The sequence below is a fragment of the Ornithodoros turicata genome, chromosome 3 (assembly GCF_037126465.1).
Source record: "Ornithodoros turicata isolate Travis chromosome 3, ASM3712646v1, whole genome shotgun sequence".
Classification (NCBI taxonomy): Eukaryota; Metazoa; Arthropoda; class Arachnida; order Ixodida; family Argasidae; genus Ornithodoros; species Ornithodoros turicata.
In genome coordinates this window covers 75,506,882-75,578,970 of record NC_088203.1, presented here as the reverse complement: position 1 = coordinate 75,578,970, position 72,089 = coordinate 75,506,882, and the positions used below count along the sequence as shown (strand labels likewise).

The 72,089-nt window shown below is 45.9% G+C and overlaps 1 protein-coding gene across 1 annotated transcript; it reads right to left on the bottom strand.

Moving 5' to 3' along the window:
* Positions 1-19,092: 19,092 nt before the first annotated feature.
* Positions 19,093-63,198, bottom strand: LOC135387349 (homeobox protein orthopedia B-like). The gene is made up of 6 exons (XM_064616579.1): positions 63,032-63,198; positions 46,048-46,244; positions 44,524-44,897; positions 25,237-25,509; positions 22,208-22,316; positions 19,093-20,220 (listed from the first exon to the last, which is right to left on the bottom strand). Exons 2-5 carry the CDS (start codon positions 46,229-46,231, stop codon positions 22,224-22,226), a joined length of 924 nt encoding a protein of 307 aa, XP_064472649.1. The 5' UTR covers positions 46,232-46,244; positions 63,032-63,198; the 3' UTR covers positions 19,093-20,220; positions 22,208-22,223.
* Positions 63,199-72,089: the final 8,891 nt, after the last annotated feature.

Here is a 72,089-nt window from a genome sequence, read left to right as displayed (position 1 = left end):
TTTCTTTATTTTGTTCATTGCGCTTCTTTTCGCGACGCGTATTTCCTTCAAACCCAACGGGAGAGGGGGGAGGAGCACAGTGCCCCCTCATGCGTCGAAGATGAGCTTTAACTTGGGGAAACAAAACAAAAACAAATGTATCGGGTGACTCTATCGGAACTGGCCTTATCTTGGGTTGCATTTTCTGTTTCCTTTTAATCTTTTTCCATGATCCGAGAGGCGATAGTGTGCTCTTTCTCCCTCTCACATTGGGGGTGAAAGAAAGACGCGTCTTCTAAGAAGCGCAATGAACAAAATAAAGAAAAAAATGGCGTCCCTTCACGAATTTTTTGCGGGCGATCTATCGAACGGATTTGTGTTCTGAAAACGGCTACGATATCAGGTGATCGAAAGGAACAGATGTTCTCACTGGGACACCTTTGTAGCTTTTATAATTAAAAAGTTAACTAAGACATTGCCTTTGGACTTTGCTAATGCCCTGCTAGGGAGTGTCCTTTAGCATATGCTATATCGCAATTGATTTCATTTTGGAAAAAGGATTATATATATTTTTTAAAAATCTGTTCACACTTAGCGTGGACACCCTGTATATGTCCGATACCACCTACAACTCCGTACCGTGTGAATGAGTGGGAGGAGCTCATTTAAATTAAAAATTGAAATAATTTCTTAAGCAGAGCGCCGTTGGCATTAAAAAGTGTACTACCCCTTTTGGGACCTTCAGTGTACACTTTTTCGAGGAAAATATGTCACTGAAGCCGGTCGTCTGTTGCAGTAATTTGTTTGTGTGTTGTTCACATACTTTTGCCGCGGCTGGTCGCGGTGAAGCGCAAACTGACGAAATTAATTGGTGTAATTCATTGGGGTAAAAACGTAATTCATTGGTGGAGTAGAGAATGGCTAGTCGCAAGAAAAGTATGTAAACCGAAACCAATTAATTACTGCAAAAAATGACCCGCTTCAGTGGCAGATTTTTCTCGAAAAGGTGTCCATTGAAGGTCCCAAAAGAAGCAGTACCCTTTGTAATGCCAACGGCGCCCTGCTTTAAAGATTGCTTTTTCACGAAACTCATTTGAATTTCTATTCAAATGAGCGTCTCTCACTCATTCACAAGGTACGGATCTTGTAGATGGTATCGGACAGATACTTGTAAAAAAGAAAGCTCTTGGATTGGTGCACCCGTTCGCGAATTATTTAATCCGGGGATTTAAGAACATACGAAGGCAGTAAAAATAGGCGTTGTCAAGTTGCCGGTGATGAGTAAATCAAAGAGTGATATTAAACGGTAGGAACAACTTATTTATTTACACATGGTAAACAAACAAGTTACCCTGTTACCCTCTCATGCCAGAACTGCCCCGTCAACTGTATACAGGGTGTTTCACCTAAGGTGATAAAAATTCTAACTAGCTACGTACTCGCCGGAGGATTGTCGTACTTTCGGCAGTTACCTTCTGGAAACGTTTGCTGCCATTGAGGAAGGCTTTGGACAATTTTTAATCGCGGGAAAAAATTTTTTTTTCAATTGAACTTTGAAAATTGCCAGGTTAACCTCACTTTTTTTTTTACAGAAATATGGAGTCCTCCACGGATAACCACACACTCAACCGAAACTATGCACAGTATCGCAATAGAAATAGTCTAAAAAATAGTAAAAATTCGGCTTTAGCCCGGCCTTCTTGATTGTCGCAAAGAAAAGCGCACGGTATTTGCGGGGAGAGGAGGAAGTGTTCCCGCCTCTTGTTTTACCGTTGACTTTGATGCTAGTGACAACCAACCTATCACAAAGAAAACAAAACAACCGTCTTGTCACAAACAAGCCAAGACAAATGAAGGCTGGACACTTTCTGGTCTAGACGCGGATTTCGCGCGCGCTTCTCTGCGAAAATCAAGCAGGCGGGGCTAAAGCGTAATTTTTACTAATAGACGTTTTTCACCAAAAATTTCCCGCTTTGGCCGGAAGGGCGCGCTAGGAGCGCGCGCAAGGGGATTGTGGTAGTTCTGGTGGTCCGGTTGGGTCCGCCTATTTCGTTTTCTTTGTTCGCTGGTCTTTAGGGAACTTCAAAGGATTTCAACCTCAAATGTGAAACGTTTCTGAGGACTAAAATGGTTGGATACACATGTTGTGTGCCCAGTTGTTACAGCAATACTGCCAAAAACAAAGGCCTAAGCTTCCACAAATTCCCTAAAGACAAGCGCCTCAGGAGCCTATGGGTTGCGAAGATAAACAGAGCGGGACATAAAGGAAGGTATGTATCTTGAGAACTCTCTATCAAGGAATGATAATAGAACGTTCTCGCGACATGCTACAGCAACAAATAGATGGGATTGCACGTGTTTTAAGATAGCTGATAGCAACAGATAGCTAGGCCAGTGTAACATGTTTAGAGCGGAATCCTACACTTCTGTTGCAACGAGAAAATGGTATAATCAGTGACGCGCAGGTAGTTTGCGAAAGGAAAGTCTCGATGAGGAAGTCGTCAAACATTTAAGTGCTGTTATTAAACAAACAGCGGCATACGCAAAATAATGATGGTTTTGGACTACGCTAAAGGCTGATATTATTCCTTTTTGTTAGCCTTTTTAAACCCCTTACTATTCCGTAGTAAACTTATGATCAGAAAAGCAACTGATTCCTCTTTCTAGTGCCCTTTTACAGGATGTACTGTATGAAGCTTCGGGTTGTGCCTGTGTAGAAAAGCCAGTTCTCGGCATAACACACACACAGATACACGAGATGGTGATGGGTTGGGCGATTCACCGCCGCTGAGGCGGTACACTGCCATATTTTGCGTTGGGGGAGGATGAAGGGATGGTGATGGGGCTTTCAAAGAGCCGTCGCCAGACCGGTGGAGCACAAGTACTCCGCCAGAAGACGAAGGCCCTGCGTCTGGTGGGCAGCGTTCGACCACGGACCGAGGATCTTCGCTAGGTTGAACGGCCGCTTGTCAATGCGTTGCATAGAGAGTTCCATTAGAGCACGCTCGTAGTGGTATTGCACACAAGCCAGGATGACGTGGCTGAGGTCGCCATGCACTCCACAAGTGGGGCAGAGGGAAGACGAGGTGGAGCCGAGACGGTGTTGAAAGGCAGGTGTAAAGGCAACGTTGAGCCTTGTTAAATAATTCCTGATGAGGACGACGACGCCCACCTCGTGCTTCCCTCATTCTTCTCTAGCCCTTCCATTAAACATTATCACCTCTGTTCCCTCGTTGTACTGTCTTCTACAAAGTGGTGCCGAAACCCGGGATATACCGAACATTTTTTTGAACGTCCCTGAACGACTGTACCGACCTGACCGTGAAGACTGCAGCGGGCATTGCAGGAGTCTGAACGAACGAAATGGAGGTGACCCAACTGATTCATCAACGCAGACTTGTACTAGCAAAGGTGACTGCACTGATGAAAGATATAGAACGACGGAGAACTACAGACAAACGTCATGACTTTCTGGACTTCAAAGAAAGAACAGATCGTCTACAAAACTTACAAGTACGTATTCAACAACTTGACAGTCAAATAGAACCGATGCTTAACGAAGAAAAATTCGAAGACGAATATACAAAGCAGATCGAAACGCAAATGAGCATCTTGACGTCGCTTTTCTACGCCAACGAGTACTTAAAGAGAAACAACGCTGAATTCATCACGACATCTGCTAGCACCTCAATGCCGAACATCAACGATTCAACAAATGGAATACAGAGTATCGAACTACCACCTCTGACTGTAACACGTGTCACACAGCAACAGAACGCTCAATATCCGGAGGCAGCACACGACAGTACCGCATTCCCGAACGACGCACCTCTGACTGAACATTCTGCCGTCGCTGCGCTGCTCACGACAAGGACAGATATTGTGTCATGTGAAGTTTTGCAACCAACCGACTGCTTTCTCAACCAACAAGCAATCAATTCAACACGATTCACGGAACAGTTGCTGGATGATACGGCTCTCCTATCCGATGTTCTTACCTCAACAGGAACCGAACAAAGCACGTGTCTAATGACTGACGACCTGAGCCAGACTCATGTACAACGAACATATACAACTAATCATGGAGTCGTCGAACCGCTATTGAAAGAAGACGATATGCAAATACAAGGACCGCATCAGACTGACCGCTCTTCTAAACAGCCCATAAAAGGAACAGGAAAGCTTGGAACAGAATCGAACAAGAACGTGAACTCCATCCATACCCCGCCGCAGAGCCAGGCACCGAACCCTGCTGACTTGAAAAGAGAGTGGCTTCTTACGCGTGAGATAGTGATCATCAGCGTAATGACTTCTTCAGATACCTGTATATCACCGACCGCAGATACAGGCTCGATGCAAGCATACCAATACTGCGTGAGGGACACCTGCTCTTGGCTGTGCTGTGCTGCTACAAGTAGTGCCAATTGGCCAGGGTCACTGAGCAGAAACACCACCGGAATACGGCAGATCGTTCGACCTGAAAGTCAATGCTTTGAGGACATTGAGCAGGAGAACACTGTAACCGACAGGAACTCTGCAGTCCTCTTCCGAAGAATACGACCTTTTAAGCCAATGCGACGTCATCTGGTGGGGGGGGGGGGGGGGGGCAGTCTGTTAAATCCTTCCTGATGAGGACGACGACGCCCACCTCGTGCTTCCCTCATTCTTCCTACCACGCCTAGCACCTTTCTTCTGGCAGCGACGTTACGCCATCATCTGCGATCGAACGCTAACCCATACCCGGAGACTGTGGGCCTCCTAGAGAGCTCTATTTACGTGGATGATGTGGTATTGGGGGCCAGGAATGTTGAAGAGTCAGCGCAGAGATACGCTGAAACACAAGCGATTTTTCGTAACGCCTCCATGAAACTACAGAAATGGGGTTCAAACAGCAAGGTAATGCGCGACAGATTTCGAAAGGAAAGGGACGCAATCTTGCTGCCCACAACTACGAAAGTTCTTGGAGTGCCATGGGACCAGGCCAACGATACCCTACCGTTACCCATACATGGCACAGGAGAAGGTGGCATGCAAACTCCGAATGTTACAAAGCGACAGGCCTTGCGTAAAATTGCGCAGATATATGATCCACTGGGGTTCATTCTACCGTATACTGTCACCGGAAAACTGATACTGCAATCCATCTGGAAAAGAGAGCTGGGTTGGGACACGCCACTACCAAGTGACCTCAATGAAAGGTGGCGCGACTGGTACAGCCAACTCACCCTCCTCACAGATGTACAAATTCCACGGTATTATGGCATGACAGACTCGGAGCAGGCCGTGGCAGAGTTGCATTTCTTCTCGGATGCAAGTCCTGCTGCCTACGGGACCGTGGTCTATTTACGACTCAAGGAGAACGAATGTGCAGGTAGGGCCGCTGTCGGCGGAAGAAGTCGAGAAAGCACAAAATTATTGGATCAGGATAGTACAGAGTTCGGCATTCACAGACGAGATCAGCTGTTTAAAAGGGGGGAGGCCCATTCCCGAGTCATCCAAGCACCGAGATCTCAGGTCATTCGTGGACGACAGCGACATTTTGAGAGTCGGCGGACGTCTGCGCTCAAGTCAGCAGTCATTTGCAAGGCGTCACCCTATTCTCATCCCAGCACACTCCTACTACGGCGACCTCTTGATATTGGCATCGCACCGTCAGGTACTGCATTCTGGGGTACGAGATACACTCGTCCAGGTCAGGGAAAGATTTTGGATGATGAAGGCACGGCAACAAATCAAGCGAGTCATAAGGAATTGTACAACATGTAAGAAGAACGATTCTAGGCACTTAACACAAGTGGATGCTCAACTACCGGCTGAACGCATAACAATGTGTCACCCTTTTGAAGTCGTCGGCGTCGACTTCGCCGGGCCTCTAACGCTGAAACACAGAACTAAATCGTACCAAAAGGGATACATTGTCCTGTTCACGTGTGCGGTCACCAGAGCCGTACATATCGAACTCTGTGAGGACATGTCAGCGAACAAGTTTCTACAGGCGTTTCGCAGATTCACAGCTCGTAGAGGAAATTGCCATCAGTTTATAGCGATAACGCAAAGGCCTTCAAGAGAGCAGCTAAAGAGCTTGGCGCGCTATGGAGTGTAATGAGAGCTCCCATCATTCAAGACTATACGGCCATCAGAGCAATCAGGTGGCGTTTTATAGCAGAGCGGGCTCCGTGGTAGGGTGGATTCTATGAGCGGTTGATACGCTCGGTAAAATCCGCAATTCGAAAGACTCTATCCAGGACAATTGTAGATTTCGCCGAGATGGAAACACTACTCACCGAAGTGGAGGCCATGATTAATTCCAGACCGATCACGTACGTCTATAACGAACACACAGAGCCCACGCCATTGACACCGGCAGACATGATTACTGGAAAACGACTACTAGCGCAGGCTGCAACGACATCAACCACTCCCGAAGATGCATTGCAGGATGCCCTCCAGTTAACGGAGTTTATGAGGAACACATGGAGGATGCGCCAACAACGCCTTGCATTGGTATGGGAAAGATGGCAGAGAGAATATCTCAGCGAGCTTCGTTCTGCACATCACTCAAAGGGCTTAAAAGGGACTGATGTGAGTGTCGGTGACGTTGTTCTCATCGAAGAACCGAACCGAACCATGGACCGAACAATGGAGAATGGGGGTCGTGGAGAAGGTTTTCCCGAGCTCCGATGGAAGGATCAGGGTATGTCTGTTGGGGACATCCTCTCGGACCACACTCAGAAGACCAGTGCAACATCTCTATAAGATTGAGTCTTCACAGCTACAACGGCCAAACGATTCTGCTTCTTCGCGGGCGGCAAGCTGTTGAATGTTATGCCAACATTCTACTGTCAACAAAGAAGATGATGACTCATTGTCTGTGACACTCGCGTGACAGACATCGCGCTTATTCTAGTTCCTTCTAACGGAATAAACACATCGTCATCCCTCTCTGTCCTGTCTCATCTTCAACAAGCCTCATGCGGTGGAAGAGAGCAGTTAAGGGGCGCGGTAGTCGCGGAGGAAGGACGAGAGAAAGCGTGGGGTCTACATCAGAGAGAAGGGAGTGAGCTATGTCGTGTTCCCACTGAGCCTGCATCTTGGGACCGGTGAGTGATGAGAGGAGGTGTCTTCGGTCGCCCGACGACATCATTATCGGGGAAAAAGCTGCGTGCTCATGGGCGTTCAATGCGGCTCTGTCTGCTTCTTCGTTGCCGCTGATACCGACATGTCCGGGGATCCACTGCAATACTACAGTGTGCCCTGCAATCGTCGCCTTCTTATAAGCTTGCAGGATGTCAAAGACAACAGGACCGAGGAGTCCACGTATCCCCAAGTTGGCCACACACTGGAGCGCGGGTCTTGAGTCTGTAAAGACGACCCAGGACTGAGCTGGACTGGCTGATATTTTTTTGCATCGCAAATAGATTAACGTAAAGCTCGGCACACGTAGACGATGTTCTGTGAGAAAGACGGTGACCACAGGAGACTGACTGAGATGGTATGACAAATGCCGAGGACGATCCACCCCGAGTAGATAACCCGGCAGTGAAAACTGACGTTGACGCCGTGTAGTTGTCGTTCATCATGCCCAGGGTAAGCTGCTTGGCGACACACGGGGCTGTATCCCTTTTCCTTCCATGCAGGCCAGGAACAGTTAGGCGGGTGACTGGGCTTGCCAGAGACCATGGAGGGGCACTGGGAGCCACTGTCTTCACTACGAGACGCGGGACGCTAGGCTTCAGCTGAGTCATCACCGAGCGGACCTTGCAGTGCTTGCGCCTCAAGATCTTCGGTACGAGCGGGTGCCGCCGATGATGAGATAAAAGGCGGAGGAAAAGTCGGCAGGTCTCACCGTAGCGAAGAACCTCCAGCGGGGTGTCCCTCACTTCAGCAATAACTGATCGGGTCTCTGCTGCTCGGGGGACGCCGAGGCACACACGAAGGCTGCGCGTCAGGAGGCACTGCAGCTTATGATCTGAAGATGTCGGCAGGCCATTAAGCGCCGGCAAACTGTACGCGAGGGACCCTCGAGCCAAAGCCCTGTGGAAGGCCAACAGAGAGCTCGTGTCACTGCCCCATCTCATGCCTGTCAAGCGACGGATCACTGCAATCCAACGGTGAATCTTGATCTCCAAGCTTGCAATATGCCTCCGACAAGAGAGCCTAGCATCAACAGTGAGACCGAGGAACCTATGGTGAGACCCGTGCTTCAACGGTATGCCAGCAACGGAAAGCTGGAAGGGCCTCATGTTCCGCCTTGTAAAAGGAAGTACTACTGTCTTTTCCGTCGATATGTCTAAGCCCGCCAGTGACAGGTACTGCTCGATAGCATCGAGAGCGAGTTCGAGGCGTCGCTGGAGGGCAGGACGGGATTTACCGCTGGTCCAGATACAAATGTCATCAGCATAGATGGAGATAGCCACTTTCCTACCGACGCAACCTCGAAGGCCAGCCATAACAATGTTAAATAAGATGGGGCTCAGAACACTCCCCTGGGGCACCCCATGGGTCAACTCGACAAAGTCTGTATCCCCCTGGCTTGTGCGGACGAACAGTTCCCGTCCATGAAGGAAATCAGTAAGCCATGAGAGAGCTCTGAAAGGCAGGGCGGCATCAACAAGGCCATGGAGGACAGAAGCGTGGCTGACAGTATCGTACGCCCGCCTAACATCGAGAAAGGCAGCCAGCACAGTCTTCTTGTGCACCTTTGCGTCTTCCACAGAAGTGATTAAATCGTACCGAGTCTATTGCTGCTCTGTGCCGTCGAAAGCCTGACATTTCTTCCGGGAAGACGCGGCGATGTTCGAGCCGCCACTCCAGTCTAGCGAGTACCATGCGCTCCATCAACTTCCCAAGGCAGCTAGTCAGGCTCACTGGTCGAAAGGAGGAGAGCTGCGATGGTGGCTTGCCTGGCTTCAATAGCGGAATAACACGTGCGCACTTCCAACTGTCGGGTACTTTCCCTGACCTCCATGATCTATTAAATACCTCTAGCAGATACTTCACACATTTCTGATCAAGGTTGCGGAGAGCCCTATAGGTGACGTTATCCGGCCCAGGAGAGGACCGAACCCGAGACAGCAGCAGCGCGCTTCTGAACTCGGCCAGTGAGAAATCCATATCCATGTCCGGGTCAGTGACTATGGGCGCAGCTTGAATCCGTTCGACTAAGGTAGTCACATGGGAAGAAAACCACGTTGTACTTGCAGCCTTCGAAGGAGCGGCAATGGTGTTGCAGAAGGCCTGAGCCACCTCTGCTTCGGACTTTGAGGAGGACAGCGCAAGTGCACTTAAAGGATGCTGGTTCGTGGGAGGTTCGCTTAAACTTCTTGCCACTCGCCAGATCTGCGGATCGTTGTCAAAAGATGACAACGATCCGCAGAACTGCCTCCAGCGCTTACGATCAATCGCAGCCAGCTCCTTAGTAACTGCCTTGCACGCGCGGCGGGCTTCTTGGATGTCTTTGAGCAACCCAGTCCGACGAGCAGTGCGCTCGGCGCGTCGACGGTATGCCCGCAGCTGCTCAACCCTAGGGTTTGAGCCGAGATGTCCAGGAAGGACTTTAACATACTTGCTTGATGAACGAAGGGCCTCCTCGATGCATCCTGCCATCTCGTCTGCTGAGAGGTCAGGTCGGGTGCTTGTGGAACACAAGGCGCGAAAGGCTGACCAATCCGTTATCGTTACAGCTTTACGCCGTTCTTTCTGAAGAAATTTTTTTAAAACCAATGAAAATGGGAAGATGGTCACTTCCCCGACCGTCCAGGCCAACCGCCCACGACAGGTACCTGGATACATCATTTGAGCACAGAGAGAGGTCTAAAGAGTCTGACCGAAAACACCGGCCGAGGAACGTAGATGACCCATCATTGAGAAGATGCAGTCGCAGATCCTCTATAACGTCCGCCCAGATTTCGCCGCGGGTGTCAACCTTTCTGCTACCCCACAAGGGATGGTGTGCGTTGACATCACCAACAACAACAAACGGGGCTGGGAGACAGGCAAATATATCCCTAATACTGCGAGCTGTCACAGTAGCCGATGGGGGAATGTACAGGCTCACAACAGTCAATACGGTACGGCCCATGCGTACTTTACACTCAATGTAGTCAAATGGGTCACGTCGAGAGTGAATTAGTGTCGAGGTCAGGTCATTTCTTACGCAGATGATGGTTCGAGATGGAGACGTGTTGTCCAATGTGTAAGTGATATATCCACTAAGTCGAAAGTCTTGCGGGACATACGCTTCGCAAATAGCAAGTACTGGTGTCTGATGCCGAAGGACGAATGCTTCCAAGTCGGGTAGCTTATTCCGAAGGCCACGCGTGTCCCACTGCAATATGGCAGCAGATTTACACGCTTGCTGCATTGTGTGGCAAAAAGAGGTTGTCCGCTGCCAGAAGAGCCCGGACTTCAGCCAACTGGGAAGCACCAGGGAAAGCGGCGACGACAGCCTTCAAAGCGACAAAAACCAGCGGCAACAGTGCGCTGAGCATGTCATCCCGGTTCCTAACCATACCGGCCATACGGTTCCTAACCGGCTTGAACGCCTCAGCTCGCTCGACACTGTAGGCCGCCGCAGAGACCTTTGCGGTTGATGGCTGGCACAAGAACTCAACAAGTTGGAAGAAGCCGGAATCATCAAACGAGTGTCTCGTAGTGATTGGGCGACACCGCTGGTTGTGGTACCAAAAAAAAAAACTGGCGGATCGGTCCGATTGTGTGGGGATTACAAGGTTACGGTGAATCCTGCCTTGAGAACTGACTATAACCCGCTACCACACCCGGAGGATCTGTTCGCCACACTCGCGGGTTGCAAGGTTTTTTCCGTACTCGACTTGAGAAGTGCTTATCAACAAGTGGAAGTTAGCCCAGAGTGCCGACCCTTTTTGACGATCAACACACCTATGGGGCTATTTGAATATCAGAGTCTACCATTCGGCATTGCAAGCGCTCCGGCGATTTTTCAGTCATTAATGAACCAAGTACTAAAGGGACTCCCAAGAGTCGGTTGTTACATCGACGACGTTATTGTAGGAGGCGTAGATCTAGAAGAGGCACAACGTAACCTCCAGCAAGTTTTGCAACGTTTCCAGCAATACAATATCACAGTCAAGGAAGACAAATGCAAATTCTTCACCAGCTCAGTGCCCTATCTGGGACACAAGATAATGGCTGACGGAATATCCCCCACTTCCAGCAAGATAAAGGCTATCAGAGATGCGCCGGAGCCAAAGACTGTAACTGAACTAAAATCCTATCTTGGAATGCTGAATTTTTACGGCAAGTTTTTGAAGGACCTAGCGATCGTAGCAGAGCCGCTCTACCGCCTCCTCAAGAAGGGACATCGATGGTCGTGGACGAAGATCTGCAAATCTGCTTTTGAAAAAACAAAGCAGCTCCTGTTAAACAGTGATGTATTGACTTATTACGACGTGGAAAAACCCCTGGGACTGATGTGTGACGCCTCCACGTATGGACTGGGCGCCGTAATTTTTCACATCACACCTAACGGACAAGAAAGGCCCATTGCGTTCGCGTCACATAGACTCACACAAGCTGAAATGGGGTACGCGCAATATGAAAAGGAGACCCTTGCGATTATTTTCGGGCTGAAGCGATTTCATCGATATGTGTATGGTCGCGCTTTCACGTTGTATACGGATCATCAGCCGCTGCTGGGCATCATCGGACATCGCAAGGCTGTTCCTGCTTTTGCGGCAGCACAAATTCGTCGATGGGCTGTAATGCTGGCGGCGTACGACTACGAATTGAAATACCGGCGACGCCAGGATCTTCAAGTGGCTGATGCGCTCTCACGTCTACCGCTGCCCTGCGTTTCTGACCAAGTGGACGATGAATGTGAGTGCCTTGCTGTGTTTGACTCCACACCCCTAACTCTAATGAGATTGCTAAGGCAACTAGATGGGACGCAGTCTTGACAAAAGTTACTGACTGCACGCTGCGGGGGTGGCCCTCAAAAATTGAGAATGAAATGCTAACTCCATACTGGACGCGCAGGGGTGAACTCTCCATCGAACAAGGTTGTCTAGTGTGGGGCGGAAGGGTGGTAGTGCCTGAGAGATTAAGGCTTCGGGTGTTAGGTTTGCTGCATGAGGAGCATCCAGGGATCTCTCGAATGAAGATGTTAGCACGCAGCTTTGTTTGGTGGCCTGGAGTTGATTCCAGTATTGAAGCGCTTGTACGAGAGTGTAAAATTTGTCAGACTACGTTACCTTCTGCGCAGAAAGTGCTTTTGCATCAATGGCCATTCCCAGCCAAATGTTGGGAGCGTGTGCATGTAGATTTCATGATGAAAGGTTCCGATTATTTTCTGGTGCTCGTGGATTCATTCTCGAAATGGATTGAAGTGTTCGTGATGCCGTCAACCTCCGCGGCGAAAACTATAGAGAAGCTGCGTACTGTTTTTGCAGCCTATGGCTTTCCGGAACAATTAATTAGTGATAATGGCCCTCAATTTATTTCTGAAGAATTTACCAACTTCGTGAAATCATGCGGAATTAAGCATGTACAGGGTCGGACACACATAAGCGTATCGCGGGAGCGCATGACCTGCAAGTATGCCAGCGCCGCGCAACGGATGCTCCTGGGTTTGAGACATCGCGCCTAGCGAACATTCGCCACCTCTCGGTTGGGTCCGTCATTGCTCTCGTGGCGCCGGCGGGCGGGGCGACCCACCTGCTGTTGCTATTCAATCTCTGCTGACGATGTTTTGATCAGTGCGTGGCGCGACGTAATCTATGTCTTATCGGAATCGAGAAGAAAAGTGAAACAGGCGCATGTCCTGGCATACTTGCATTTATTGTAATGTATAGTTATCTGTTCGTTTGCAAAGGATGCATCCTATGTCATCAGACATCACATCCGTCTGTTTCACTTTCCTTCTTGATCCCGATAAGACGGTGATGTCGTAAAAGATTACACCGCGCCACGCACTCATCAAAACATCGTCAGCAGAGATTGAATAGCAACAGCAGGTGGGTCTCCCCGCCCGCCGGCGCCACGAGAGCAATGACGGACCCAACCGAGAGGTGGCGAATGTTCGCTAGGCGCGAGGTCTCAAACCCAGGAGCATCCGTTGCGCGGCGCTGGCATACTTGTAGGTCATGCGCTCCCGCGATACGCTTATGTGTGTCCGACCCTGTACGCACCCCTCCTTATCACGCGGCTTCGAACGGAGCAGCCGAACGGTTGGTACAAACAACGAAGAAGGCCATAGATAAGCAAATTCTTCAAGGGAAAGTAGATGGGCGGAACCCCTCGGTGCATGAAAGGCTAGCTAGCTTCTTACTAGCGTATAGAAACACGCCGCATTCTCTAACTGGGCGAACGCCAGCAGAGTTGTTTTTGAGACGTTGGCCACGTACGAGATTATCTCAGTTAAAACCCAATTTTGTGGAGGACATGAAAGGGAAACAACGAGCCATAAAGGAACGAGCACACACCAGAAGAGGGTCGGAACGTACATTTTCTGTAGGTGACCTTGTATATGTCAAAACTGTCAGAGGTGAATCGGTTGCATGGGTGGATGGTATCATTGAACAATGTGTAAGCCCTGTCACTTTTCTGGTTAGGACAGGCAATGCTATGAGATTTACGCATGCTGATCATATTCGCGCTCGTTACGTTAATGTACATCCACCAAGTGGCATCCTCGAGCGATCTCCTACGCTAGAAGACATACAGCAGCCTCCTACGCCATCAGAACTTGCCTCGGAGCCTGGAGCTCGGCCCGAGTTGCAGGAAATCCCCACCGCTACTACCCAAGAGACAACGTCACTTCAGCAGTCCCCACTTCCAAGACGACATACCGAGGCTGAAGGTGAAACTGCGACTGAAGCACCCGTGACTGGACCGCCCCTGTTGCGGCGCAGCGAGCCTGAAGGGCGTGCTCCTCAGAGATATCAATCGATAGACTTTCGTAAGGCCAGCTGCTAAGACTGCGGCCGTCCCTGTGCGCCTTACCTGTTATCACGGTCCGTAGCATGGCGCTGCGGACTGTTTACCAGCGGATGTTATTTAAGCGCACAAATGACTGTCAGCTCGTCTTTATGTGCTCGAACCTGAATAAAGTTTGTGTCAACCCTGATACAACAATTATCTTACGGGGAACGTCGCAGACAACCACAGTGCGTCGAAGAAAGAGTTACTCCTTCTTCGACCTGGCAGATGGCACAGCACCACCCTTTCGGAGCGCAACAAATGTTGATTTTTACTTTGGTCGCTGGATTCGCCGCGTCCCATGGCATTGTCAGCGCCCACAAACACCATCGGAGATCAACAATTCGGATTTGTCCTTTTCCGCACACAGAAGGCACTGCCCCACCAAACCAGGTCGATAGTGGAATTTGGTGGCTCCACTGAAGCCGCCTACAGAAAATACGGGTAGAACCTGTAATTTACCCTCTACCGCATCCGGGGTCATATGTGGGACATACCAGTTGAACGCGCATAAAAGTTACAATCGCATTTTTCGAAACTGCCATGCGGGCCCAGACATGGCAAATATTTGTCCCTCTCGAGCGTGCTCCTCGCGCCACCTCGCTTTAGGATGGGCAAGTAAGCGCCAAACGCCACGATTTCAAACGTGCGAAGCACGTGGCTTCTTTTGTCGAGTTTTCACGTCAAAAAAGGTGAGTTACGTTTCCGTTGGCGCCTCAATAAAATTTGACAGTGTAGCAGAACCTTCTAAGGCACGCTGGAAGTATTTCTTGCGCATATTTGTTGTATAGTTTGTTGGGAAGCGATGGTTTCGTGTATGTGCCCGATATGGCACAACATACTGTTTGCACACTATTTCGAAAAAGAAAAAATGGGATCCTTTTGTTTGTATTTCAGGCCGATGGATGCCCGAAAGTTTTATGGTAAAGCGCCCCCCAGTAATGGGGTCGAAAGTGAGGACGACGAGATGTCTGACGACGATGACGAACTTTATGTGCCACCACAGAATGCAGATGGATTCAGACACGATATGTCGTCATCTGAAAGTGGTTCGGATGATAAGGCGCCGCCTCCATCAACTTCCACAACCTCCAAAAGAGCGTCGAAGCCATCAGCCCCAAGTTGGAGAACCAATAATTCAGTCTATAATCCCGATGCTGTCAAATTCTCTGGGGATGATACACTGCCCGAAAAAGTTACACAGCTAGATACGCCTCTCCAGTGCTTTAGATATTTCATTACTCCTGAAATTGTACAGTACATAACGGAACAAACAAACTTGTTTTCGGTACAGTCTGATCCAAATAAGTCTGAGCTTTTCTGAAGTAGAACTGGAGCAGTTTTTGGGGACTGTTCCCTACATGTCGAGTGTGAAGCTACCAGCAACAAGAATGTATTGGAGTACTCTTCTTGGGCAGCACACTATAATGGAGGTACTCACGTGTAACAGATGGGAGCAGCTGAAGCGTTTTATCCACTTCAACGACAATACCACGTTTGTCACTGCTGGAAACCCAGGCCACGACAAACTTCATAAAGTGAGACCACTATTGGATATGCTGAATGAACGGCTGCGTTTGATCCCGCGGGAGGAATTTCTTGCCGTGGATGAACAGATCATTCCGACGAAATCAAGGTCCTCGAACAAACAGTACAACCCCCAAAAAAAAAACCACAAGTGGGGGTACAAAGATTTTGTGCTGAGTGGCATATCCGGCTTCAGCTATGACTTTGAAGTACACGTAACACCGTACCGTCAGGGTGTCCGGACTTGGGTGCAAGCAGCAACGTGGTTTTGCGTCTCTGCAAAACTGTTCCTGAGCTCAAGAACCACAAAATATTTTTTGACAATTGGTTCACGAGCTTGCCACTCATGGTTCACCTTGTAAAGAAAGGCCTGCTTCCTCTGGGTACTGTAAGAGCAAATAGGCTTCCTGGATGTACTCTGCCAAAAGAAGCCGAAATGAGAAAGCGCGGGCGCGGTGCCATGACCGCAAAAATTACCACTGTTGATGGTGTGGATGTCTGCGTTGTGGCATGGTACGATAACAAAATCGTAACAACAGCATCTACATACGTTGGCAGTGGACCAGTGGCAGAAGCAAAGAGGCATGACAGGAAAGAGAAGAAGCATGCCACTATCCCTTGCCCCCAATCAGTGAAGGTTTATAACGGCTACATGGGGGAAGTCGATCTTCTCGATTCCATGTTGCGCCTGTACAGAATACATATCAGGTCCAAGAAATGGTATCTGAAAATATTTTTTCCATGTGATTGACCTTGCACTAGTAAACTCATGGTTGGTATGGAGGCGCATGAAGGGAGACACAATGCCACTTGTTGACTTCAAAATGTCCGTGGCGGAGGGACTGTGCAGAAGTGGGAAGCCGCCCCAGTAATACAATTGAGAATGAGCTCGCAGAAAAAAAGCAACGTGGTCCTACCGCCCGGGTACCCACGCAAGATGTTCGTCTGGACAAGGTGGACCACATTGCTACCTAGCGAGAGTCAAGGGCACGGTGTAAGCTGCCTAACTGTACAGGAAAATCGTGCGTTGAATGTCGAAAATGTCGTGTCACTCTGTGCCTCAACAAAGACAGAAACTGTTTTTTGACCTTTCACTGTGTGTAAGTAGACAATGTTTTGTGTAGCAACGACATGAACGTCTCAGCACAGCTCACGTGACTACAATATAACGAGATTTTTTCACTCAATGGAAGCTGAAGTCAATGTCCATGTACGCATCTGTAATAAACATTTTTCATCTCAAGAACAATGTCCGTTGAAGCATAATGTGCCACATAAGGCACAATCTGATTTTTACAAAAAAAAATATTTTGTGGTCGTTTTAGTGTGACCATGCTGCACCAAATATATTTTTTTCAACGAAAACAATAAAAATCATGCAGTAGAGGGTTAATATCAAAATGGCAGAATGGGCCTGTTGGTACATGACTGAATAAAACCGGAGCACAAAACACGGACAAGAACACACATAGACGACACTTGCTCCTAGACGAGTCACATAGACGAGGAGCAAGTGTCGTCCATGTGTGTTCTTGTCCGTGTTTTGTGCTTCGGTTTTATTCAGAGGGTTAATAACCGTCTCTGCGCTGCAGTTGGACCGTCCGAGGATCCAGCTCTGAACGCTCTGTCCTTCTTGTCTTGTTCTCCGAGGTAGTTGTTCCTGCGTTGCCGGAACTATCCATTGCCCACAAAAGCGAGTTTCCATACTAACGAGACGTAAATACGCTGAAGCAAGTTTGGTCTCTACAGAAGTCGTCCATATTTCCAGTCGTCCATGTTAAGGGATCCGTGTTGACACTGCACGACTTTACCTTAGACGTCAAATATAATCTATATCGTAATTTGTGTTTCTCGCTATTATGTTTCGGATGTCGTTCAAAATTCTTTGTTGCATCGGCACTACATGTACCTCAAATGCTTGTGGTACAAGTACCTTGTGACAATATGCTACAATGTTGTTGTTACCGTTACAATCATTTGTATGATTTGTAGTTCCCTTCATGCACTCCCTCTGAGACTCTCACACTATCAATTTTTTTTCCTGTCTACTTTAATTATATCTATTTGCGTTTGTCTTGCGAAATAAATAAATAATTGTGGTCACTCCGATGGGACCCACACGTTGGGTAGTATACTCGACGTCACATAGTTGAGCTGAGCTTACAACATCTTACGACGTGTACATGGTTCGAAGATGTGCGAAAACACACTGCCCCAGTGGGCAAGGTATCATCATCCACGGAGGCAGAATTTCACATCATCCCTTCTCGAATGTTCATTAAGTTTACGTTCACGTGATAAACGTTGCGTGAACGCTCGTCCGCGCCAGTATTGGACTCCGACAATGCTCAACAGTACGACGTGATTTGCTTGGGCTTCTCGCAGGTACTGCCACCTCTTTACATTATTGGCGACAGCTTTTCGCAATGTGCGCAAAATACTCCACACGTGCTTTCGAATCGAATATTGTGTTACCCGTTTCATCTTTCTCATAAAGCCTCCAGCAATCTCTAGACACCAACGCAGCGAAACTACCTGATATCTCGCTCGATCGAAATCGGTGATTGGCCGAGCATCCGTTGATGGGGCGTATAAATTGCGCACGCTTGATGACTCGTGACGCAGCTCCAATCTATACAGCTCACGTGCAGAAAAAATAAAAGAACCTGTTATAAGCGCGCTTGCTTGGGCGCCACATTTTCGTTACACACATCACCACGCGAACAATGAATTAAGTGTGGTATACTATGCATAGCCGTGCGAGGTTCACTTTTCTGCGCGCGCCATCTGTTGGCGGACTGTGCCGCTAGGGACAAGGATTCGTTGCGCGCCCTCCCGTACCAGGGAGTTACAAATCACAACTGCGAAAAAGAGGAGAGGCATCGACGAAGGGAATAAAAAGGCAGAAGACAGCGGAGACGTCGCTCGCAAATGGCCGTATCATGCTCTATTACCTATGGGGAATACCATCCCTGCAGCGGGGGATCGGTGCATTTTTCGGTGCCCATTATAGATGTGTGTTTAATGCCCATGTCGTCTCCCCCCTCGCCTTGTATACCTCCCTCTCCTGAGATTTCGGTGTCGTAGTCATCAGCCCCACTATGGACTCTCAACCTATATACTGCGGGCTACTTTGGATTCAGAGTGGGGTTCGTACTAGCTGCATTTTTTATGGGTACATTGGTTCGCGATACACGTTTTAACACGTTTCTAACGGGTGTGAGGGGTGCTGGTTAACCCGGGTTTAGGACGGGGAGAGTGATAGCGCGTGATTTATGGGAACGAACGCAACAATGGAGCGCTCAGTAAAGTGTGACGGGGGGGTTGTGGGCTATACCGGGTATATCGAGTCGTGTTTTATGCCTTCACTTTTCACTTTTTGTACGCTGTTGATGTTCGCGTCTTGGAATAGGTGACAAATTTGTGGCAGGGGCAAAACTAATGATGCATTACGGCCTTTGTCGTGTGGCGTGTTTGTTTTGTGTGTTTTTTTTATTTTATTTATTGTTCCAGGTCACGTTAACCTTTGGTGAATGTAATGCATGTGATTTGGAATGTGAATGTAATTTGGTCAATTGCAGTGCAACGGTGGAAGGATAAGTCTGTCCACTGACGAGTAGCTTTGTTCTTTATTAATTCAGGAACTTTATCCGAATGTTCTCAGTCGTGACACATTCTGTCTTGTAGGGGATGCACACTCAAGGCTGGCAAGCGAGATATTGGAACAGTTTAAATAAGATTAAACTTACGGATTCAACGGGTGACTTTTGCAAACATATTGTGATGAAGATGTCCAGACTTCAGCACAGTTTCTGGTAAACAAGGGGTGAAAGAAGGTGCAAAATCTCTTATTTTTATAAATTCGCAAGGCTATTCTGGTGCATTCCGGTCGCAAATTAATTTATCATTTACACTGGGCTTTTGCGAATTGGTTGGATGTATACAATTGCCATGCCTAGCGAGTTTGAAATAACACAGTTTTTTCTTGCTTTTGTTTTCAGTAATCCCTGGGTAAATTTAGAATACTTGATGTCTAATCAGTCACTCATTCAGCCCGTTTTAGGAACATAAATTCGTTGGAGAGGCATGAAAAATAAATTAACTACCCCTGCCTACGCATCACAGAATGCATTGGATAAGAGAACAAAGGAAAATATACAGAAAAATATAGTAACTTGATTATAGAAATTCTCAAAGAACTCCATAAAATTGTGAGCATTGCACGTGATCCGACCCATTCCAATATGTAAGCTCAGTAATGAAGAAACAGAATGTCCCGTCCGTTTCTTGAAACAGACAGAACACACACACGCACACACACGCACTACGTCTTTCGATGACGTCGCAGTCTTTACAACAGACGTCACTTATCATCCCATCTAGAGTATCAAGCGGTGTCACGCTGCGGTTCAGGTCACCGAGCTGCGATGGCGATAGAAGCAGACGCAATTTCTCCGTGCTTCTCATGAGCGTCGCAATAGGGGACGTCGAAGTGCGGAAGCTGTCGCTTAGCAACGGAGGCAGGAAGCACACTGCACATGCTCGCTTCAGCGGCACGACCGTTGTCATGGCAACGGAAGCAGGCACGGAATCGTTCTGCTCGATGTAGCGCCGGCGTAAAAGTTAGAACGGAAACACCGAATGGCAGACGATATTTTGAAGCGGTAGTCTGCGGTGGTGTTTCTGCTTCTTTAGGTTGCAGACGGCTCTGCTCGACGGCGTTGGTATGTACAGGATGTCAGCTCAGCACGTCAACACCTGTAAATTAGGAAATAGGTTTAAAGTGATAGAAATTAGGAACTCAACCTGTGTTACACCTACGAACGGCACATAATTAAGTCCGTCAGCCCTACCAAGGTTATTCCGCCGGAGTAACTGTACCGCGACGCCACTAGTCGCAACGCATACAATGATGAGGCTATCTGTTGCAGCCAATTGAATCAAGTGTAGGGCGGGGAAAAACGTGATGTCTTAAGCTGAACACGACTCTACACTCTTAGAAATGAACTTCACCACATACACTCTTAAAAATGAACTTCACCGCATAGCACGCTCCTAGCCAACCATAATCTCGAATGATATCGTTATCTGCCCTGATTTGTTGAAAACGGTAGGCGCACGCCTTTTTTGTGACAATTATGAACAGCATAACTGTCACAAAAAGGCGTACGCCTACCATTTTCAACAAATCAGGGCAGATAACGATATCATTCGAGATTATGGTTGGCTAGGAGCGTGCTATGCGGTGAAGTTCATTTTTAAGAGTGTAGCACGCACCTAGACAATCATCACCCCGAATGACAACGTTCTCGCCCTAGATTTGTTGAAAACGGGAGGAAGAGCCTATTTTGTGCCGTGCATAATGGCACAAAATAGGCTCCTCCTCCCGTTTTCAACAAATCAGGGGCGAGAACGTTGTCATTCGGGATGATGGTTGGCTAGGAGGGTGCTAAGTGGTGAAGTTCATTTCTGAGAGTGTAGAAGGGCTCACATTAATTGTTCGTAAACGTATCATACTGTAACTTGTTTGTTTAAGTTTATACAGTTTTTCTTTCTTCTTTTTTTCTTTACAGAATTTTTATTAAAAAAGCTATGAGAGCAGCACAGATGTCGTTTTTGCAGTTGAGTTCTACGGCCAAGAAGAGAGTATGTAACTACAAGATGTCTAGTTACCTGAAACTCATTAATTAACGCTTTCAAAATTAGGGAATTTCGGGCAAAAGCGAGATAATACAACGGGAGACAATCCTCGTTGAAATCCACTCTATCTTTAAAAAATCAAGAAAATAGCGAGTGCCGTGAAATGTCCATCGGTGAATTTCGGTATGCAAATGAGCCGAAACCGAAAAAGCGCGCCTGAAGTGCGCATCGCCCTCGCCGAAGGAGGCTTATCTGAGTTGGAAAGTGGTTTCTGGCCAGCGGAGTGGCACCTACTCCAATCATCTCCATCGCTCCAAATCACGTGGCCCTCTGACGTGAAATGAACGCTGTACTCCCCGCGTTCCCGGTCGCCGCGGTTTCGGCTCATTTGCATATCAACATTCGGGGATGGATATTTTAACGCGTGTGCGTTTTCATGATTCGTTAAACCTGAACTGGCTTGCTGAACTAGGACAGTCTCTCAATCTGCCTTCTCGCTTTTGCCCGAAATCCCCTAATTAAAAAGTTCATTAATGGATCTTAGGTACTTAATCATCTTGTAGTTGCACACTTTCTTTCAGAGGATGTCCGCCTAGCCGTAGAACTCAATTGCAAAAACGACATCTATGCTGCTCTCGTAGCTTTGTTATAAAAATTATGTAAATGCTAAAAAAAAACTGTATATCAGTTCACAGGAAGCTATGTGAAAGCTAAAGCTATGTAATAGGACCGTTGTAGTTCTTTAGTTTTCGGAGGTTGAAAAAATTACTTGTTGCTCAACTCTAGAAAACTCTGCAAAACAGAGAACAACATCATGTGTGCTCGTTCGAGGGTGACATACACAAATATGATTCCATGTGCTCAGTTTCAAATTTATTCCGAGGTATGTCATTGACATCTTCTCAGTTAGGCTAGACATCAAGATTTGCTGGATTTCGTTTAATTGAGTTCACTTAAAAAATGTTTAGTTCATTTGATCTCACATTCAGATATAATCTCGCAGTTGCTTCTCGAAAGATAAAACTGTCAGCTCTTACACTCAATGTATCCTTTATACGCAAGTTCCACTGAATTCTGCTCTTACGCTAGAAGGCAATATCCTCACCTATAAAAAACGACCCCTAGTTCCATAATATGTTTGTGTCCAACATATTCCATGACTGTAATGAGTTGTAGCAGTTTCCAAAGTCGGGTGGACCACAGGAATTTGCCGCCTGAAATAACAACACATACAGCTGTCAATTCTGGTTCGTCTATCTCTTGTATATAGGTGTTGAGTCCCCGGTAAAATACGATCGCTGCATAGCCGGAGGCACACAACGCACTTCAACCGAACTGCACCAACATACAAACAATTGCGAGCCAACACTGACAGAAAGCAACGTAGAGGAAAAGGAAAATAAAAACGTTGAAGTTCTGAAGTAGAGAACAATTTGGAAAAAAAGATCGCGACCGACGTGGGTTCAGATGGCAACTGGTAGGTTGTACTCAGTACGTCATTCGGCATCCGTACAAGCCAGTATATTAGCTCGAGTGAGCATGAATTAACTAATTACATTTTCATTTAGGCATATTAGAAAATACATATTGGTTCTTTCTCTCTTTACAGGGTGTACGAAGCCACCAACTTAATTGACGGCCAACATAACCGGTGTGCGTAAGTGAATTGGCAGACTACGGTTAGTGGCGAAAAATATCGACTTGCGCATTTTCATATGTTGGTTTGCATGTGCGCACGCTTAAAACCAAGTTTTGAACGAAGTATGTAAAACGGACAAAAAAATATCCTCTCAACGCATTCAGTATGTGAATTTATGTGCGCTATAAGCCCCACTTATACTTAACCTGTACGTCATCACACTCTGATCACTTTTCACGCTCAAGCCAGCACATTCACGACTTAAAACATAGATGCGTTCCTTTTACCGGCACCTCCTGAACTACTGCAAGGAGTGCAACACCCTGGCATTATTTTTGTCATGCACTCGCACTGTACATGCGCGTGCCCGTTCTTTTTGGGAAAGCGATGACCTACTTCTGCACTAGTTCTCGATTTTCATTTTTCTCGCACTAGGTATCCTGGTCGTGCAACGGAAGGGTGCAGAGGAGGAGACGACAAGATGGCGGAGAGCACTTCGTTTGTGGCCTCCCGTTGTCGGATAACGGTGGGCTTATAATTCAAGATGGGGATTATTTACTGTGACATCAAGCAAAATTTATGTGTGCTTCTCTCTAAATACCTGGCATGATTCTTGTTCGTACAGTTAACGCAGAAGCAAACTATAGAGGCGCTCGTCATTTAGCTCTTTCGTCCCCTCCATAATAAAATAATAATGGTACCGTGATGTTACACGTAAGGTTTGTCTGATGTCTAATGTTGCACGTGCCGCAGGGTAGGACAGCGGGTAATGTGGACCACCTGGGGTTCTTTCGACGTGCTCCGGAAATCTCCGACAGACACGGTGCTTGAAGCAATGTTTACCTCCCTCACATTGCTACTGCGCCCGGCCGGGATCGAACCCGCTCGAGCTCAGCAAGCCAGCAGCTACCGAGGACGGCCGTCCCCTCCATCTGTGACGCAAAACTGGTATCGTCTCCAAAAGATAGAATGACGTGATCCGGATGAACAACATAGGTGCACATAGTGGAAAGGCTATCACTAGAGTACTTGATTTATCACCTGCACGTCCAAAGCAGAAAATTCCATGTGCGGAAACAATTATTCGGGCATTATTGTGAGCATTTGCGCTGTTAAACGAGGATGCTGTAAGAGAGGAGAGTCTCCCAATACCCGCTTATAAATTGTTAGTATAAACGGAACGAAAGAAAACAGGCTAAAACACAGCCTTGCCAACACATACAAGAAAATGCTCTGTAGCAGACGTCAAGGTCTGCACTTCCTCGTTCTGTTTAGGAGCCGGTGGTGTCGCGACAGTGCAACTGGTTCAGAACTCGTGTGCAGCACGAGTGCAGTACTTTTCTTTCAAAAAGAACGCATCTATAATATAGGACAACGACAGTACGTACGCGTGAGCAATCACAAATGTCATGATTCCTAGAGACTAAATTGAAATGCTCGTGCATTCTTTTTCGAGTCCACCATGAAGTTTAGTACAGTTCTCGTATACGCTGATAGTAGGTGAGATAAGATAAGCGTGAACAAAATCCTTCGTCCTCCTTAAATGACTGACAGTCTTCTTTGTGACCCTATTCTGTTGTCGTTTTTATGGTGGCAGCTGTTATGTGCAGACCTATTGGTAGTTCCGTGGTCCACGTAGCTCTGCACGAAACGGCTCTGAAACGGGAGAGGGCGGAACAGGAAAGCGAGGAGAGGCTTCGTCGCGTGGACGATTGCGCAGAGTTTGGTGGTGCAACGTAGGAGGTGGTGCAAGATCATTCAAGTCGGCGTAGCAGATAGAATGCATCTCGTGGCGGGCACAGTCAATGATTGCGGAATTATCGCACAGAAAGTTGCAATCGAGAATTACGTCGTAAGAGCTAGGAACTCAGCCGGGTAACAGACGTCTTTAATTGTATTATATTATTCAGTCATCGCACAGTGCCGTCTACAGTAAAGTGCTCATACTGGTTACCCTTTAAAACGAATGGCAGAATGTCATACAATCACTGAAAATGGATGCGAATGCAGCACCGCTGAAAAGTTGTGAAACGATGCTGTTGACGATATAGAAAACCGCCAGGAATACGAGATGTCTGCACTCTAGGAATCATCCGTGGTTCTGTATGATCTCTTTTGATTTACTCGAAACGGCAGCCGTTCTGGGTCCTCACAGCGTTCCCATCTCCTTCCGTTGCAACCGTACTACCTACCTGTCCCCTCTTCAACTAATAAACCGCGAGCGTACCCTCTCTCTCGTGAACACGTTACCCTGAGCCAGTATAGGAATACCGCCCTGCCTCGGCGCGCGCGGATTTCTGTCTCTTTCTTTTTCTTTTTTATCTCCTTTTCCCTGGAACATGAATTTATTCTACGTGCGACGCAATCAAAAGACGTCAAATATAAAGCAGGTAGTCGCCTTTCTAACGACAAGTTTTCCTTTATACTGGTAGTATAACAGCAAATTGAAAACTAATATACATGACGGATGTAGCTATAGAAAATGCGATCGTCACCTGCCCTATGGCTGCTGCAGCTGCCATGGAGGTCGGCGGAGGTAATCCTGGCTGGCGGCCGAGTGAGGGTCCCAAAGGGGGCATCTGGGGCACTGCGTGGGGAGCCCAACGGGGTGGACCTGCGTCCGCTCCAAATGCACTGAGGCTGTCTGCCCCACCGACGGACCCGAAAGGGGGAAGGCTGTGGGAGGGTAACAGGGAACCGGGGCTCCGGAACACGTTCGTCGACTTCTTACGTTTTTTCCACTTAGCTCTTCTGTTCTGGAACCAGACCTGCAAAGACATCAATGAGGCGCACATGTGTGGATGCTCTGAGACATGAACAAAACCGAAGCAGTGTTTCGGACGCGGGCCTTATACTGTACACAACACCTTTAAAGGGACGGTCTCGTACAGCCGGGGCGATTCCGAAACTTAGCCAAAACTAGTTTCACGAGTACTGTACACATACAACCATCAAAGTTTCATTCGGAATGACCAAGTCGTTTTCGAGGAATTTGTCGAAACGTGCCGTAAGAGCAGACGACGAAAGCTGCGCCTCTCTCATGCATACGTCACCTATGACGTCGGCCCGCGGGTGCGTCGTCGTTGTCATGGTAATTGTAACATGCAGAAGCACCTTGGTTTGAGTAATCCCCTTTGCTCTCGAAATGGGGACACTCAGGCATATACCTCCGCGAGCGGAGAATGTAGTCCGAGCATTGACTGTGGGGTCTCCCATAATGTGGCGCACAATCGGATACCTGGAAGCTAAGTCACGTGTTTTCTTTCCGCGAGTATTTAATGCAGTTTTTAAATAAACACGTTCTCCTTCTCCATGTACGTCGTCAGCGACACTTCATTTCGAAGCATGATCAGTGTAAAACGGGGAGTGTAATGGAAGCGCGCGTACTATATTTTTGGTCGGAGCTGTAATGCGACCGCGCGCGCCGATGGCCAGCGACTTCAGATTTGTGATTGTGGATGGGGTTGTTCTTGTTGGTTGCACGTTGTCAACCATGTACATAGTTTTTGTTTTTTCTCTTCTTCGTAAGCTGACTAAATAAAAGCGAACTGCAGGAGCCGTTTTTTTCCGGAATAGATGCAGTAAAACAGTTCTGAATGGAAAAGTCCCCGAAGAAGTGTATACAAAGAGACCTTAGACGGTGAAGTACTTCAAAACCTTCGGATGTCTTGCCTACATATCTATTCCCGATCGGTACAGGACGAAGCTGGACAATCGAAGCAAGCCTGTCATATTCCTCGGCTACTGCATCGACAGGAAAGGTTACCGTTTCTACGACCCTCAAGAGAAGCGTGTAATTGTGAATCGGGACGTCACGTTTGTCGAACAGAAGAGAGGATCATACTTATTACAAGAGTCTCTCGTTCAGCCACCACGACACGATGAAGTTCAATACATCGTTTTGCGGGACACAAGCCCTAACGATAACCAGCAGGGTAACCAGACAGACCGGGAAGAAATTCACGAGCACGAAACTGCTCTCGAACACGGGCCAACCGCTGCAGAGAGCAACACTAGCGACGAGGAGGACGACAACGGGAACGAACAAGAGATTCGTGAGCCACCCATACCTCGAAGGTCAACGCGGATCTCTCGCCCTCCTCAACGCCTCCAGGTGGACCCAGCCAAACCAAGTTACTGTGATATGGCAGAAGTGGAACTGAAGGAGCCACATAGCTATAACGAAGCTACAAGCTCACCCCAAAAGTTGGAATGGACCACGGCTATGGAGGACGAACTTCAATCACATCGTGAAATGGAAACATGGAGTCTCGTACCGAGGAAGCCAAGAATGAAAGTTGTAAAGTCGAAGTGGGTGTATCGGATCAAACGAGGGCCTACCGGCAAAATTGACAAGTTCAAGGCAAGGGTCGTAGCGATCGGCTGTTCTCAGGTCTATGGACTCGACTACTACGAAACTTTTTCGCCAGTTGTCAAACTCACGAGCCTTCGCACACTGCTTGCTTTAGCGAATGAAGAAGGCATGGCCATGAGACAGCTGGATGTCAAAACTGCGTATCTGCATGGAATTCTCGAGGAGGAAGTATATATGGAACAACCACCAGGAAGCCCAAACACCACGTCCCACGTTTGTAAGCTGAAAAAGGCAATATATGGGCTGAAACAAGCCGGACGGACCTGGTACAGAACGCTCGATAAAATCCTGAGAGAGCAAGGTTATAGACGGCTAGAAGCAGACAACTGCGTGTACATCTTGGAGAACAAAGGTACCAAGGTTATTTTGGGAGTCTATGTTGACGATATTCTGCTTCTAGCGACAACCAAACAGGCCCTGGAAAGTGCAATGAAAAACTTGGGTGAAAAGGTGGACCTAAAGGACCTAGGCGAACCAAAGTACATCCTGGGAATTGAGATCACATGGGACAAAGTCAATAAGAAGCTCACGCTTAGCCAGAAGAAGTACATAAGTGACATCTTGAAACGTTACAGCATGGAAAATTGCAAACCGATCAAAACTCCAATGGAAACAGGTCCAAATAACAACGTTGGTCACACAACGGAAGGCAACACTGAATCAACGGTCCCTTATCAAAACTTGATCGGAAACCTGATGTACCTGGTGCAAGGAACACGTCCAGACATCGCATTTGCAACTCACTACCTGAGTGAGTTTAACCACTGTTTCACGTCCACTCATTGGCAAATGGCAAAAAGGGTGCTACGCTACTTGCAAGGGACGAAAGAAGTGGGTATCACGTACACAGCTTGTGCGGAACCTGTCGTGGGGTATTGCGACGCAAGCTGGAACGAGTCAGGCAAAGGGAAGTCACGTAGTGCTTACGTATTCACCATGTCCAAAGGAGCCATCAGCTGGAAATCGACGAAGCAACAACTCGTCGCGCTGTCAACGTGTGAAGCGGAATACATCGCTATCACTGAAGCCATTAAAGAAGGTAAATGGGTGAAGACATTGTTTAAAGAACTTGGGTTCTGCAAATACGGTACGGAGAACTTGGAAATCAAGAGTGACAATCAAGCGGCCATAAGACTAATCGAAAATCCAGTACAGCATCAAAGGTCCAAACATATCGCCCTCAAATATCTATTCGCTAGACACGAAGTCGAAAGCGGTGATTTTTTCATTTCCTACCTACGTACAGAAGATATGATAGCAGACAGCCTGACGAAGCCTGTAGGCAATATCAAGAACGTCATATGTGCAAATGGATGTGGACTTCAACTCCCACCAACCTAGACTCAGTCTACGATACTTCGAAGGTTGTTCAACGTGAAGGGGGGTATGTTGGTTGCACGTTGTCAACCATGTACATAGTTTTTGTTTTTTCTCTTCTTCGTAAGCTGACTAAATAAAAGCGAACTGCAGGAGCCGTTTTTTTTCAGTTCCTGCGAGCCGACGAAGTTGTTGGGTTGTCAGCTTCTTGCGCGCGTCTTAGGTCACCTGCGACAATTCCATGTTCCTGGATCAACAGTTCTGCGACTTTTAACTTGTTTCTGAGGATTAACATAGTTGTTCTGAACCACCATGCTTGCCACTACTGTGAATGCGCGTTTTTCACCTGAGAACTGAAAGAAAATGTACGAGAGTTGCCGCGGTGCCCAGTAACTTCTGAAAGTCGTCTGCTCACACCGATGCACTAGCAGGCGCAAAAGCAGACGATTTCTGTATCCTATCACGGACTTACCCGCAGGGCGACGTGGCCGTTCTTATTGTTGCCAACACAGATCGCGGCGTGCTCTGCAATCTTTATCAATTTAATTCGGTTATTTAATAACTGTGGCGTGTTTTGTCGGGTAAATTAGCAGTATTCCATTTTCAACAAAGGGCAATCGAATGGTACACTTTATGAAAGGGGCAGGGAGTACGAGACCGTCCCTTTAAAGGAGCTATGAACTTTACCATGCAGCCAAGCTACCAAGCCAGCCCGCCGACTGTGTCGTCTCCAAATGGGGATTTTTACTTGTTTGCTGTGACACCTTTTGTATAGATGAATCCGACAGGTCCTTATCTTGAACACATATAGCACGCTCCTAGCAAACCATCATCCCGAATAACAACGTTCTCGTCCAGGATATGTTGATGACGTGAGGTGGAGCCTAGTAACTGATAAAATTAACTGCGAAGCCTATTATGTCGCTCATTATGTACGGCTACAAAATGAGTTCGGCCTCCCGTTTTCAACAAATCGGGGACGAGAACGTTGTCATTCGGAATGATGGTTGACTATCAGCGTGCTATGTGTGCTGAAGTTCATTTTGAAGACTGTAGAGCAGAACGTTATGTGTACCTCCGCGCTTGCGTCATATTGGGTGCTACAATTCTTCAAATGACGTAACAATGCATAGATGTGTCTGGATGACCGTACGTAGTGCGTTTTTGTATAACGCTGCACATGTTATCAAGGAGAAGCACTGAATAATAAATTGTAAATACAATTGAACCTCCGCAATAAGGGTATAAGTCGACTTATCCCCTTTTTACTATTTTTGCTGCAATGACATCTACATACCAATATGTACCTGCCAATGAAAATTTAGGACCTCATTGTGATTTGTTGTCCCACTACAGCATGGTGCAAAACGGGAAATGCATGTGTGTCAATGGGACAGACAATCAGATCAGGCCCCTTTTCTCGGCTTGGGATTTTTCGACTTATCCCCTTATTGCATACAGAGGTTCAATTGCGAAGCGTAGAAGAACAATATTACATCTAGTACATCCGTAACTAAATACCTGCAGATAGGAGCTCGTATCTCCTTTAAGCAGAAATTCGCCGCAGAGCACGCTCCTACCCAATCGTCATATACCGAATCTCATCATTCTTCCCGGTGATTTGTTGAATGAGAAAAAAAGGGGGAGGGAACTACGTTCTTTCGTGATGCTTCCGGAGTTACGTTAATTGTCACAAAAGGGGTGTACGCCCCGCGATCTTTACAAATTGGAGGTGATAACGGTATAATTGCTGCAGATAGTTGTCAGCGTGTTATGTGGTGAAGTGCTGTTTCAAGTTCAAGTGTTCTTTTTTTGTTTTTGTTTTCTCAGCTTGCACAGAATTAATGCCGTACGGATTTCAACCAACAGAGTAATTAATATACGTAAAACGGCACATACAGAGCATATTATGGGTTTCGCCGTATTCATTTGGTCCACTTCCATTTCTCGTTTTGCTTTAAGAGGTTATGTGCTGATCCCCCGAGCTCTTAGATAGCGTCGTCGAGAAAGCCTTCGCTGATTAACCGCTGTTTCCTAGTTATTATATAGAAAAGAAAATAGATCGTTTTATTGTAATTCAAATGCTTTTAATTAGCTTTTACATTAATGTACTTAGTTTACTTCTTTGTAAGTGTACCGAATAATGTTTAATAATTTAATTTAAAAAATAGCAGATGTGACGTTGAAAGGCAGTATTTCTCCGCTTTCTTCTTTTTAGTGCGACACAGAGGGACACACTTTTCAAAGTGTAAGAAACTAATTCGCGGCTACATCCCTTGTTGCTCTTTTCTGAAAATACTACTCGCACAGCTGGTCGTATTTCCGAGTAATAACAAAAAGCGTGGTTACAAAAAGCGCTATAGAGAGAAGGGCGTACCAGAAGGCGAGGTAATAAAGAAGAAAAAAATAAGAGGAAATGAAAAGACGGCGTCGCTGGGCGCAAAAGTGAACCAGCAAGAGTCCCGGTGGTGGCCGGCCCGCGATCCCGAGAGGAATCCCTTCGGAGCGAGCTCCTTCCCAACCGCAGTGTATAAATTATCGCACACGAGCGGGAGACGCTGACAGCACCCGGTCGCCAAGTATGCCCGAGAGAACCGTTAGAAAGCACAGCCAATCTCCGAGGACGCGCGACAGCGAACCTGCATTTGATATTAATGTGGTTTTGCTGTTCCATTAAAAAGTAATCTCCTTCCCTTCTCCTCGCTGCGTCGTCTGCTTTCATCCTTCTCAGTGTCGTCGTCTGGGAACTCCCCGCGCGATGGCGCTGTATTTCCTTTTGTCTTTCTAGTCACTGGGCGTTCGTCCCGAGATGCGTGTGACTTGGCGAGATTCGTTTCCTCGCTGGCTGTCTGCACGCCCGCACTCTCGATGCCAGGAATATAGGACTCTCGTCCCCAGAGACGCTCTTTGCCGCTGTCGTCTACTTCTGTGTGTGTTGTTATGGAAAGCGACTCGGCGACAGCGTATCGAGTTTTACTATGTCGTGAGAGGTTGACTTTCCGTGATAAAGAGGAACGTATGGCGTTTCCCTTTAGTTGTCGCTTAGCATATGGAAACCTAAGTTATTATTGTTTATGCTAAATGTATAAAAGGGTGATATAGAAGTGTGTTCGTAAAGTCAAAGATGTTGTTCGAATATCGAGCTGATCATGCTACTACTCCAGTGTTTCGTAAAGGTGGCGTTAAAGGTGGCGAATAAAAGCTAGTGCGGCAGAGTATCCTTTACAGGGGTCGGTTGGTCGGCCAACTACGCACTGTACACTCTTAAAAATGAACTTCACCACATAGCACGCTCCTAGCCAACCATCACCCCGAACGACAACGCTCTCGCCCTAGATTTGTTGAAAACGGGAGGAGGAGCCTATTTTGTGCCATTATGCACGGCACAAAATAGGCTCCTCCTCCCGTTTTCAACAAATCTAGGGCGAGAGCGTTGTCATTCGGGGTGATGGTTGGCTAGGAGCGTGCTATGTGGTGAAGTTCATTTCTAAGAGTGTACGGTCGAGAATGTCAGTGACGAGTACAGATCTACTAGTGGACAGCATCCCGTTCAGCATTTCAAAATTTATTTTCACTTTAATTTGCGACGAAGAGAAAATTGTACTTATATGGACCATTATCAGCAGGTTTGTGCTGTGTTTCTTCTTTATGTCGGTTGGCCGCATGCGCTTATAACTCAGCATATCGTGATTACGATTGAGACGAAGTAAACCAGAAACTGCATCATACTTTAAAATTTAACATTCAAGATTACCATTGCTTGACTCGAACAAACAGTGGAAACGTGCGTCAGGTCCTCCCCACTTTTTTATCTCCGCGTATCGCCCCTTCTTTGTAAGACGGCCCCTGCCGTTGAAGGACCATTCTTCCCATTGGCAATCAATTTTTCACCTTAATCTAAGGTCAAAGCCCATTGTCGTCTTCGCCGTTCTCCTCACCCTCTCTCTCTGCGCTTTCCTTCGATTGTGACGTCAGAGGGGTTTGAGAAAACAGGGCCCTCTCCTTTCGCTTTCTTTCCCGTCCCTGGCTTCCGGTTAATCCGAACTGCAAAGGCAGTATGGCGAGCGGACGAGAGAGAATCTTTTTCGGCGCTGTCCGATAATCCTGGCCATTCGTCACCGGAATTCGCACCCCGGACCTCAGCCGTCTGGGGTTTCGCGCTCCAGCGCCCACGTAATGGAGCGACACCATGCGGTGAGAGTAAGAGAAAAAAAGTCACGTGGTGCCACCTAGATTGCATATAGCCCCCCCACCCCCACCCCGGTGGCGTTCAATGTAGCGAAGTGAAGCTGCGCGGTTGTTGCGACTGCAATGTGGAACCGTGGAGGTTTGAGAGCTGACGGACTGCAGAGGGCGGTTCACTGTGAGGCGTTGCTAATCTTGAGAGTCATGTTGACTGTTTCGATTAATTAGTGAGCGGATAGTTAGTGGTCCCATTTATGGCTGCAGGCATCAAGCTTTAATATGATGGGAATAGGCAGTAAAGCGTTCCATCGCTTTCCCCTTCTCTCGAGTAGTAGCCGTCTTGGTGTGAGAAGATCCCTGGGCATGATGTAAAGCTTCGTGCGCGCAGCCTATAATAACATCAGTTGTCGCGGGGCCATAACCTATTAACAGGCAAGATTTCACACGTCTGCTCGGCTTACAGTCTTAGAAATGAACTTCGCCGCACAGCACGCTCCTACACTCTAAAAACAGAACTTCACCGCGTTGCACGCTGTGCGCCAACCATTGCCACGAATGATAAAGTTATAGCTTCTGATTCGAGGAGAGAGGAGATCGTACGCCTTTTTGTGTCAATTTTCATATATCCAAATTGACACAAACAGACGTACGCCCACACCCTTTCTCCGAATTAGAAGCGATAACCCTATCACTCTGTGCAATGGTTGGCGCACAGCGTGCTATGCGGTGAAGCTCTGCTTTTAGAGTGTAGCCAACCATCATCTCGAATAATATCGTTATCTGACGTGATTTGTTGAAAACGGGAGGCGTGCGCCTTTTTTGTGACACTTATGCTGTTCATAACTCTCACAAAAATGCGTACGCCTCCCGGTTTCAACAAATCAGGGCAGATAAACGGTATCATTCGAGATGATGGTTGGTTAGGGTTCTATGCGGTGAAGTTCATTTTTAAGAGTGTAGGAAAGCTCGATTTTGGTTAGGGATGCAAAGAGAGCATCGTCAACCGAATCACCTTGCTGTCCAGTCCCGCGTGGGAGCTGACATTGTGCGTGGAGCAGGCGAGGAAGGGCAACGAGCAGATGATCTAACTTAACCACAAATTTAAAAACACCTGTTAGGCCTCACGTATGTCGTGTCTCCGAAAAAGAAAAATGCAATGTTATTCGGTCACGGGGATTACTCCTCGCCCGCCGTTTGTAACTACGCTGAACCGGTCGCTTTTGGGGAAAACCACCATCTTGTCCTGGCCACACGTCATAGGCATTTTTCTTTTTCAGATCACGTGACTTTGTTCATATTCCACTTCAGCGCTTACCGACAGATCGCAATGGGCATGAAACAGAGAGACGAACGTATTTTGCGCGTGTAAATTACACGGTGCATCTTACGCGACACGGTAGTTTACTTTCTCCGAAGTATGAGTGCATCGCATCGGCCGAATGAGTCTTTACGCGTGTGTCGTCGTCACATCTTTGGGAGTTGTCAGCAGTAGGGGGCCGCGCTTGCAAAACTGCGCGTTTCACTGCGAGGATGACCAATTACCGAGCACCAATTACCGAGACAACTAATTATTACTAACGTCGAAATACGTTGCAAAACGATGTGCATAAACGGATATCGCGGTTTCTATGAACGGTTTTGCCGCTGATCGTTGGCCTGGCCATGTTTACGATCACGTGTGTGTTGACGTGTGCAATGACGTGTGACCAGGACCTGTCCGGAATACATTGCGTTCGCCTGTCACGGTCTCGTCCAAGACACATATATTGTACACTCTTAAAACGGAACTTCACAGCACAACGTACTCATGGCTATCTATAATCCCGAATGCTGTCGTTCGCTCCACCTGAATTGTTGAAAACAGAAGATGTACACCTTTTTGTGAGACTTAGGCAATTATGGCGATTGTCATAAAAAGGCGTACGCCTCACGCTTTCCACAAATCAGATGGCAATGGTTGGCATTCAGCGCACACTCTTAAAACAGAACTTCAGAACATAACACGCGGACCATTGCAGAGAATGATACCGTTATCACTCCTGATTTGTGGAAAGCGCGAGGCGTACTCCCTTCTGTGACAATTATCGTAAGGTGTCACGAAAAGGCGTACGTCTCCCGTTGTTAACCAATCAGGGCCAGAACGATGTCATTCGGGACGGTGGTTGCGTTAAGAGCGTGCTATACGGCGATGTTCTGTTTCAAGAGTACGCGTACGGTGTGATGAAGTTCTGTTTCAAGAGTTTTGGATCCCTCTGTGCACTTAAGTATCCCATATTGCTCGTCACATATCCCCACGAGTTTCCTTTCTTCCCAATAACTTCGCACACGATCAATAACTAACGCAATGAAAGAACGGTGCGAACCGGCTCTATCCATACTGAACGTTGCGCACATGGCTCTCTTAGAAAACGCCTCGAATATTACCCGCTACGAAAGAGGGAGAGAGAGAGAGTTAAAAATGCAACACGAATTCTTACTTTTCCACTGAGTACACACGAGCAAAGGAATGAACGAATGAATACGAGGAGAAAACAGGATTGCAACGGAGATCTTCTCTCCTTTTTGCACTTTATTTCCACGTCGCGACTCGCGAGCGAATTTCCTGCCGTGTTTTATTTACGCGCTCAGTGGCAAGCGTCCTCGTAAATAAAGTGAGGATGGGGTTGCGCAGGGAAGGCGTCATATGGGGCGGGAAAACGATGCCGCTTGCTCTGAGGCAGAACTGGAGCGGAGAGAATTCCTACTCGCCGATATCCTCACGTGGGAAGCACGGACCGAGAGGTGTTTTTAAGCACTGCCGAAAATGTGGCTATAACGTGCTGTATCGAGTGTGTATTACGCGTGTGCCGTTGAAATGCGCCCATGAAGAAATGACCCTGACTTTAAATGAGTCGGAGCCACAAAAAGTGATACGATACGATATAACGGATGTGACACAATGCAAATTACGGTCGCCCTCTTGGGTTATCTACGGTTTTGGGTGCTCGACCCCAGCATGAAAGTCAGTTTGCGCTGCGTGCATTGGTCTCGTTCCTGTGTGAAATTGGTGCCGACGATAAGTTTTGACCTTTGTGCCTCTGTTTCCGTTTCTGTTCTAATATTTTATTTTATTTTTTTTACTGTTGTGACTTTGTGTGACTCTTCGTATATGAGTGTTTGCACTCCAAGTGTCTAGTACGTTCGTGTGTTCTGAGTTGTTTACGTGGTATGGAGTAGCCTGCTTCCACGTTGGTGGTGCCAATTTTCTCCATTTCTTTTTTTTCTTTTTCATTCACTCACTCACGGTACTGCAAAACTTTCCGGATATAAAGATACTCTTGCGTGCAGGGTGTCACGACTGATATGTACCAAAATTTAAGAGACAGCGCTCTATGCGAACGAAACCGACTGGATGTTGTAGCAACCGTGTATCGCAGTCGCCAGTGTTGTTTCATCGTGCCTTATTAGTTAATTGTGTACGACTAATCGCTCTCCATAATATTTCTATATTTCCCTAAGTCTAATTCGCTCAATTTTAAAAGAACACCCGTCGTGTCCTTTGGCAAATTGTAGAAGAAGATGAATAAGCTGTAGAACGCCTTCCCGAAGGTCCCGACCGAGGTTTTTTTCCGAAAGCCCTCTAAAACTTTCGAATAGGCACCTCGGGCCTATATCACAAATGTTAGGTATTAGTCTCGTCTAATTAAATAATTTGGTGCAATGGTACATTCATTATTCGCGTAGATCACTTCGTCTTTTTTTCTGTTTAAATGACTTGACTATTTATTATTGGACAACAAATAATGGTCATGATAGACACAATGATACTACAACATCATAGTATCACGAGATTCCCACAGAAGAATATGTCACAGCTCGCCTATAACGCTTCATTTAGTGCGTTCTTGAGGACATTGCCCAACAAGTTCGTCGTTCTAGCGGCAATGCCGCTCTATACAGCTTCAGTTTGATATATCGCAATTCTGCTTGGCACCTAAACTGTGCTCGCTTTCCAACGATGTTATTCTGTGGAGTTGGTCACACTCACACCATACAAAGGGCCACATCTCTCACGAATATGCTCACGTTGTGTGACTTTATAGCACGCTCACGCTATTTCGGGCTTGTTCACGTGAGGGCAGCTGTTAAAATACGTCGACAGATTTTAACTGCACACTGGATATACTTTAGTGCCATCGCGGAATCTGATTAATGTACATCCCAAATTTGACAGCGTCAAGTCATTTGTCATAATAAGAAGTGTCTCATGTGCTTGCGGGAAACATAGTGCAAAAAACTCGTTCCGCTCGGCAAAATCAATGCAATTAATTAACTGGGCGAACTAATTTAGGCGTTCCTCCCCAGCCTTCTTTTAATTGCCACTTCGGACGCTAAGCCCAGACGCCTTCCACTCTGATCGCAGCAATTTGAAAGCGTTATACGCCGAGTCTTTCGCAAACAGGCCTGCTTCGAGGAAAGCGGAGTTCGTTCAAGGAAACCCACGGGTTTAACCCACCTCTGTCGGGAGACACTTTTTTTTTTAAGGGTGGATGCGATAACGCAATAAAGTTTCTTCAAAATTCGTTGCAGATGACAAATGAATGCTCGTATAGAGGTTCCCTTCTGGACGAAGATGAATACGTTTTATTTAAATTGGACCGAAAATACGGAAGTTATAGTCGGTCGTCCTCATGCGTAATAGAACATGCGTAGTTTGCATTCCAAAAAATAGGGAGCATAAATTTCGCGTAAATAGTTGGCACAGCGCAGTCGGAAGGCATTTTTTCTGCGCTTCACAGGCATGGAGGTGTATTAAACTGCGGTAATAAATTATGCAATATCAAATGCGATCGTTTTTAGAACCCCCTCTTTGCCTATTTTTCTTTCTCTTTTCTTTTTTCTTTGTTTTATCATTGTGTGGCTCGGAGTAAATGTGATGCTTGTTTCTGTGGTCCTGTGAAACGGGATCTTCAAAGGGTGCTTTTATACTGTCAACGGAACAAGCTGCGAGCAGGATTTCGTCGAAACACTTTCGGTGTGCTCTACATTTGCATTATGAGAAAGAAACGAGTAAATTGGGGAACAATTATAGCTTCTACACTCTAAAAACTGAACTTCACCGCATAGCACGCGCTTCTCCAACCATTGCCACGAAGGTAAGGTTATCGGTTCTGATTCGAGGAGACAGGGGGGCGTACGCCTTTTTCTGTCAGTTATCATATATCCAAATTGACACATAAAGGCGTACGCCCCCCTCTCTCTTTGAATCAAGAGCGATAACCCTATCATTCGTGGTAATGGTTGGAGGAGCGCGTGCTATGCAAGCGGACGAAGCTCAGTTTTTAGAGTGTAGTCCCCTTTTTTGCAAATACTCTCTTTTTAAGTCTCTCTGACCCCGAAAAAAATATTCATCATCACTGCCAATAGTCTCTAAATTTGCATAGACTTGCGCGCATTTAGTCCCGAAAGGGAGTAATGGTTGTGGCGATGCACCTTGTCCCGGAAAGGACTAGAATTGCTTCCCATCTCTTCCTTTTTCTCCGAGTGCCGCTATGCTACATTATCTCCGTTATGGAACATGGTAATGTTTTCAGTGTTCTGTGCGATGCTGATAACACGTCTCCAAGCTATGTTCTGCTATTTATGCCACGTCGACATTACACTTGCATCTCTATCATTTTTCGTGCATGTTTTCGTTGTTCTCGAAGTGGTTAACCACCACTATAAAAACAGAACTTCATTACATAACACGTTCAAACCTAACCACTGCACGCAATCATTATACGGGGCTCAGTCAAAAAGTAATCTTAACATCCCGATAAAAAAATCGAAACTGCGCAGTGCGCGATTTTGCTTCACACATGTTCTTTCCCACGGCGAGACGAAACAGTGAGAGGCGGAAAGTTGGCATGACGGGAAGCGTGACGTCATCAGGCCATATCAAAGATGGCTGTCCCCTTGCACGTGTACACCAGCGAGGAGCAGCGTTCAGTCGTTCGTTTTGTTAACGTGTAAATGTGAAAATGGAACGAATATTCGTCGGAGGACGGTGGCCCGGTATGGGGATACTTGTTTGTCGCTGCAGCAAGTGTACGAGCGGCGCGGGAAGTTTAAATCTGTCGTCACATCTGTGGCTGATGCACCTCGGCGGCCGACCGTTGCCACAACGCTTGGCATTATCGTTGCAGTGGAAGCTGTCATACGGGACAACCGCAGCGTAACAATCGACGAGGTGGCTGGAAACTTGAACATCAGTCATGGCTCGGCGCACCACAATGTTCACGACGTTCTACAGTACCACAAGATATCAGTCCGATGGGTACCAAAGCACTTGACTCCGTAACTCAAGGAACGTCGCATGGACGCCTGTTAGAGGCTGTTACAGCGCTATGAAGCTGAGAGCGACGACTTCTTGCAACGTATTGTCACTGGCGACGAATGTTGGGTGCACTATTTCCAGCCAGAAACCAAGAGGGCGAGCAAGGAGTGGCGGCATTCCACTTCACCGAAGCCAAAGAAGTTTCGTTCGCTTCCGGCGGCCGCCAAGATAATGCTGACTGTTTTCTGGGATGCAAAAAGCCCAATCGTGGAGCACTACATGCTCAAAGGAGCCACTGTCAACAGCCAGTCATACAGTCAGCTTCTCCAGAAACAGCTGGAGCCCGCGATAAAATCTAAACGCCGTGGCTTACTCAGTTCTGGCGTGCTGCTACAGCATGACAATGCGCGACCGCACACAGCTCGTGCGACCGTGGAAAAATTAAGGACCTTCGTCTGGAGTGTCTTCCCCATCCCCCATGTTCGCCGGACCTTGCGCCCAGCGACTATTACCTATTTGGCCCACTCAAAGAAGCGCTAGGTGGAAAAAAGTTTGCCAGTGACGACGAAGTAAAGCAGGAGGTGCACGAATTGCTACACAGTCAACCGCAAGAATCTTTTTGTTCCGGCATTGGAGCGCTGGTGAAGCGGTGGCGCACGTGCATTGAACGTGGGGGGGACTATGTCACAAGCTTTTTATCTCTCTGCTACATTTTGCGCAAATAAAAAATATATTAAACTATTAATTAATTAAGGTTACTTTTTGACAGTGCCTCGTTTTATCACCCCTGATTTGGAAAAGGACTGCAGCGTATACCTTTTGGTATACATTACCATAAGGGCAAAAAAGGGTACATACGCGTCTGGGCTAGACTCAACCTTTGATGTTCTTCCGTTGAATGATGGTTGAGCAGGAGCGCGTAATGCCGTGAAGTTCTGCTTTAAAAGTCGTACTGTAACTAAATCAGCAACACTTCCCTTAGTGACACTCCGCGGTTCTCTACGGAATACCCGCTCGCGAATATACTGACTATCGCGCTGACTCTGTATCTTTTCGCCCCCTAAAGCAAAAAGACGGTTCGTTCGATCTTTTTCCTCGGAAACAAAAGCAGAAGAGAGATGCGCGGAAGGGAAAGGATCTGCAGACGCTCCCCAGGGTGACCTGTCAATCAAAGGAAGCGGGCACGCCTATTGGCCACCGCTGTGCCACGCCCTTTCCCCCGCTGTTAGTGCAGCAAGGATGGCATGGTAGCAGAAGTAACAGCGCACTGAGAGGAAAGTGCCCGACAGCGGACGATAACGGGAAAATACAAATGGCAGCGCCAAGGTAAAATACGAGCGGAACCCGATCGGAAAACTGCGATATGCGACCACGAGGCGAGGGAAAGAAGAAGCGAGGAAACACACAGAGCTAACGCGTGACGTGAAGTCAAACCGCCTTTCAAGTGACTGGGAACTCGAAAGTAGTGTCACTGCTCGGAGTGCTTTGCTCACGTTTTTAATGTTTTTGTTTTCATCTCTCTCTCTCTCTCTCTCTCTCTATGTCTTTTCCATCGACAGCACGCTCACAATATACATCACATGAAACGTTGTTAATACTGAGTAGGCTAGGCTTACTACTACTAATAATAATAATATTTATTTGATCACACGAGTGATTGGAAGCAGATGCAAAAATTCACTTTCCAAGGCTTGACGAGGCATCTGCTCTCATACACAAGCGACAAGTGAGCGGTGGTGCCCCGGCAGCCGTGCTGGTCCCTCTGATTCTAGCCGTCCTCAAGGCCATCTTAGCGGCATACCCGGACGCCGCTGGACTCCAGGAGGTCCAGGTCTTACTCGCTGCGGAAAAGTTTCTGACCGCGAGTCATGGACCATCTGTATAAGCGGGCTACTATCCTCCAGTGGAATGCGCGTGGTCTGCGTACGAAGCTACCGGATCTCAAGTTGTTTTTATTCAAGTACCGGCGAGTACAACTGTGGTTCCCTTGTACAACTGTGGTTTCCCGGCAACAATCCGACACCTTATAGAAGACTGTAGCCAGTACGTATGCGAGCGACGGGCCTTTAAATGTCAACTTGAACTGCTGTATCAGAGGCCATTCAACATCTGCAAAGTTCTCGACCCATGGAGTAACCCTGCACACCAGCGCCGAGCACTTGGCGCTTTTCTTTCCTTTCTGAGGGCCACCGGCCTCCTTCAAGAACTCTAGGGGTTTCTTTTGCTTTCCTTCCCTCTTCATCCTTTCATGTGAACCTTTTTGGAATGGGGTAGGGTCCTGCACTCAACGCAGGGAAACATCCCACATCATCATCATCATCCATTCATCTATGTTGTTGTTGTTGTTTTGCTCTCATACAGTAGCAGCACAAACAAGCTTGTATCAAGATAACACCAAAAATATTTTTAAAGATACATGGCACATCGGCAAGGCAATAGAAAACAATTTTAGTTTTAATTGGAGAAGTATTCTGTATCTTTTGGAGGACTTTGGTAGATATGTGCCAACATTACGGAGCAAAGTAGGGAGTGTATATTGTAGTCTTTGTTCACCATATGTTGTTCCATACTCTAAAAACATAACTTTACCGCATAACACGCTGTACACCAACCATCGCCATGAATGATGGGGTTGTCGCTTGTGATTGGAAGGAAGACAGAGGCAGGCGTACGTCTTTTTGTGGCAAATTAGAATGTATAAAAATTGCCACATATCGAGTGATACCTTTATCGCTCTTAATTTGTAGAAAGCTCTATAGTTCGTGGCAATGGTTTGCGCACTATGCTATGCGGTGAAATTCTGTTTTTAGAGTGTAGGCTCGGGTCAAGACGAAGCTGATGGTCACAATTTATTTTAAACACGCAGAAAGCAAAGCGTTGCAGGGAACGATACCGTTACGGCGTACGCTTTTATGTTACAATTATCGCAACCGCATAGCATGCTTCCAGTCAACAATCATCCCAAATGACATCGTTCTATTCCCTGATTTGTTGTTGGAAAAGGGAGGTGTACGCCTTTCTGTGACAATCGTGCAGGTACGTTAATTGTCACAAAAACACGTAAACCCCACACGTTTCACAAATCAGGAGTGATCATTCAGTGCAATGCTTGGTCTTTGACGTGTTACGCGTTTAAGTTCTGTTTTAAGAGTGTAGGTGTTACAAAAACGCGTGTGCGTCTTGTTTTAGAGTAATCAGGGGAGATAATGATGTCGTTCAGGCTGATGGTTGGCTAGAAATGGCGTTTGAAGCGCAAATTATCCGCTACGTTCCGCGGCAAGTTTTGCACGCAACGACTAGTGCTGCGCGTGCGTATGATAGTGTTATACGGTCTACTTGTCACTTACTTCGTTGTGGAACCTACGGAATAAATGTTTGTTGGCTATTCCAGCTCAAGCCTTGGTTACTTCAACGCATCAGATCTCTAGTTTTTATATTTACTTTTCAGTGCTGTCAAAAAGTATAATGTACTTCACTTCCCAAAAGGAGATGCTAAGATTTGTTTCTGAATACGAACTCAACATTAATGACATTCTTCAAATAGGAAATTAAGTGAGACAAAGCTAACGTCCACAGATCCGTTCGTCTCCTGTAAAGCGTGCTTTCGCTGCACTGGCGAGATGTATGCAGGAGAAACTAACGAGTAATATGCCTCTCTTCCAGACTTTTTCATGCTTAGTAATGCATTACTAACGCCATTACTTTCATCAAGTAATGACGTTACTTTGGCATTACATTTTCCCGGTCATCTTTAAGACAATCTTAAAAATGAACGTCATGATTTGAACTATGATTTGTTCAAAACAGGAGGCGTACGCCTTTTTTGTGACACTTATGTTGTTCATAATTGTCACAAAAAAGGCGTACGCCTCTCGTTTTCAACAAATGGGGGCAGATAACGATATCACTCGAGATGATGGTTGGCTAGGAGCGTGCTATGCGGTGAAGTTCATTTCTAACAGTGTACGTGGTCCTTGAAGCGTGTACTATAAAGAGACGTGATACTTTACTTCGGTACGCATTACTGGTGATAGTGATTAGAGTTTCTGCATATTCGCTACGTACGAATGATTCCGTCGAGATTAGAGCAGTGTCATAATCATAATTTTGCTGCCATATAGGTAAGATTAATTTCAGCATAGAGGAGGGCCTCCTTCTTGGCAACCCGGTCGGTGATAAGCGTGTCTGGGAAAAAAACAGCTTGGAGGTTTTCCATGCCTGTACCACACACGATTCTTAATTGCTGGTTTTAAACTATGCGCGAACTTTCAACTCAAGTAATGAGTAATGTCATTACGCATAACTCAGCCGAAATGCAACGCATTCACACACACACACACATAAAAGGGATGATGATGTGGTGGGTCATTCTCCGCCGTTTTGGCGGTACACTGCCCCATTGCGCTTGTGGAAGGGCCCAAAGCGCCTTTTTGTGGCAATTTTGATATATGAAAATTGCCACAAAAAGGCGTTCGTCCCCCCCTCTCTTCTAATCAGAAGCGATAATCCTATCATTCTTGGCAATGGTTGGCGCACAGCGTGCTATGCGGGGAAGTTCTGTTTTTAGAGTGTTATTATTATATTATTATTATTATCACCCATAATCTCATAATTTCATACCTCATATTAATCATTGTGCCCTGGGGTAGTGAGCCACAAATTAAGTGGCAAAATTCCTCATCCATCGTCACTACATGTATTTATTGTTATTGTTAGGTGTCTTTCTTTTTTCTCTCGGTTTTTCCTCAGTCGCACTAAAAGAGATACATTCTTTTGTGTTTTGTTACTTGCTTACAAGTTAATTCTGAATCCTATATCGGCCTTGTTAGTTAGTTAGTATATTAGAAAAATAAGATAAACCATGGAGCTTTCAGTAACCCACCATGAGTGCTACCTGCTCCGTTGCAAACTCTGAATCAAAACTTTAAGTCACAAAGGGATCCCTCACATATTCACGGGCACGCAAGTAACGAAGCGGGAAAACAAAATAACACACTACAGGTCTACAAAATACGGTGTCGGCAGTTCACAATAAGCGGAAGCTCGCACTTATTGTTGACAATATACAGTCGTGAAACCAGTCTCCCTCAGGAAGGCTACCAGCAGACTGATTGTGACCAGCAGCCTTGTTGTGAACCCAAATGACAACCTATTTGCGATAAAGGGGGCCAATGATCAATGCTTATATTCATCAATGTCTTGTTCACGTTGAAGATACGCACTGAATAAGACGACACAAAGCGCTTTACTACTCGCCATTCCGGCCCTGGCTGGACTTGAGTCGTCTTTCAGCAGATACTAAACGATGTACAGCGCTCTAACCAGTGTTTTATGCAGACATCCCCCTACGCCCCCAATGTTTGGCAACGCCCCCTCCCTTTCTTTCGTGTGCACCCACTACATTCCGACAGAGGGGGGGGGGGGGGGCTTTTCTACATCAGCTTTAGACACATGTCGACAATGATACGTAAAGCTGTTCCAACATTAAACTGTAAAAATGGCACTCCTTTTCAATTTTTCACTTCACCCGGCCATCCCCCCAATCCCGCTCTGTGTTTGCGAATCTGAATAAACCACTGTCCTTAACACGAAACATTCATGCCTTACCTGAACCCTGGACTCTGTAAGACCAATCCTCATGGCCAATTCCTCCCTCATGAAGATGTCTGGATAATGGGTCTTTGAGAAGCTCCTCTCCAACTCTTGAAGCTGGGCCGGTGTAAACCTCGTCCGGTGTCGCTTCTGTTTGGCTGGCTTCTCGGTCCCATCTCCGTGCACCATGGTGTTCGATGCTCCTATGGAGCCCCCGACGTGGTGCGAAGGGGTTTGCGGAGGGCCTCCGGGGGTTGAAATTCCCCCACTGTGAGTATTAGAGGGAACGGCGGGCTCCAGCACTTGGAGGGTGACGCCGTGTTGAGAAGGGGCCGAAGGGTCCGAAGGCTTGAGGGATTCTGACGTAGGACTGAGTTCGGTCTTGGGTGCTGGAGGTCGTCAATGGTGGGTGAAGATTGTGCAACGAGTTAAAGTGATGTTGAAAGTGTCCGTTAGTCAGGTTACACGTATCAAGTCCAATCGTGCGGAAATACCTCCTCTAATCTAGCTTAATCTCTATGTCGCTATTCTATCGTTCTGTATTGTATCCTTGTATAGTTAATATGAAGAACCAAGGACATAATATATGTAACGTAACGACTTCGTAATTCATCGTACACTCTTAGAAATTAACTTCACCGCATAGCACGCTTCTAGCCAACCATCATCTCGAATGATATCGTTATCTGCCCTGATTTGTTGAAAACGGGAAGCGTACGCCTTTTTTGTGACAATTATGAACAGCATAAGTGTCGCAAAAAAGGCGTACGTCTCCCGTTTTGAACAAATCAGGGCAGATAACGATATCATTTGCGACGATGGTTGGCTAGGAGCGTGCTATGCGGTGAAGTTCATTTTTAAGAGTGGACTCAGTGTCCCGTTAACAGCAGCATTCCTGCATAAGATAGGGTCGTTGGCTCGCCTAATTGTTCAACATGCGGAACCCTGGAGGACACGGAGCACGTGCTGGTCACCTATCGACGCTTCGACCCTGGTCGGCAAATATTGAAAAACGCCCTCGATAAACTAGATCATCGACCCTTCAACAATTGCGAAGGTACTGAGGAGTAGCACCGACACTCGCGCCTTGGGATGTCTAGTTATCTCAATAACATACGGGCTGGAGCCATCTTTTAAGACGAGCTCACTGCTCGCCACTCAGTGCTAACACCCACCAAGCGCCATGGAGAAGCTGGTCACACCGGCGCGATAAAATATGCAAAAATTCATAAAAATTGTATTGAACGAGAACAACCTGTTTATTATTATTACAAGCGAGACACCCCATGTTAGCCTATCTAAGCTACCCCTCAAATCTTATCCTTGCAAAGGCTTTACTTCATTGGATAGCTGAACGCTTACTTTTCTAAGTCGTTATTGCTCTAAAGTGGTGTTTTCTGACGCACTTTCGTGCTCGTAACATTCAACATCTGCCCAATTTGTATATACTTTCTCTTACTACGATTTAACAGACAGCAACATTTTGGAGAGGTTTCCTCGATGTCGTTTTAGAGACGCTAGATATGCTGATGTACGAACCGTGGTGATGCTGCGTCGTGTGGTGTGGGTTTCCCTGTAGGCCGGCATTGTACGAAGAATAGGTCTTGAGGAGGTGAAGGCTGAGTTCCAGCGCCCTCTGCCGGCCCTCGTGCAGCTCTGCCATAGGGCTCCGCATCGGAGACACGTGGGACGCAGATAGGGATCCTGCCACTCTCACGTCCATCGAAACGATTGCACTGCACACACAAGCATTGATGCAAAGATTAAAACAAACTACATTCAGTACAGGAAATCGGTAGGGGGCTCCGAAGGTGTGAGCACTGCATGTTGAAACACCAAGAGGCTCACGCCGTAATATACAATGAAACCTCTCTACAGTGAGGTCACCTACGGGACCTGGATTTACTTGCTTCGAAAATTCGGCGCACATGTTACGATCACGCTTCCCGTTTGAATATCCTGGGTGTCGAGACGGTCCAACTGATTACAACCCATATATCAACGCCATTTGACGGATACCTTAAAACCACAAGACGGACACATACTGGGATGCCTTCTGTTAGGAGTGGATAAGTAGGATTTTAGCACAGATAGACTCGTGCGTAGGCACGCTTTAAAATGCCTCATGATCCGTGCGGACTGTGTTCATTTTCAGTTCAGAAACAGTGTGTTGTTCAAAACATATCGGAAAGCCGAGCGCTTTCTAGAAGGTAATTTACTCCAACGGGTGTGTGCTCCGACGTTCGTATGCAACACCTGAAAAGTGTTAAGGGACCTGAAATCGTTTTCTGAATTTCCCAACGACCCTCAGTGCTTCCTTTTTCTTCATTTCGTGATCTTTTTGTTGATCTTTTTGTTCTGTATTGCACAGTCACCCGAGGACCACGTAATTGTTCTGTGAGCTACTTAGCTCACATATAGTTTCATTTTCATGTCACTCGTCTCACATGTAATCGGGTAGGGTACTGCACCCCATGTCATTGCATGCATCCTACGTATCATCCGTTTGTTGTTGTTCTCTGCTCACTACTGCCCGCGCCGCTGTTTTCTTTTCTTTTCTTTTGTTCTGCTTCTGTTTTCTTTTGTGTGTGTGTGTGTGTGTGCTGTGGTTATTGTCGTTAAAATTTACCCGTATTTACCTCTTAAATTCTGTCAAGATTTCTAGCACTACGAAGTACACTGTTAAAACAGAACTTTACCACACAGCACGCTCCCAGCCAACCATCATTTCGAATGATATCATTCTGTGTCCTGATTTGTTCAAAACAGGGGGGAGGCGCCTATATGGGACAAGCATAATGTGTCTCAGATAGTCGCCTCCTCCTATTTTCAACAAATCAATGCACAAAATGATATCATTCGAAATGATGGTTGGCTAGGTGCGTGCTATGTGGTGAAGTTCTGTTTTAACAGCGTAGGGGATGAAAAGGTTCGTATAATCGTTTCTTCGAAGATAACGACAAAGAGGGCGGTAGGCACGTAGCCGAGGAATCATAATTTGACAATCCCTTGTGGCTAATGGCCATTCTCCATGGGAAGAAGAAGAAGAATATTTTGCTGTTACACCTTCACTTCACTGGATACAAAGTACAGAGGCCGCACGGCTGTGTTCACCGATGGTTCGTCTACGTCGGATGGCTCCTCCGCTGTCATACCAGACGAGTCTTCTTGTTCTTCTTCAGCCACAAAGGAAATGCCTCTTAAAAATGAACTTATGTATGTATGTATCTTGTGCTGGGGACAAGATGGCCGACAACGACGTGAGCGCGCACATCGAACAGCGAATTGTCATGAAGTTTCTCGTGAATGAAGGGTTAAGGTCATCTGAAATTCACAGACGACTTCAGGCTCAGTATGGCCACGATACACTTAGCCGCAGCAAAGCGTTTGAGTGATGCAAATGGTTCCGAGACGGCCATACATCAGTGGAGGACGGCGCTCAAGGTTCTTGGGGAACAGGGACACCGGTTGACCCTATAGTGGGTCCCCGGCCACACTGGAATTCAGGGCAATGAGTAGGCAGATTTGGCGGCAGCTGCGGCCCACCTATCTAACCACAATCTAACCACAACATTCTAACCACAACATGTTGATCAACAACCAGTATGATACTGAAGCAATAACTCTTCCACATTCCTACTCTGGTACTCTGGTTTCACGTTCCTGGTGTCTTACAAGCAAAGAAGACTCCTCCTTCTACATCCTCCAGTCATGTTATCGGTTACGCAGAAGGAATTTTTACAACAGATCGTCATCAAGGGAATCCCTGCGACACAACACAATGAATATCCTTCTTACGAACGATAATGAAGAATGGCTGTGTTTATCATAACTGAAGCGTCTTCTAAATGACCTAATTATAGTATCAAATCAGAATGCATGACGGAAAGCACTCACGTTAACTGATTACTAATTTACTGCATCTCGTCCAAAGGAAGATGGGCATAAATAAATCAAATAAGGTTGTGGCTTGTTTGCTTTTACGTTGGCGTTTGGTGCGCTGTCTTCGTTAATTAACTCTTTTGACGTCACTCATTCATAATACAAAATTGCTAAGCTAACAGGGTTTTCATTAGTACTTTTTTAAATAAGCACCGTGGCCGTCAGGTATATGCGGGAACTGATTAAAAAGTATCCATAATGGATTTATATCAGTAAAAGATGTACAAATTTGGAATTTCGTTACCATCAAGGTAGTTCCCTTCGCTAGTCAGGCTTTTTTTTTTTTTTTTTTTCCAACATCAAGATCAACATCTCACCCCATCGTCATGCATGAAGCTGTTATTGTGGCGTTCGCTTCGAAAAGTGCACACTTAGCACAGCGGGAGGACCTCGACATTCCCCGTTGCGAAATTCTCGATCTCGAAATTCGCGGTCTCGAAACAAAGAAAATGCTCAACCGCTTTGTAAGATGAGACGCCGTGTTTACAAATCCGATATCACTAATAACCACTCAGGTGGCGGTGGTGATGGTGACGAGGTAATACCGAGCGATTTGGCAGCCTGCCAGGCGGCATGTTCCTTGGGGGGGGGGGGGGGGGGGCATTCGATGTCTGTCGAAGTCGTCTTAGCGCATGAAAATCACACTTTAGCTACCGTTAGGCTTAGCAGGACGGACACGCCGGAACAGCATGTTGGTTAGTTTATTATCAAGTTAGTCCAAGTTCAGTGTCTGCATTTTCTATCCAGGTTAGTCCACTGTTGGCATATTCCTGGGCGCCACTGCGCATTTCTGTCGGGGGACAGCAAACAGCTGTCTCGTCGTGTTCGTTTGAATCAAAAGAACATCGTGAAATCTTCATTTTTAGAAAAATGAAACAAATCAGAGAGAGGAGTCATAAAATCTAAAGCAATAAAAATGCGCGTGAAAGAAAATGATTACACAATGTTAGAGAGATACAAACGAACGTGACGAGACAGCTCTTTGCTGTTTCCGAAGAAGACTTCCAGGGATGTTTCGGACAGTCCAAACATGCAGCGCTGCTCTAAGTGCAGGCTTGTATACGTATCTTGAGTACCGTACTCAAAATAGCGCGTTTTAGATACTTGTGCAATAGTATTTCAGTATCGTACTCAGTACTTTTCCCGCAACGTATTTCAGCTGTATTCAAAATACTTTTTCAGTATTTTCTACTTAAGATTATTTTTTCAAAGAAAGAGAGGAAGGGTAACCGACGAACACTGTGAAATACAAATCCCACAACCAGCATATAATGAACATGCTTAAATAAAAAAATAAAAAACAGTAATCACTTTCCTGGCTAATATACTCAACTAAGTTATATGTATCCTAAATACCTTCTAAGTATTTACTATTCTGCGCTAATTCATTTCTTTTCCAAGTGGTTGTACTGTATCTTAAGTACGTTCCTCCTTCACTATTTAGTATCATATTTTAAATACATTTTATAGTGAATTGAATTGAATTTGAAAGAAAAAAAATAGATAGTATCTCGTACATGTCCGGCTAAGAGTGTGGTTTCCGGAAGGGGCTACCTCGTTGGTGACTATATAAGCTTCAAATTTGTATGTATTTTGCGCTTGTTAAACTATAAATTCATTCTGCATACTTTTTTATCATTCCTCGTATTATAACATTGTACGAGGGGTGCTCAAGTTAAACCGGGACTTTCTGTCTCCTGAGTGTACAAATGACTCGCGCTACCTCTTTTTCGTCATTTTCGCACGCGACAGGCCTCCGCAATCACCACATGGTGGTCCAAAGTTTCTGCAAAACAGAATACACGTGCTGGACAAGATGGCCAACAACGAGGTGAGCGCGCACATCGAACAGCGAATTGTCATGAAGTTTCTCGTGAATGAAGGGTTAAAGTCATCTGAAATTCACAGAAGACTTCAGGCTCAGTATGGCCACGATACACTTAGCCGCAGCAAAGCGTTTGAGTGGCGCAAATGGTTCCGAGACGGCCGTACATCAGTGGAGGACGATCCCGGCTGGGACGGCTCAGAGCCCAGTGTCAGAGTTCCTGAGAACATCCAACTTGTGGAGCGCCCGATCCTCAAGAACCGACGGATAACATGTCTCGAACTGGCTCGAAAGACGGACCTTTGTGTGGGAACGTTGAACACTATCATTCATGAACACCTCCAGTTTCGGAAAGCCGGGCCTCATCACCAAAGGAGTCCTCCTCCTACAGGACAATGCACGCCCGCATACCGCACATCTCACGACAGGCACCTTACAGGAACTTGGCTGGGAGTTGCTGCCACATCCCCCTTACAGTCCAGACCTCGCCCCCAGCCATTTCCATCTCTTCGGTCCACTGAAGGCGTTCCTTGGGGGCTGCCACTTCGGCTGCGACGACGAGGTCAAGAATGCGGTCCGATCATGGCTGCTATACGCGCCGATAAGGATTTCTACGCTGCTGGCATCCAAGCCCTCTTGAAACATTGGGACAAGTGCATTAGTGCAGCTGAAGATTGCGTTGAAAAATAAAACTAATTTCTCGCCTCCAAGTTCATTTTACTTTTGCGAAAAATGAAAAGTCCCGGTTTGACTGGAACGCCCCTCGTACTATGCCGCGCTACGACTGGCAATAGAGGGGTGCTTAATGGAGATAGTACCTTCTACATGTCTGATGGCTAGGAGTATGGCTTGCGAAAGGGACTACCTCGATCGATGGTGACTATATAAGTTTGAAATTTTAACTTTTATATATTCTACTATTTTTAAATATAAATGCATTCTGAATTCTTTTTGATTAGCCCTCGTATCACAACATTGTACCTTCCCCCGTTGAAAAGAAATCAATTGTCCAGCTTAGGACGAATAGCAATGTACAGAATAAGAATGAAATATCGTGGAATTATTATTTAATAGACAAGCTTTCGTGTAGAAACTACACTTCATCAGGTAACGGTAACACAAAGATCGTGTACGTTGAACATGTAGCCTACTTCCGGCGACGAGATGTCAGGTCCCTATAGGAAGAAAAAGGAGAGGGGAAAAAACTATACACAAAACGCGGATATCGAAAGAGCAACGCGAGACCAAAGTGAAGCACTGCACCATCAGCGTGGAGAAATAGAAGTATGCATGACCATGGCCATTATATACAATGCTAGCTTCACTATACCGCTTCGCTCGTATGAGTAACGAATGAGGCGGGCGTCTGTGTGTCGCGATGGAAGGGTCGGTTAAGACGTCCTGAGGGATATTAGTCGGCTTTTCGAAAGGATGCATCTTCAGTACAAGGTTATACAGGGGGCCACCATGGACATTCAGACCTTGGCGAGTAAGGCTTTGGAATTCGGCAATAAGAAAAGATTGACGATTGTTACCCTATGGGAGGACCTCGGAATTCCCGGTTGCGAATCCTCGATCTCTAAATTCACGTTCTCAAAACAAGGAATATCACGGAGAAGGCTCGATTGCTGATGCTGAGATGATATGCCGTGCTTAAAGACATGATATCACTATTTAACCAGTCAAATTCACGGGTTTTCGATGTCTGTTCAAGTCGTTTTACCGAACGAAAGCCACGTTTTCGGACGTACGGCTAGGGTGGAGTTTGGCACGGCGACAGTAACGACGGCTTTCTCCCCCGGCGGCAGGCGGAATGATGTTTTCCAGCATGTTCTACAAGTGTAGAAGACGATGTTGGCGATTTCGTGCGTGCCCGTGTGCGTATTCTGTCTTGTGCTCGACCTATTTCCTGTTTGTGTGCAAAGACTGTCGGAATAATTGCAGGAAACTGGGAAATAACTCACGTAAATACCGGAAATAACTTATCGCTGCCTCCACAGGTCACTCTGGAGGCAGTGAGCGGTGCCCCTAGGCAGCCGAACCAGCCAGTAGGCTTAGCATGTTGGCTGTATTACTAGGTTAGTCCAAGTTCGGTGTTTGCATCCGTATGTCTAGATTAGTCTACGTTCGCCGTTGGCAGTTCCGCGCGCGCGACTGCGCATTTTATAATCAGACAACATTTATTTACAGTAGTTTATCTTGCAACGGGGATTTCGATCACTTTATTGCGAGGTACATCCCTTTCTCTTGGTGGAGCTTGCAAAGACACATTCAAGAATAACAATCTTTAGGTCAGCCTTAAAATCGTGATTTGGAAGGTTGAAATGTAAAGAGACAGGTGTTGGCCTCTTATGAACGATGTCTCCCTTGTGCTCATAAAACCGTTCTCGGATAGAGTTACAAGTCTCTACAACATACTGTCGCTTACATTTGTCACACAAAAAATGTACCATAAATACAGTTACAGTTCAAAGAACGTTTGATTTTTGAGATTTTTGAGGTGAAATCAATATTGTAGCTCTGGAAACTAGTGCAGGGGAAAATAAAATTGCAAGTTTGACATCTAGGTTTACCGCAGGAATGGTAACCGGGCGAGTATTGGTGGATGTCACACGAAACCAGTGGGTCACGGATGATATTTTTTTGTTCGTCTAGATGCAACAGTAGGTGCTTCTGCAAATTACTTGTTTTATCTTACTATCAGCGTGCAGAATGTTAATATGGCGGTTCAAGAATGATTTGCAGTGCTTAACGGTTTACGGAAGCGGGTCGCGAAAACTATATCCGGGCCTTTCTATTTTTTTTTTTTTTTTTTTCTTTGCAGAGGCCTTGAGAGGTAATCCCTCTTTTGAAGGTGATTTTTTGAGCGCGTCGCTGACAAAGGAACGAGGGTGAATGAAAGCAATAGACATATCACGAGCATATTTAGAAAAGTCCTCATTGTCTGAACAAATACGTTTGAGTGGTGTGATAGCTGTCAGTGTGTAAATATTCTGGCCGATCTGTGGTTTTCTTTAAGAGACTTGTGACTAACTTGACAGGTTCAACAGACATTGTAACATCCAAGAAGTGAACGATAACGGTTGCGATAAATTACGTGAGAATTTAATGGGCTCATGTTGCGAATTGAAGTGCTCGAAAAATTATTTCAAAGATGTTTCGCCATCGGTCCAGATTATGAATATATCGTCGATGTAGTAAGCAAGAGAGCGGACTGCAAAAGACTCCATAGCGTCCTTCTCGAATGACCCCATAAACAAAATAACATAATAAGTACAGACTCGTGAACCCATTGCCGCTCCGTGGATTTGAACGTAATGTGTGTCTAGGAAGGTGAAGTCATTGAAACCTAGTACCAGTTCAAGAAATTGTATTATGACTTCGGTTCTGAGAGTTTCGGACTGGTATCGCGATAAGAAAGACTCGACAACGACACACTTGAGGCCTTCGCCCTTCGCTGTTGGGAATATTGGTGTATACGTGCACAGTACGTCCATGGTGACCAGGGTAACATAGCTAAGATGATTGTGCTGATTACTGCAAACGTATTTTTATCGCGATGTATTAATTTTCGCGAATTTCGCTCAAAAATCGCGAAAAATTGTACTCGCGAACACAGCTTGACATTGATCCCGCGGAAGGAAACAGACCTGGAATCGCTAATTTAAATACTCGCGAATAACTTCCCAAATGCGATTCACGAAAATTAATACATCGCGAATAAAAATACGTTTGCAGTATTTATAGAGTGGATTTCACCGAGGAAAGCTTTTGTATCTGATGGCAGGAGAGGAGGAACGTGATTAATACAATTGTCTAGAACTAAGGATATGTTTTCTGTAGGAGTGTTGATACCTGAAATGATTGATGTTCCTGTGTGATTCTCCTTGTGCACTTTAATTAATTAAAAGCTAAAAATTGCCCAGCATAACATTATTGCGCTTGATGAATTTCCAAATGTTCTCATGAATTAGCTTCTTGTGACTGAGGGTGTCTAAAGTTCAGGATGTCTTAGGTGACCCTTCCATCGCCACACACAGATGCCCGCCTCATTCATTACTTCCCTAGTATTGTATATAATGACTATGGTCATGCATACTTCTGTTTGTCCCCGTCGATGACGTGGTGTTTCACTTTGGTCTCGCATTGCTCCTTCTATATCCGCGTTTGGTGTATCGTGTTTCTCTCTCTCTCTCTCTCTCGTTTTCTTCCAATAGGGATCTGACACCTCCACGCCATACATTCAATGTTCACGATATTTGTGTTACCTGATTTTTTTTTTTTTTTTTTTTGTGCTAGCGCCGCGAAGTAACTGTGACTACGCGTGTGACGAAGGCGTGTTACCTGATGAAGTGTAGTTTCTACACAACAGCTTGTCTACTAAATATTAATTACATGATGTCACATTCTTAATCTGTACATTGCCAAAATTGTCGGTGTATAACACGCACTGATGTATAACACGCACCCTTTGATTTTCGACCGCGAGGAAAATGTTTCGGTGTATAACACGCACTCATGAATAACACGCGCCTTGCAGATTGCTCGTGCCGCATGCGGCATTTGTGTTAGACACCTATACAAACTCAATACTCGAAGCCGAAAACACACCATACACGCCTACTAAGCATCGTCTCCAGCAACAGTCAGCACGACTGGCAGCAATACACCAAGCGCCACCTCTATATGTACCATGCAGACTTGTACGTAACGGGTAACGGGTAATTGCGTTACTAGTAATCAATTACTTTTTTGAGTAATTTGTAACGTAATCGATTTCTTTTGGGGCCCAGTAATTTTTTGAGTAATTCAATTACAATTTTCAGTAATCAATTACCAAGTAATCGATTACTTGGAAACTAAAGAATCCACATTGTTCGGGACGACGCACGCACACATATATGGGATGATTCACCGCCGCGAGAAGACAAAACCAACTGCCCTCTGCAAGTTCCGTGCAAGGCAGCTGTCCTATCTCTAGGACTTTTCCTGCAACAATTACTTACCAGAGGACCCCGAGGTCAATTGCCACAGTGTTCCGCACGTGTAGTGTATTTTTGAGTCCACTGTCCTCTCCCCATTCATGTTTACTATCTATCCGTAACCCGGCCTGTATGCAGTAAGTTGGACTGTAGGTTGTACCGTGAACCTGATGAGTCATTTGTGGGAGTTCTAGTTGGGACTCTTTTCACAGAACTCTCAAAACTCTCAACCTCTCGACACATTTTTCGCAGAACTCTCGACCCCGATAACCTAACGCCACTCTTGTGACCATGAGCCCCTGTCAGTCTTGTGCGGAATACTGTCGATATCACAACGATGTCGACGCTCAGTTTCCTTTTTTTTTTGTGTGTGGATAACATTTTTTCTATATTTTTTTATATCGTTTTCTCAGATATCGAAAGTAATTGGCCAAGTAACGCGTTACTTTTCAAGGCGTTACTTCGTTACTTTTTCCGGCAAGTAATTTGTAACGGTAAAAAATTCCTTTTTCGTACAAGGTAACGGTAACGGTAATCAATTACTTTTTTTTAGTAACGTGTACAAGTCTGGTACCATGACACCCTATCGTTCATGATCTACGGCACTGTTTTGTCGGGGCGCAGCCTTATAGTGTAGAATCAGTCACTCAGAATTCAGGGATTAAGGTCAGTTGCATCATGCTCTCGGGAACGCTGGTGTCATCACCCTGCGTGTTATACAAGGTAACTGGCGGCCCTATATGCGGAAATATATCGATGTATAGCACGCACTCATAGATAACACGCACGGCCTATATATTTTTTTCAACTTTTTTCGTGCATAACACGCGTGTTATACACCGAAAATTACGGTACTTTCTTTCGCTACTACTGGCGCTAAACGTGTGCTCGTGCTTAACGGTCTCATTTTTCTTTCGGTGGTACGTACACACTGTACAAATAAGAACGGGGCTCTTTTGCTTTCCTTGAAGGAATGCGTAACGGTTATCTTATCACGCATGTTTTCCCGTTCCAAGTAATTAGTCCATGTTGGCCAACTTCACCACCTAACAGTACGAAGGCCAACCGTTGCACACACTGGATACCCTCATCACTATACTGATTTGCGGATAGTGCGAGGCGTACGCCGTTTTGTAACGAGTAACATGGATGCATAAGTGTCACAAAAAGGGGTGTAGGCGCGCCCAAAAATACAGGGCAGTGGTTGCGAATAGCTGATGAAACACATCACAGCCGACCGAGCGTTACAATTCCCTATTCCCATTTGTTGAAATTGGGAGGCATGGGTTTTTTCTTCGTGTGTTAATGGCTAATAATATCTGCACGCCATTCAATCAGTAACAAAAAAGTGATATTATTCGCTGCACTAGTTCGCTCGCGATATCCTTCGCTAGATGCTAGTATTTTTTTACTGTTGATCAGACATGAGTTTTACGGTTGTCCTCAGCATCTTTTCTGTGTCGATGTTTATGGACAATAAAAACCCTCTCATTCATTGTTTCATTCCCCTTACAATTCCGCTTTTGCTGAAGATACGGTTCATCACCATAGAACAGCAAAACAACAAATAAATTAATGATAATGAATGGGGAGATTCGCCATATAAGGTGCGGCCCACTACCCCAAGGCACAATGGGCATAGAAAGTATGATAGAACAACTGTAAAACCTGTGTCCGATCAGCAATAGGAAAATACTAGCATCGAGGCTGAGTCGAGACTTAAAAAACACGCGAGAAAAACAGTCAAAATCACGTAAGGAGATTCTAGTGGAGAAATGTATCTGGCATTACCTGTTACGTGTTTGTGTCGTCCATTAGATTAGATTAGATTAGATTAGAATTTGAGAACAATATAGAGACGGTGGCTCCTACAAAACACAGGAGCCGGTTACTCCAAAACACTAAAAATAAAAATTAGTACGTCTAATAAGCAAGAGGCGCTGCAACCTCCATAAGGAATGTGTTAAAGCAGCTGTCGCAGGATGTCTAAGATCCCGCGGCCATTCTCCGAGGAACTTCGCTAAGTCTGGAGGACGGTGGTCCAGCCTTTTCAAGACGGCTCTAAGGTCATTACGTTGGGCACTGTATCTGGAGCAGTTAATTAATATGTGTCGTGCGTCTTTGTAGCCTGCCTCGACTAATTCTCGTTGTTCACGTCTACTTAACAGTCAGTTTGTATGCACAGTCACCAATAGCCAAGGCGAAACGTAACCGGTGACAGAGTCATATTTAAAGAGGCGGTTTGAAGCTGGTGTTTCTTGAGATGAAGATGAAAAACAAACGATACATGGGCACGTCTTGTGTCGCCTTCCAGTCTTCGATTTAATCTTGTTCCGGCTTCACGCTCACGGCCGGGCTTCGAATCTTATTGAAATATTTTTTCACGTGCACTTTTGTTATTATTATAAGAAAATAACCTTTTTGTTGTGTGTGTGTGTCTATTTCTGTATCACTCCTTTTAAAATGTGACTGTGCACAATCCATTTACACAAAACACTTCGCAACGATTTTTCCTTCTTTCTTTTCTTTTTTGTAAATCGAGCTATATATAGTGCTCTTAAGCGAATTCTTAAAAAAGGACTCCACCATAAATATCCTGAAGGTCAATCATTGCACAGAATGACGCCATTATCACTCACCCTACCACTGCTTGCGGAAAGCACGCGTAACCGTTAACATAACCGCCGTAAGTGCACAAAAATGCGTACGCTTTTTTCTTCCAACACATCAGGAAAGTGAGCGATATCAATTTGAATGAAAGTTCGTTCTCGTTTTCATAGTGTAGACGTACCTCAGAAAAATCAAGACAATCTTCAACGGTGATCACCCTGTACCTTCCCTCTATAACAGCACGCACACAAGATCGCAGCGGCTTTCGCCATATGCTGAAAACCTTTCGATTTCCGCTCACTTACAACTGCAATGCAATTGACCACACACGCTTTGCCTTCGGATTGGACCCTTTCGTTCCCGAAGTGGCCCCTTTTGTTCTGACCATCGTCTGCCCTCCTCAGTCTCTTTGGCGGCGGGTCCTTTCGCACCAAGAAATCAACAACTTGACCTTGTGACGGCTGGCAACATTTTCGCGGCACAAATGGCAGGTGGACAGTGCTGGCGGCAGCGCGTCGCCCGTCTGTGTCCTTGCTGGAGGATTTACTTTTGCGAGGCACCAGGTCCAGAAGAACACAGTTGAGACAGAAGCTCGTTCTGTCAAGCTATCGTGTCCGTCTGTCCTCCTCGAGTTCGAGGTCATGCTATCCACTTCGACCAGGAGAACGACAAAAAGAGCGTGCCGAAATTTAGCGTGCAATAACCAAAATAATATTGAGCAATGAAATGAGTGTAATGAACATTTCCTCGAGTACGAGGAGAAGGGACGAACCCAAAACGGTTCGTCCCTTCGTGTCTCTTGTCTTCGTGTCTTGTCCTTATATACGCAAAGAAATGTTATACCTACAAAATAATATATTTGCACGCTTCGATCGTGGGTCAGCTATGAATGACCGTGCACATTGGCCATTGAAAAACTGCGCTCCAAGGGGGAAAAGATACGACTACTTTTAGTCGTTTTGTGGTGTAAATGCATTGCCACAACCTTTCGGGACTAAGTGCGCGGAACTGGAAGACGGCGATCCTCTCTGATTAAAGGCAAAAGGGCACGGGACAGGCAAGTTGGTACATGATCAAGAACGATGGAATGCGAGACACGGAGAAAACAACCAAACAAACTAACAGAGATCGTGGCGTGTTTGTTTGTCTTCTTCCTGTATCGGGTTCCATTGTTCCTAACCTCTCTGAATGCCGGTCGCAGGTGACTGGTTGCGTTCGCGTTGGTGGTGTTCAAGTCTGGTCTATAGGGTTGTGTTTTGTCTTGTTCGATTAGCCTCCGCAGTTTACGTAATGCGAAGTTTAGGTACTACTTGCAATATATTGGGGAGTAAAATTCAGGGGCCGGGGGCTATACAATTTGGGAGGGCCTCGATATTCCCGGTTGCGATATTATATTGGGAGTAATTGGGACCTATAGGTGACCAGAAGCTGCAATAGCTCCCTAATTTACTCCTGTTTATTTGTTCCTTTTCTTAGAGTGTATATCGCGCCTGTCACGAGCTTGGAATATGAAAGCATAGAGCAACAACAACAACAAATACACTGATGCTGATGAATGGAGAAATTCGCCACCTGGGTTGTGGCGTGATAATGAGGGGACGAGGGGGAGAGACGGTAGCAAGGCCGCACATCAGGATTAAAGGACGTAAAGAAGAGCAATGACATACACATCGGGGGACACGCTGAATTCTACAGGTACTTAACACATACCCACTTTCATTCATTTCATTTTAAGCTACGGGTAAATACTAGATATTCCGGAATAATTTTTCGAGTGCAACTTTTAATCCAGGTGCGCGAATATCTGGTAAAATTCTGCACATGTATAGCGGTTGACGGAAGATTTAAGGTTTCTGATGCGGGCCAAACAGTTGGCATTTGTCGCAAAAAGAGTCGGTTTAAAGCACGCAGTTTAAAACTGTTTACTGACGAGTGCTATCTTCGTAATGATGAACCCTACTCCTTAACAATTTAAAAAGCTTAAGGAAACGCGAACTATTTTCGAATCTGACCGTTCCGTCCTGCGATGTTGTAGTCATTTATAATATGAAATCTAGCTAAGCTTAGCCATTCCTTGCTTCAAGAACATAGACGGGATATAGTATTATCTCCTGACACGCACCGATGCGATGCTTACCGGACGTTATCCACGAGTATTACACAAGAATCAGCCAACTATTCGATACTCCCACATATATTCTGTTACACAATTCCCCATGCGAGTATACAGGAGTGGTACACGGGAATACACATATTAGAACCGATGCAGTGGGAGGTCCTCGACAATGAAACCCGGTCCACGGAAGAAAGAGAACGCTCGATCGCTTCCAAAGTTGACATGCCATTCGATATCACGAATTAATCTCTCAGCTTCACCGATTTTCGATATCTGTCGAAGTCGTTTTAGCGAATGAAAGGCACATTTTAGTGCCCGTTAGGCTTTGCAGGGCGTATTGCCGGAACAGTATGTTGGTTAGATTATCCCCAGGTTCGTATAGGCGGAGAGTTGTCAATCTGCCAGAGGGTGCCGCTCCACCACGCCCTCCCCTACCCCCTTTCATATTAAGCACTCTTAAAAATGAACTCCACCGCATAGCACGCTTCTAGCCAATCATCACCTCGAATGATATCCTTATCTGTCCTGATTTGCTGAAAACGGGAGGTGTACACCTTTTTTTTGTGACACTTATGTTGTTCATAATTGTCACAAAAAAGGCGTGGGCACGCCTCATGTTTTCAACAAATCAGGGCAGATAACGATATCATTCGAGATGATGGTTGGCTTGGAGCGTGCTATGCGGTGAAGTTCATTTCTAAAAGTGAAAGGTCGGGCAGGGTGTCGGGAATTCCGTATTGCACTCTTAAAAATGAACTTCACCGCATAGCACGCTCCTAGCCAACCATCATCTCGAATGATATCGTTATCTGCCCTGATTTGTTGAAAACGGGAGGCGTAGGCCTTTTTTGTGACACTTATGCTGTTCATAATTGTCACAAAAAAGGCGTACGTCTCCTGGTTCCAACAAATCAGGGCAGATAACTATATCATTCGAGATGATGGTTGGATAGGAGCGTGCTATGCGGTGAAGTTCCTTTCTAAGAGTGTGTAACGTTGCGAGGCAAAGTTTTACTGGAGTTTCATGAAACACGTCATTCTTATGATATCCCTCGAAATGTTCATCTTGAGTGTCAGATGCGTAGAATGTTACGGGAGGCTCAGGCCCCTAAGCACCCCCCTCCCCCCTTGCAGTCGACGCCTATGCCCAGGTTAGTCCAAGTTGTGCGAAAGATACATTCGGATACCTGGGCATGAAGAAAGAGATGAGAACCCCTACAGGCACATATGTATAGCGCTGCCACTGCATCATCATTACTTATTTGTTGTTGTTGTTTTGCCGCGAATATAATATGAGCACTTTCCTAATGTGCGTAATAGCGATGTCTCATAACTTCATAAAGCGTAGGAATGTGCGTGTAATAGACTGTACACTGTCACTGCTTACATTGTCAGGTTAATGTAGTAATTTTTTTTCTTTATATATATTGTAATGCAAGAGGGTACTACGAGACCGGATGAATAACATCATTGATGGCACACGTTGGCATCGGGTCAATTGTATCCCTGTCACAACAGCGTCACCCACACTTCCTAGGGACACGGGTCTCTTTTACGCTCTTCAGCAGGGCCGGGCTACCATTGTAGACTTTTATGCCGTTGCGCACTGACATTTTCTTGCCATGTAGGTTTAACTGCATACCTGTGGCATACCCGATCATCCCATATCATTTCGTGTCTTATATACTAATCAATGTTCCCTGAGGTATATTGAGCCACAAACGAAGTGGCAAGGTCGCTCAGTCATCGTCACGACATAGTTATTGTAGCGTGTAATAAAATAATTATGACATTGATATTTCACCTAAAATATCTCACCTCATATGAGGCTTCGCGTTTTGCTCATTTTTGCACCCGATAGGTGTAGCAGGGTGTGGTACATTCCGGTACAATCGCACTTTGCGGCACATAAACACTTCACATGTGCTATATTCCATATATTCTAACGAACAACATCAGTCTATGTTGTTATTGATAAATTATATGTGTGATTTTCGAGCCCACAGGTTTGATTTCAATCGTACCCACGAAAGCGTTGTGCATTTCACAGGCCTGGAATTGTGCATAATATCGGTCAACACACACATATACATATATATATATATAGCCACGTCATCGTGGGGGCGATATCCGCGTAGAGTTTTAGCAGATCGAAAGGTGTTCACGACAATGGTCCCGAAGACACGGTAAGCCTATATCTCCTTATTTCTTTGAGGCGGCTGATATCTCGTTGTTTATCTCTGATTTGGCGTTTTATCGTACAGTATTTGTAAGGGTGCTTCCGGTCTACAAAGAACTCCCAATATATTTGCATGATTTTGATTCATTTTAAAATCCAAAGAAATTATCTTTCCGGAATAAATTTCAAAATCCTAAGGCGGCCTAAAAACCACAATGATATTACGCACAAATTTCTGTTCTTAAATTAATAAATCAAATAAATTAATCATTCATACAGTTTGCTATGACATATTATAGATTATTAAACACACGAAAAACTGGAGACTGGACTGTTAGAGAAAGACTATTCGAAATAGGCGGCATAAAACTAGCATTATAAAGTGATCCATGCTTATAGTATCGCGGTTTCATTGCCGCGAAATGTCTCCGAATTTTGAAGAAGTAGTTTGACATTACATGTAGCATTGGCCGATTACGGACTTTCGGGTAATTTCCGCGACACTCAACGTATAATATTTGTACCCATTTCCTCGGCGCGGTTCCTTTTCGTCACATATCCAGTCTGTTTCCTGCGCACAGGACACTGCTGAGCCTACAGATTTTCCCACACGAATTCACACACTGATTGCCGGAGCAGCACATTCTGTCACACATCCTCACGCATCCGGAATACGTAGAAGCACACTCGCTATAGGTACGACTGCAACACCTCGAATATGGCCGCTTACACCCTCACTCCGAAGCTAAATTACATTTGGCTGAGCGACTTAGAATGACCACTAATTCAGCAAATTTAATCGGGACGCTTTTCCCTCTCCTCCTCCTCGGCCGTGAAACCTAATCAGCAATTAGCCAAGTGGGTCTTACCGTCGTTGCACCGTCGGCGGCGTACCGTCGTCCAACCGCTTCGCTCAGGCATGGCACGAGCAGATTTCCTCTTTTGAAAACCGACGATTTCTGCCCAAGTACGATTTTTGCAGGTGGGGGAAAACGGGACCACAATTTTTTCCGCTCCGTCGCAGGGATCAGTTCGTTTTCGTCAACCTGATATCCGAGCCACCGGTAGTCTGGGGCGGAGAGTAAAATGGGTGGGAATCGACCAATGGGAGGGAAGCAGTGGGGAAACGGACCCCGCCCACGTGTCTCAGCACCCTCGCCCTCCCTTTGCTTGGCAGTGGCGGAGAGCGCGGGGAAGATGGAAAGGGGGAGGCGGTAGTTCTTGGATGAAACTGTGTGTGCGTTTGTGGGAGTTGAACCGTGGCATTGAGATGCCGACTTTATGTGCGCCGCCTGGCAGGTATTTCTGTTGTCAAGGGTTGAAAAAAAAGAGGGGTGTGCAGTGGCAGTGCAATCCATGTGCGTTCCGGGGGAGGCGGTGATATGCCATCGTTCTCGGCAGTAAATACAAGTTTAAGGAAACCGAGTGTGCTTCGAGAAGTATTGTCTGTATTGTTTGGAATGGGGGCACGCGCGAAATGTTTGCAGGTAACTTTTTTACCGTGTGTTGGTTGTGAAAGTTGTCGAAACTCGCTAGATAATGCATACCGTCGGAAGACAGAGTCTAATAATCAGTCCTCAGAATGGCAAAGACGGTGTATATTTATTTCAAGATGACTGCTTTGTTGTGAAATGGTCCGAAAATGAAAAAAACACAAAACAGTTCGAGAAGAATGTTGTCACCACAGCTGGGACTTTTGTCATTCGACTGAGAATGATCGACATGTGAACAGTGCATACTGCAAGTACAAACAACATGTTTAAAAATGTGCAGTGCAAAAAATACTTTGCAGCGTTTGAATACCTAAGTAATGGTCGCAAGCAGACAATAATTCAAATTACATTGCTCCCCTGTGAATCTTTCAGAAGTTCAATAAAATTCGTAAAAGCGTGTGCAACGCCAGTTCAAACTGCGATACGCCGGTGGTTGTAACGTACAAAAATAGTCCAGAAGAAAAACACCAGAAGCTTATCACCTGAAAAACGTTTCAAATAAGTTTGTTTATTTTTCCCTTTTAAAGCACCCATGTATAAACCGCTCTTTCCAAAATGCCCTATTCCGGGCATTTATCAATGTCCCTATTATGGGCCTATCAGTACTCTATTCCGGCATTATTTTGGGCTGTCAAGGTATCGCTGATGCCCTGAAATTAACTTTAGAAGGTGCACGTATTAAAACCACAGAGGTCCATGGTGTGCTCTGTAAAAGCAAAGCACAATAAATATTTATCTATACAATGTAGCGTATCGCCCCTGGCGATGAAACCCCCATTCCTCCTTTTTTTTCTTTGTTCTAATACATATTTTCCTCCCATTCATCATCTCAAAATAAAGTTGTTGTTGTTGTTGTATACAAGGTTCATAAATAAATAAATAAACAGCTCCGATACTATTACGAAACTACGCAAACTCGCAAACACGAGGCTCAACAGGCGGTAGGTTATTCGAGGCAGTGTTGTTATTATTATTATTATTATTATTATTATTATTATTATTATTATTATTATTATTATTATTATTATTATTATTATTATTATTATTATTATTATTATTATTATTATTATTGGTATTATTTCCGACGTTTATCTACAAAGAACTGTACCAAGTGGAAATTGTTATATAGAGTCTTAGCAGATACCTCCTCAAAGAATATTTTAGCTGCCTCTTTTATATTTCCTAGTACTCTATCCTTTCTTTCTTTTTTCTTCTTTTTGGCCTATAGAAGTAACAGGCAAACGAGCTGGTGTAATGAGTCATAGACAACATTTCCTTGAGGCGAAGACACGAAGCCAAGCGACACGAAGGGACAAACTCAATCAATTTGTATATGTTCCAACCTCAGAGCAATTACCTTCCGTGAAACTCAATTGAAAATCACCTTCTCCTCATACTTAAGGAAATGTTACCTACAAACTCATTTTTTATTCATTTTAGTTTCATTACAAGCGCTGCACTTTATCCTGGTAACCCTGTACATTGTGAAACCCAGCCGAACGTGTCTCTGGCTTACCGATTAAGTGGATAAACTTCATTTGTTGAAAAAGAGTGATATATAACTTTCAAAAGTGACGCGCTTGGGTAATACCACTGAAAGGAAGTGCCTCGATATTCCCGGTTGCGAAATCCCCGATCTCGAAACAAGGAAAATCAAGGAGAATGCTCGATAGTTTCGTAAGGTGATATGTGGTGCTTAAAAACATGACATCACTATTTAACTACTGGTCATTCCATAATTAACCAAACTCCATAAGGTCTTAGCATATTTCCAGACATTCTGTAGCTGCACTGCGTGTAGCATGTGTCGCCCCTGTCTGCATTTCCTCGAAAAGGAAGTACCAGGCGCAACGGTAGAGCAGACGCAAGTTGCAGAATTGTCGTCTCGGCTCTGACATTGGCATCGTCTGCAGCGAAATCCGGACAGAATAAGTTGTGAAACGTACCTCTGGGCACCCTGCAGGTGTCATCAGATCTCGACAAGCTTGATTGAGTATAGTACAGCGAACTTTTAGTGCCAACCCCTTTATTAAGTTTTCTGCACGTGATACGGGCTTAAAAAGCGAAACTTCTGCGCGTCTCCGCATTTTTTTTTTTTTTTTTTTTTTTTGCTTTCGCTTTCTTGTGTGCAGAACGTCAGTTCAGTGGGGTGACACTTTAATGCAACACCCCCCTTCCTACATTTCAGCACACGCTTGTCATTTTCACTCTTGGCACTTGGGGACTATTTTTCGTCTTCTTTTTCGTTTTTCTTTTTTTATGATTCCCCCTCACGGCACCATGTAACTTCTTTTCTTACTCCACTCTCCAAAGTGTCACTGTACGGACACTTTTTTATTTACTGTCTATCGACAGATTCTTTAAACCAACACAGTAATGGCAAAAATAGCGCGCGCGCTCTGGATAAAAAACGCAATTAAAAAGACAAAAACTGAAAACAGAATTTAAAAAGCATACCCGCTTAGAGGTGAGAGGGACGAGGAGAACAAAAAAATGTTAACGAAGATAAATCGATGCGATCGCGATAAACTTCCAAAGTGTATACCCCTGGCGAAAAGAAAAAAAGGAAGAACCCGAACTTCGAAGCGCGAAAGCACTGCGCACAGGAAAAGAGAGAAAAATAAAATACTTTAAGAAAACCTCGTTTTAAATAAAAAGAAGAGTAGAAAGTTACGCGACTGTACATAGAAAAAAAGAAGAAAAAGAAGTCGAAGCCAGGCGCTGTGCTGTGAGAAGGCGGTTTTTAAGTGAAGAAAAGAAAATTTTTGAGAGAGAAATAAAACGAAGCTTTTTGGTTTTTGTGGAAATACTCGAGGAAGGAAAGGCTAGATGTGGAAAAAAGGGGAGGGGGGTAATAAAATAACTGGCGATGTGAAGAGACAAAAGATATCACGCGTGCGTATATACAGATAAACAACAAAGATAAGGAAGAAGTCGTGGAAGGCCCTCAACGGAGTAATCAGCTTGATGGACGTCAAGAGAAAAGAGAACTCGAAAACTTTGAGGTGGATGCTTTTAAAAGAGCGCCAACGATTAGTCTATATCTACGGAAAAGCGCTTCGTGCTTAGCGCTAGACTAAGATTGACGGATGACTTCGCTAAATTCCACCCACTACATCTAACATCCTCCCCAGTTCCCGTTTGTCGTTTCTTTCATTCTTTCTTCTTTCTTTCTTTTTTTTTCTTTTTGTATTTTAGGGTCTAAAATGCGAAGCCCCTTAACTAACGGGGTTTCAACTTGAAAGTCTCAATCTCACTTATCAACGATAAAGGGAGCATCGCGATTGGTCAAATGGGGCCGTCAATGTTGCCTATACGCTCCAATAACGTTTCCTCGCGCGCTAAGGTTAGCGCAGGAGCGGGTGCACTCAGGCTCGACCGTTGTGGTGTTTTTGCCCCCGCTAAGTGCGACCGATCCTGGGGCACATAAAGGGGGAAAAATTGGCCGGGAAGATGGGGTGCAGTCATTCGGCCTCTCGTTCTTGTTGGCTTCACGTTGTAACTTCGCTTGCTGCTCTTTAGTTCGGTAATTTTATCGTGGCCGTTTGGGGCATTTCCAGGTGTGCGTGATTTGACTTGTCGCTGTTTAACAAAAATGGTGCGTGATTAAAAAATGAATTCGTAAGTAACATTTCCTTGAGTATTAGGAGGAGACAGGAAGACAAGAGATCGAAGGGGCGAACTCGAGTCAGCAAAATGAAATATATATTCCGCAATAAGAGCACTTTGTGGGAAAGATTCACCAAAGAAGGAGCCACGTTGACGGACGGCTGGGCAATACAAAGCTGGTTACGGGTTATTTATTACCCCTTAGCACGGAGCTATTTTTTCTAGTAAGGAAGTAACGACTTATTGTTGCTTTACAAAAAAATAAAGAGAGAGAGTGAGAGGAACAGTAGAATATCGTGAAGAAAATTGGTGACTCGTTACTAATTTACTCGTTTCTTTTTGTCCTCCCTTCGGTTCCCTTTCTTGTGATACGACAGTGTTCACATACCATGTGCTTGTAACACGACGTGGATATCGAGTCCGCAGGTTCCTCAAATCTCCACTCCTGTCGTTGACCACGTATGAAAAAGAAGCCAGCTCCTTTTTCGTTCTTTTTTTTTTTCTTTTTTTTGCTTTCTCTCATTTGTTGAGACGCCGACATTCCATGTGATGGTGTACGTTTTCACGAGAAAGCACACTGAGAAAACAGATACTCGTTTCAAACGTCAGTTATAGCTGAAAGGCAATGCAGCGTAAGATGCTAGTCGATATTAAGGTCTAAGCACATCTTGATTTTACACCTTGACTCTTTTGGAATATTATTGTAACTTACTAATAATGATAATAACGCTTTTTTATTACGTGCCCAAGAACAGTCTCGAGGGCCTTTTTGTTGGCATACGCTAACAAAGCTCTATAGCATTCCAGCATTTTTTCATTTTCAGCATTATGTATACATAATGCTGAAAACGACAGACATCAAGGAAACAGAGAATATTTGCGTAATAGACATCGCCCTGTTTGTAAACAAATGACGTCATAGTGTTTGGCAGCGCCACCAATTTGGTATAGTTGAACTACGCTCGAAGCTAGAGGCGAACAAGGTCGCGCTCGAAAGCCAGGGTCTTGATGGGATTACGATGGTCCCTGAAAGGGACGCGACCTTCGCTTCTACTTTTCTTTCAATAGGAGGCAGCGAACAAGTGTCCATTCGTGGAACCCAGCCCTCCCCTTCCGATTTGTTTCGGTTTGAGTCTGTCTACCAACTTCATGCGTTTACATGAAGACGATAAAAGTCGACTTATCTAATGAAGTCGACTGATGCGCTGCATGTAAACCGGTATATATCGACCTAAAACAGAAGTCGACACAGTCGAAATGAGTCGCTCGAGACGGGTAGTTGAGACGGCAGGCGTAGCTTGAACTCCGACATGTAAACACTGATCTCTATAGTATAGGCTGGATCGCGCATAGGGTGCTCCAAAGCGTGGTCACCGTCCGCCATATTGGTGGGCCCAACGCATTCTGTCGTCTGGATTTAGTTCAAGCGGGGCTGCCCGTATCTTTTAAAATTTCCCTTAAACTAAAGGGCATGTCATGCCAGTTTAAACCGCAATAAATACTTTAAATCAAATCGCTTCCTATTGTTTCCTATGGGAGCAGCAGGCGCCAGTGGGCCCTCTTACATGGCGGCTCCCCCCCAAGCTCCTCTCCCCCACGAGCCCCTCTCCCATGCGCGATCCAGCCTTTATACATAGAGATCAGTGCATGTAAACCGCGCCAGTCGACTTAATACGCGACTTCCCGTACGTCATTGCCGGATCTCTCGTGCTCCCTCCCACACCGTACTCCCACCTCACACCTGAGAACAGCATGGCTACCGACGTTACTGCTGTAGCGGCTGGCCTTTCGGGTCAACAGCGATGTGTGTGGAGCGACGACAGCACCAGATTTATGCTGTGTGTAATTACGGAGCTGGACGTCGCGTCGCTGTTAGACTGGAAGCGGCAGCGAAATAAGACAACGTTTGAAATGGTCCAGCAGAAGATGGTGGACATCGGCTTTGGTAACTTCACGTGGACGCAGATACGGAGCCACTGGAAGAACATGAAGCAGAAGTATAATGAGGTAAGCTTTTAAGCACAATTGCATCTTCGTGTCTAACAATACGCAATGAACGCACCGCCATTATCGTTAAGGTAAACTGCGTACGATAGCGGCGGGGCGGCACTACACCGCGGACATTTTGAATGAGTTCGGAAAACACTGTTTCAACAACTACTACTGCGTCAATGACGGTAAGATGAGATGTTTCATCGCAACAACTGCGATGCCATACCTCAGTGTGTAGGGAATGATATATGAGTAGGATGCCAATATAAGGGATGAGGCGTATGATTGGTACATGGCTGAATTTTTATTTACTGTCTACTTTTACTATTTACTACACTACTACTAGGAAAAAACTAAACAGGGTCGGAGCGGTCAGTCACCGTCATGTTGGAAATGGTTCCAAGAAATGGATGCCATTCTTGGCGTAAGACACAGGGCAACAGCAGCAGAAAATGGAGTGGACAGTGCTGCTGCCGACTGTGCCATGACCCATGAGACAGAGCGGTCGTATATATAACACTTTGTATTTATTTTATGGGATATGGAGACTCATGCTGGTATTCCATATCTTTTGCAGAAGATGGGTTTACAGAGCAGCCATCAATGCTAGGTGAATTAAGTTCTTGATATTTTGATTTTACATTTCCTGCAGAGTTGTGTTGTTACAGTAAATGGAGGAACATGGAAGACATGGTATGAAATGTTTAATTTTTCACCTCAGAGCCAAACACTAGCGCAGAATTTTCTGCTGGCGCCACAAATGTGGAAGATGACTTCGAAGAGGAAGCCAACATGACGACATCGCCTATTGGTGATGGTAAGGCATCTGACGCTTTGTGTTTCACAGTTCATCATGAAAAATGTCGCATACAGCTTGTGCATAATGTTTGCTGTCATCTTGAGGCCGCCCTCAACTGCAGGAGCGTCCCAGACAGCGCAGCAGGAAAGACACCTTCCTGGATGGCCTGGAGAGGATAATGAAGTACTCAGCAGAAAGAGCGGAAAGAGCAGCAGCATTGCGAACGGAGGAGTCATGACAGGCGTCAATGCGAGCTCTTGCATGAAGAAAGACAGTAGTTTGGCAAAATGGTAGCAGACATTAACAATCAGTTTTTGCAAAATTGCACACAGACGCTGACTTTTCAACAGCAGCAAGCTTCACTTATACAAACATTTCTACACTCCACAACACGAGAGACATCATCACCACGTACACCACCTGTTTCCAATGTACCCTGTAAATATTCCACATTCATCCCACCAAGGTCTGCTACGGAACACTAAACAGAGAGCACACAATGTTTAGTGTGCGTTCATTGTAAACTGGGTGTTTCACTAAGGTACCCTGGCCGAGTCATTAGTTAACAGGTGGCGCCACTGAAGAACTTTCCCTTTTGTAAGGATCTTTGGGACATCGGCCATCGACCATGAACAGAGTAGTGAGCGGATCGTTTGCATACGCTCACTAAACAAATACACATTGTAAATTTTAAATTTTACTTTGCACGATTACGGAGCCTCTGTTTTACGTAGCGGTGCCTTCAGTGAAAAATATTCAAAGAAAATAACATCGTCAACTCCGTGATTTTTTCGAGCCATTAATCTGTTTCGGTCCACATATTTCTTGTACGGTTCCGTCGTAGGAGAGATATAGGAAGGGAGTTGCCTCAGGACAGAAGCCGCCGATATTTCGAACAGAGACTGTTCTTCTTCTGGGCACCGTCCTCATCATTGGCATGGTATTTAAAGGGTTAGGTGTGACGTGTTTAAAGGTTCATGCGAATTGTGGGTCAACAGCCCGGAGGGAAGAAAGGTTCCGTACGGGCTTCTACGGCCGGAGTGAATGGCTGCTTTGTTAGAGTGTGGAGGGGATTATGTGAACGTAGTGAACTACACTGTTAAAACAGAACTTCACCACATAGCACGCTCCTAGCCAACCATCATTCCGAATGATATCATTCTGTGCATTGATTTGTTGAAAATGGGAGGAGGCGCCTATCTGTGACAGATTATCTTTGTAGAGGAGGTGGTGTTCCTCTACATGAGTCCTGACCGGCGATGATGGAATGTCCCAGCGGGCAGATGTGCGTGGCCTCACGCTAGGACGGTGCCGGTAGAACTGCCGTGCCAGAGCCGTAGCGCGTGGCAGCAGAGGCACGTCTTCGTCATCACACACGGGCCGCCACATCACTCCCCCCCTCAGACGCGGAGCGGTGTAGAGCTAGCGGTTGGGGTCCGCGTCGATACATGAAGAGGAGGAAGACGGGCGACACGTGGAACAGGGACGACTTGTTCAGAAATCGCAGTAGCAGCAGAATGGTTGGTGCGGGCAAGCGCTGACCGGGCGGGTTCCAGGGGCGGTGTGAGGGCAGGTATTCCGAAGTAATTCAGAGAGGGGCGACAGAACCGCGACCGGTTCGTGAGCGCTGGGCTCGTAGTGTTGTCGCCAAGGAGACTGCGGGGAGGACCATCGTGAAGCACGGGGAGACCGGGAGTAAAACGGGAGGCGAACTCACTGTGGCCTCCGTGCGTGTCCCCGGTGGAACGTTGGTCCCGGAGCCTCTTGACCGCATCTGGACGAGCTGCCAGTGTCTTGTATGGAAGCCTGGTGGGAAGGCGAGGCGGGCAGGGTTCTTGGACCGCAAGCGTAGCAGAAGCGTGTGGGGCGGTCGACAGCGGCGTACCGCGACCGGTACAGGAGCGTGATGCTCGGGAAGGTGCCGCTGGTGGAAGCCCGAGGAGTGCCATCACGAAGCGTGTGGCGACGTGACGTGGAGTGTGGGACCATTGCGACGTGAGCTGGGTAGATGGGTACAACCACGGTGTTTCGCGG

Excerpts from the sequence above, each read along its gene's own strand:
- LOC135387349 (XM_064616579.1), bottom strand. The coding sequence starts at position 46,231 with ATGGACGTGAGAGTGGCAGGATCCCTATCTGCGTCCCACGTGTCTCCG. Across the intron at positions 25,510-44,523 it reads TTACAGAGTCCAGGGTTCAG|GTCTGGTTCCAGAACAGAAG; the intron begins GTAAGGCATGAA and ends ATGTCTTTGCAG. Across the intron at positions 22,317-25,236 it reads CTGCAGCAGCCATAGGGCAG|GCGGCAAATTCCTGTGGTCC; the intron begins GTGACGATCGCA and ends TTGTTATTTCAG.